We start from the raw sequence: 72,089 nt of genomic DNA on the forward strand, positions 1-72,089 counted from the left end.
CTGAAGGAAAGTAATACATGGTTATCACAGACTCTCTGTTGTAAACCTTGATTTCTGATGGAACAACCGGAGAGCTAACCATAATGATATAATTCACACATAACTTAGTAGATGGAGCCTGTTCAAAAAGCTACAAGCTAAAATAAATAGTAGCTAGCAAGCCCCTATTTAACATTACAGCTTTCCTTAGAATCACCTCTGAATTCAAAATGTCTGTCAGCAGGTTATTTAGGTTTAGTCTGAGCTGGGCTGTGTAATTTTGAAAGAAATGTTGTTGTTGGGGGCAGGTGATTTGCAAACCTAACTTGTGGGAAGCTACAGGAGAGGAACTTTTCAAAAGAGAATATCCCTTGAGCCAGGCCTCCAGTGGGCTGATTTTCTCATAAAGGAAGCTCATGCTCCTTTTGTTGCACTCTGTAAGGAGAGCCATCAGAGAGAGAGTAAATTGGAGCAGAGAGGAGGCATAGCAAGAACAGCCAGACCAGGCAATGTATTGTCCAGATCTTCTCTGTCTTCTGAACAAGTGGTGAAAGGACCAGATTGGAGACAGCTGGAGAATAGATGCTGAAGCCATACAAAGAGGAGCAAAGCCATCTATTATGACATAATGGGCTAGATCCATTGAAATCAATGGAGTTATGTCAATTTAAACCAGCTGAGGGCCTGGCTCCATATTAAAAGTGATGGCTGACTCACTTAGGGAAGGAGAATTCAAACCAGACAAGGGTGTCCTGGGTGGAGTCAGAGCAGGTTGGAGATCACCAAGGAAAAGCTTGACCAGACCAAGGCCAACTTGAGAGGACTCAGACTGAATCTTTGTACTTTAGAAAATAGAAACCAGACAAAGCAAGACCAAGTTCTGAGACAACAACTGTAAAGAGAACTACCATCTGGAAGAGTCTATCTATTCATGAAATACCTATATTTTTCTATCACACAAGAAGTTTCTGATCTTTATTAACGATGCAGAACATCTTAGCTGTGTGTGAGGAATAGACAGCACCACCTCTGATTGAAGCATTGCTCCTTAAATTGCAATTACTTAACATTACTCACACCCGTCACTCACATTTTTGCTGGAGTGCAAGAACCTTGATGCTTCAAACTCAAAAAAATTCCAGAATCAAGGTCTTGGTATGCATAATTCCAGCAACTCTTTTTGAAAATTTAGTCCCGCATGCAACATTTCTCTGTACCTAAGATCCAAATGTCTTGAGTCTTTTTCTCCTGTAAAAGCATCTTCCAGCTCTTAATCCTTCTACCTGGAGCTGACCTCTCATAGGTTCTTGAAGTCATCATAATAATGAAATAAAAACCCTTGTGTGGTGGAGCAGAGAAACCCCACATCAGCAGAGCAGAGATTAAAGAGATCCTATGGGCACAATTAGCCCTGCCCCTCTACCTGCAGCCCCCAAAGGCATGAAGGTTATAGCTCTGCCCAGGGAACACAAGGTATAGAGATTTCCTCCCTCCCACCAGAAAGATTTGCAGTCTCGGCAGGATGCCCGAGAGGTCCACAAGGGGTCACTACTACAGGCAAGCCATTACACCCTGATTAACAGCCCCAAGTCTTGTTTCATTCTCATCGTTAATCTTCCCTAATTCTTATCTTAAGCCACTGACTTTGCATTGACCATGACACATTAAGGAGCTATTAAATCCTATTGTTTTATATACCCAAGAGCTAATATAGCACTGGAGTATATGAAGCAATAAATACAGTTTGCAGGTGATTAAACGCTGAAGCAAAGCCTGCTTCAGTACCATGGATAGGAATTCTACTGCCGATAGAGATAAGACCAAACCAGAACCTTAAATTTCAACAGCCCTGAATATTGGAGAGAGATCAGATTTGAAACCCAGGCATGGATTTTTGGTTCCAGGAAAGATCCAAAATCTGAAGAGACCCTACTTTTCAGATCCTGTTCAGATGTGTTGGAAATGGTTGATCTTGCCCACTGTTTTGGGGCAACATTTCATGAGTACAGGCAACAGGATTTTGGCACAGTTGAAACAGAGCCTTACCCCTAGTCTGAAACTCATCCATAACCACATTTGCTTACCACTTTCTCCACCCATTGCATAATACAACAACAGACTCAACCATCCACAACATAAAGACGGAGAAACTGATGCTTTTTCTTTCCTCGTCGGTTTGAAAATTTGCTGCTGCTGCTTCCTTCCAGACTTTCCAATGATACAGGTTTTGTGGCATAGCTTAGTTCAATAACCACCCAAGGGTTAATTAGTTAAGAAGTTAAATGGTATGCAAAAGAAGAGACCAAAGCTGAAATGTCGTGATGCATTTACAGTCCTACAGGATATATTTTTGGAAAGTGGCCAGTCATTCTCCACCCTCAGAACAGTGGGCACAAGTGAATGTAATTGTGTCCACAAACTGGCTACTTATAAGGTGTCAGTCACATCAATTACGCCCAGAAATATTTGCAGTTGGAGAGGTTGGGTTGAGGCCACTTTCAAAATTATGTAGTTTACTAAAAGATAATAGCTGATTTTTCTAGTTTGTAATTGGCTGACATCTTTCACTTTATCTTGTAAAAAGAATAGGTAAGGCTTTTGTTTAGACCAGATGTTCTCAAACTGTGATCCGGGGATCACCTGTGGTCCACAAGCTCCATTCAGGTGGTCTGTGGATAGTTCCCTCTAAGGCGCATGCCTGGGCAGGCGCACACGAGAGAATGAAGGGCCACCCACCTAATTAGTGGAGCTGTTCAGGCGTGACTCCACTAATTAGGTGCCTGGGCCCTGGAGAAGATGCACATGTAAGATGAGGTGGTGGCCTTGGGGAGAATAGGGGGTAGCTGGGAGGGGGCAGTGGGGTGAGAAGAGGGGGGTGGGGAGAATTTGGGAAGTGCAGGGCTGCGGCGGCCAGAGAAAGAGGCGACTTTCCCCAGCTCTAGCGCTGCAGCTGCCAGGAAGAGACCCTCCCTCCTTCCCAGCCTCAGTGCTGTGGCGGGGGAGAGACCCCCCCTCCTCCCCAGCCCCAACTCGGGGGCTGCTGTGGCGGGGGAAAGAGGGCACATCCATCGCATTAGAAAGGTAAGACTACTGATATTAAAATATGAGTTGTGTGCTTTTATCTGTCGAACAAAAAACGTTTATTAAAGTTTTTTTTTTTTAAATACAGTGCTTTTATCCAAAGCATTACAATAGTTAGCTAACAGTACAAACAACATTTGGAAGATCACTGAGTGGTCTGCTGAGACCCTCAGCAATTTTTAAATGGTCCATTGAAAAAAAAAAGTTTGAGAACCACTAGTTTAGACCATTACTGGTGTCCAGTTGTGGTGTCAACATTTCCAAAAAGATGATATTGGAAAGGGGTCTGTAAAGAGGAATGATTTGAGGTCTGGAAAACATGCCTTAAACTAAACTCATGTCTTTCACTATATCCAAGAGGAAGTTAGGAGGTGACTTGATCATGGTCTGCAAGTACTGAAATGGGGAAGAGATTTCTGATAGTGGATGGCTCTTTAATCTAGTAGAAAAAGACACAACAAGATCCAATAGCTGGAAGCTGAAGCTAGACAAATTCATATAGAAATAACATGCACATTTTTAACAGCAAGAGTAATTAGCTATTGCAACTACTTATCTAAGGACATAATGAATTCTTTATTACTTGAAGGCTTTAAATCAAGACTGGATATCTTTCTAAAAGGTATGCTGTAGTTCAACCAAAGTTAAGGGCTGGATGCAGAAATTATTGGATGAACTCCTATGGCTTGTACTATGTAGGCAGTTGGACTAGATGATCACAATGGTCCCTTCTGACCTTAAAATCTATGACTCTATGACCAACTCTTCATTCAGAACTGCATTTCTGGGTTTTAAAAATCACTGGGATTTGTACCAATGAATCTCCACTCTCATTGTAGACTGGGTTACACCTAAAATCCATAGGTTCTGAAAGATTTTTCATTCACATGCTGCATGTAACACACCATCCTCTCTGTCAGCCACTCCAAGAACTGCACTTTGACTTTGAACTTAATAGGCTCCACTGCTGTATTTTCCCTGACAGTCTTTCTGCTTTGTTTCAGCAGTTTTTATTCCTTTTCCCTGCCTATGAGATTTGTGGTGCAAACAAATCCATTTTCTGGACTATTGCTTGCACTGAAAATCTCAGTCTTCAAGGAGGTGTCTGCAAATGTGGCTACTGTTCTCAGAGGAATTTGCTTGGGACATGAGGAGTGGCTACACCTCCATTTCTCCCATTTTAGGCTGAAAAACGACAGTGGATATTTTGTTTTTTCTTGGTCATTTTAGAATCTGAGCTTATGATGGCACTTGGCAATCAGTCATGTGTCCCTCAATAAATAAGCTCTCAGAAAATGAAAATAACAGGGCAGGAAAAGAACAAAAGAACTCTTAGAGTTAGTACAGGATGAATGAAACTTCAGTTCTATTCACAGCTCTGGCACAGGCTTTTTGAGTGACCTTGAGTAAGTCAAACGTATTCAGCTCTCAGATGGAAGGCGCTATATAAATGCCAAATATCAATCATTATTCTTCCTTGATTTATTTATTGTTAAGATGTTTTGCAGTATCTCATTGATCTTTCCACTGACTATGCCAGGAATTTAGGTTGACTTGTGTTGCTTAGCACTTGAGCTGCTTTGTCTTGTAGCAGATGGAATTCCTTCTAAGACTTAACATTTATTCCTAGGTACAGTGCTTTTCAGAACTTAAGTAGTCAAAAAGTCACAGTGCATGGACCTGGTCTCAGCAGTCTAAATCGGTCAAGATGCTGTGTGGCCTCCCAGCTAGCCAGAAATGGAAGAAGGGCAAGGTGAGTGAGGTAGACCAACTTCTGTGGGTGAGAGAGACAAGCTCACTCCATTTCTGGCAGCTTTTGTGTCTAGACGTCCAGTAGCACAGTGCATAGTCTAACTATACATTTCTTTCCTGGCTCTGTGTCATTGCAGAGTTGAGGGAATCATTTGAAGCAATTAATATATCTGTTTTCTGATCATGAACGATCTGAAGACAGCTTGCAACCTTTCCAAATGTATTAGTTAATTGAAATTACCTACAGAATAATTTTAGTGAATATTTTTTAGTATATAGAGTATTGCAAATTCAGTTTGAGTATTCATAAATCAAATGGTGATGTTTGGGTTTGATTAGATAACATTGCATGTTTCCATCTCTTGATTAGAGGAGTAGAAACTTGTATTTCTAGTTAACAAAATCAAAATTTTTAATCTTTTTTGCTTAGTTAGCTGTTTCTGCCAACATTTCTGTTACTAAATGAGTTTGCTAGAAAATTCATGATAGAGAATACAAAGAAACATTAACACTGCCAAAGGGACTTCAATATTTTTATTCCAGCAAGAATTCTTTGCTCAGCTCCAGTCATGGCATTCAGTTAACTGAGCAATATTACATTATTATAATTATATTATATTATTACTGTAGTGCACCTACGAGCCCCAGTCATGGTCCAGCCCTCCCCATTGCTAAGTGCTGTACAAACACAGAACAAAAGGACAGTCCCTCCCCAAAGGAGCTGACAATCTATAAAGCAAGAGACCACACACCAGGGAGTACAAGGAAACAATGAGATAATATGGAACAGCATGAATGGCAGTGATCACAGCACAACACCTGCCTAACTCTTGTGAAGTTGTTTGTAGGTATAATGGCATCATAATAAATAATCTTCATAGCAGAACAAATAATAGACAGATTAAAAAATCCACAGTAATGAAAGTCATGAATAAAAGTTCTTATTTTCCTTCCACACCAAATTTATACTGGTGTTATTCCATTGTCTTCAACTGAGCTGCTTCCAATTTGCACCAATGTAAATGACAGGAGAAGTAGGTTCTAACACTTCTTAAATAAAAGACTGATGTCTGACATCCTCTCCTTCTGTGGAGTTGCTTTGGCTTTCCACCCGTTTAACAGATCAGAATCTCACCATTGTTGTCCAGTTATAATTTAGATGTGGGAAAATTAGGGTCCTATCTAGCTGTTGGTTCTTACACAAAATGACTTTTGAGTTAATGGGAATTATTTGTGTGACATGATGACAAGATATGGCTCTAAGTTTTGTTGTGCTGTAATTAGTTGCTGGTTCACTGACAGCTTTTTGAAGACAATGGCATACCTCAACATTTCTAGTGGCTAAAGCAGGACTGATCCTGTCCTTGGGGTTGGGATGCCTGTAGGGGGAGAAGGACTGGAGCTGCCCTCAGGGGGATGGGAGGCCTTGGGTGGGGCAGGTCAGGTGTGGGACCTGAGGGGTGTGAAGTCTGGGGTTGGGGAGAGTTTCAGACCAAACTTGGCCCATACTCACACTGCAGCAACAGCTCATGCAGCTACTGTCCTGTGGGGCTGGCTGGGCTTGGCTTCCTACGCTCGGCATTGCAACCTGGTCTTTGGTGCATGGGGCTGCAGCGCTGCTCAGTATTGGCCTGGCCCACCTGATAGAGGGAGCGGTTGCTGGGTGGGCCAAATCTGAGTGAGTAGTGCTGTGACCCCATGTGCCAGATCACAATGCCACACTCTCAAACATGTCTTGGCATTCCACCCATTTCAGGAGGGCTGGGTAAAACATGAGTGGCACTGCGATCCTGTGTACCAGCAGCCATGTCACAATGCCTGGAATGGGGAGCTGAGCCCAGCCAGTCCCACAGGACAGTTGCAGCTTCAATCAGCAAAAAGAACAGGAGTACTTGTGGCACCTTAAAGACTAACAAATTTATTTTAGCATGAGCTTTCGTGAGCTACAGCTCACTTCTTCAGATACATAGAATGGAACACAGAGACAGGAGATATTTATACATACAGAGAACATGAAAAGGTGGAAGTATGCATAACAACAGGAAAAGTCTAATCAATTGAGATGAGCTATCATCAGCAGGAGGAAAAAAAACTTTTTGAAGTGATAATTAAGATGGCCAATAGAAGGTGTGAGGAGAACTTAACATAGGGAAATAGATTCAATCAGGACAGGGAGTTAGGGAGTCAAGTGGACAGTCCCACGAAACCTGGGATTGTTGGGAGATGTGCATTGGGATTGCATGGTGTAACTGAAGGAAGAATTTAGCCTTTTGACTGCTATATATGTATATTCTACATGGATTTACTATAATCACAAGGGTCTTCATTTTGCTGTTACACCTGCACAGCATACAGTTACAGGTAGCATTAGATAAAATAGGTCTGGTTCATCTCTCACTATCACTGGTTAGAAATCAGAAGTAACGCCATTGATTTCAATGGGAGATACACCAATGTAAAACTGATGCAGCTGAGATAAGAATCCAGCCCAAAGTGTGCAGTGCACACTAGACTGACTGGCCCTAGACTGACTGTTTTATAAAGATCAGAGTTAGACTTTACCCAAATCCTGTATCTTTTTTTGCAACAAGGGGTTGCCAGAATTTGAACCAGAATTCTGTACTTGGCCCACATGTCTATAATGAGCTGAACCATACAAACATAATTGATGTGGATTTCTAATCAAACTAATCTATCTAGGTCTATGTGTCATATCTATCACTGTAATAATTCAAGGGCTGGATCCATCCCAGAATTTTGCAATTATCTAATTAGGATCACTTCAACCAAAAATGAAATGCAGCCCACCAGTATGTGGAACACTGTAGAATACTTATGCTACAGCAACAATGCTTAGCACTAGTTTATATAAATGCCAGGATGCTTCCCCTTCCTTCCCCCCCCTCCCCCCGTGGTTTTTTTCAATGCAAATACAAGTTTTCCTGAGCCCAGCATAACTTGTATCATTTAGATTGTATTGCTGAGTGGTTGGCTTTGATAAGAGTTCATCTTGGAATGTGAAGTATGGGGGGCGGGGCAGGATATAGTAAAAAGTCTTTGTAACCTTGAGAAGCTGGAGGTTAATAATTCCAATTATTTTGAAGTGTCTTGGGAATCTGCTGAATTAAAAAATGAGATACAGTAAAAATAGCACAGACATTCAAGAGATCTTTGAAATGAAAGGCTTGAAAAATATATCATGTCAATTAGCAAATATTTCTCTCTTTAATTTTATGTCTTAAGATTTTTCAGTGGATTTAGTGTGCATGGCTTGTGCTGGATAGACCGCACTGGAGACAGCATAGAGATGGCATTGCAAACTTTTCCACCCTGTCCCACCTATATTTCTCAATGATAACCTGTTGGGAGAAGTTCTAGGATTGCCAGCCATGGACAACAGGATTTACCAAATGCCCCCATTGAAAGAGGGATCAAGATTATCACAGATGACCTCAGAGGCCTTTTTCCATCTCTAGTTTCTATATTTCAAATAAGGGAGGAAAGAAAATCCTTTAGGACATAATCCAGCAAAGTGATTAAAACTATGCACATGCCGAAGCTGGCAGGGGTTGGCAACGTGTCTGTACATGAACACAAGTGTCCACGGTAAAAATGTTGAGGTCTGGGGGGGGGGGGCGCTCACCACGGGCGGCTCCCTGTCCCTGCTGTTGCTGACGGAGGCGCGGCCAGGCAGCCCTGCACGCTGCCTCCATCCCCCCTCCCTGAGCACTGACTCAGTGGCTCCCAGCCCATTGGCCGGGAACTGCAGCCAATGAGAGCTGCAGGGGGTGGCACCTGCATTCAGAGGCAGTGTCTGGCTATGTCCCCACCGGCAACAGCAGGGATGGGGAGCTGCTTGAGGGGAGCCACCCAAGGTGCTAGAAGAAGGTGAAGAAAGAGGTTCTTTCTAGCTATTGGCAGGTCTTTGTAATGAAATGGGTCTCTACATAATTATCCACTTTTATCCACTGTTCCATGTTGGTAGGCTATGTGGAACAGGCCCATCTCAACAGGAGCACCAGGAGGCACTGAACCTGATGGGAGCATAATCCCAGACACATAGGGTTAGAACTCCCACTGCCATCCCTTCAGGGTAGTAGCTGTGCTCCTCACCTCCTGCATCTGACTACTGGGCAGGCCATGACCCTGCCTCCTCCTCAGTCCCTTTTGTGCCCAACGAGGCCCAGCAAGGCCCTGCTGTCAGCAGAGCATGGAGTGTGTAAAAGTGGAGCAGGGATGGTCTTGGTGAAGATGCTGATGGCCCCTGAGAGACCAGGTTTCTATTCTTGGCTCTGACACTGATTTCCTGTGTGACTTTGGGCAAGGCCTCAGTTCCCCAGCTGTCAAACGGGGATGATAACCCATTCTGCAGTAATAAGGGCCATAAAGAAATAGTTGGAAAGAGAATGAAACTCTCATGCTAAAAAGAGAGTCAAAGGGAGGGGAAGGAGAATTTCTGGTACCCTCCCACCCCACATACAGCTGATCATCCATGTAGGGTCCAGGTGCAATCTGGCCCATAGTTTTTATTAGTGAACTGCATTGGTGTACAGATCACATAACTTTGATTTTTTGTAGACCCTGTAAAAAGTAGTTATTTAAAAAAAGTATTCATAATTCAAAAGCATTTCCTCCATATTTAATAAGTGTATAAATAGTTTCTAATAATTGCAAGCCCAATAAAATGCAGCTGGGGTACCTTTTATTTCATATGATGATTTGATACCAACCAAACCCATGCACAGCTATAGCAGGCTTTAATCTATTGATCTACCTACCTATCCACACAACAATTTACTACACACGGGATACATTTCTGAGTGCCATCAACTTCAGTTGAAGTTATTTAGCCCAGTCCTGAAAGGTCCTGAGTATCATGAACTCACACTGCAGTCAGTGGCTGTTGAGGGCTCTCAGACGCTCAAAGTAGCTGCTCTGCACCTTGCACTATCAGGGCTTCATTCTCTTTCCAAACATTTCCCTTGGTACTTATATGGAACTTAATAACATAGTATTTGAGTGCATCATAAACAATGAATTTAGCCTCATGCAGCCTTTGTGAGGTCTCCCTATGTCTGTCTATACATATGCTATAACAAGGAGCAGACCTGGCAACCACTTACATGGCACTGTTTCTCATTTTCAATCTAAGTTTCTCTCATTGTCTCTGGAACCTTTGATTATCCCCACCCCTTTTTTGGGTTACTTATCCAGTAGTGCTATATTATAGAAGCAGGACAGAACTAAAGCTAAAGAAGTTCATTCATAATGAATTCCCAGCACTTGTAGTTTTCCACTTAACTTGTCTGGGTTATTTTCCCTACATTATGAAAGTAAGTATTCCACCGTAAGGGCCAAAATCTGTCCTTAGAGCTGTGTGTGTACGCAGCATTGTACTTCAGCAGCAGCTGTATGAAAAGGATGGCTGTAATAAAGAATAAATACAGAACACTGGGAAAGTCTGATTAACATAGTGCTAAACTGTTTCATATTGAGATGACTGAAGACATGGGAATAGGGCATCCATGTCTGATGCCTGTTTGCTGTAGGTATGTAGTATGTTAGGTCAATCAATCTCACTACAACAAGTTTTCCCATCTTAGGGCCTTTTACTAGTAATGGTACTTCCTGATCATAGTTTTTGAATATGGAATCTACATTACATGAAATTGGTTCTGCCTTTTCTTAGTGGAATCTAAATGTCCTCTTTTTTATTTAACTCCTCAATTTCTCTGCAGATGATCACAAAATTTAAAAAATACATTCTAACAGGGATGTCACAAAAAAGCCAGTTATATTGAAAACAGGTTGCCAAAGCCTAGGAAGATCTGTCAAAATAGTTCTCATTTCTTAAACTACTTGGAAAGAGTTCATGAAGTTTGGGCTTCTTGAGACGCCCCCACCCAAAAGAACTTGTTCTCAAGGGCCCAATCATGCAAAACTCCCCAAAAGGAATTTAAGAACAGGTCCTAATTATAATTAAATCCTCAGGAACATACAGTATGTAGCATTCTCTATATACATCTGAAAATATCCCATGAAAAACTGTTGAAATTTTCAAACCATATTTTCAGGATGCTGGTTTTCCTGTAGCTCCTACTATTTTTTCCACCATTGTTCAAATTTATGTTATTACAGTTTTCTAGTTAATTTAATATACTGATGCTACAGCCATTGAATTCAGTGAGTTTTTCCCTTAATGGCAATGGATGCAGGATCAGGCCTTTCACTGAATGTATCTGAACTGAGTTTCTGTGGTTTTTTTCTAAAGTATAACTTTAAAATAACACTTAATATGAACATGATAATTTATGTCCAAGAACGAAGAAAAAAAAAGTAGTGACAACAATGCACTGGATATATGGTTTTAATATAAATATTTATTTAAATTCCCCATCCCACAAAAATATTAACTTTCATTTTTTTAAGAAAAAACTCATACTGGCCTTCACAGAAAATAGAATGTGCACTGATAAAACAGAAAAAAAAGTTTAAAAATGTTTTTGCCTCACCATGTCAGACTGATATTTATCTTGAAAGTTACTTAATTACCATTCCCATACTACGTGTGTCAGTAGCAGCATGATAGTAGAGTTTTGCTTCACTGATTAGAATAAAATAAAATAGGTTACTGTAGAATCTTGATGATGTAACAAAAGAGGCTTTGTTATCCAATCAGACAAAGCATTAGCTATGTTCAATCAATGTTGTGTGCATTTTTCCCCCTCATTCCAGTAGGGAAAATAATCTGCACAACATGGCACTGAATTTGAGAAAAAGATCATTTAACCCAGCTGAGGAAAGAGAATATTTTATGTTCAAAAGACCCACAGATTGATTTGTGGAGTGCACAAGATGTGGTCAACTAATGATACAGCTCAAGTCAACTGTAGTTCACAACCATGCTGAGAAGTGGTGCAAAAATACCGTATGTCCAAGACTTCAAACATGTTGAGTATAAAGAAGGACAAATTCATTGAGGAGGCCAGATCAAAAAGAGGAAGAAGGTAAAATCAATGACTAACTTTCTTAACTGGGATGTCAAAGATGCACAGATTGATCTTTGCCTTGCCTACAGGTTAGCAAAAGCCAAATTGCCATTTACAGCAGGCATCATCTTCAAAGAAATCACTGAAAAAATTGACCCAAAATCTGCTCCTTTTCAAAGACCGCACTGCAGTGCCAGAACTATGGCAAGAAACACCGAGGATTTAGATGGCTACCTTTACAGTGAAACTGTTAAAGCAGCAGTGAATGCTCTTTGTTAACTTAATGTGTGACGAGAGCACTGAGCACAGTGACACGAGTCAGCTTAATATTTACCATTGCTTTGTGAATGTTGACACAAGTGAAATTCACTCCGAGTTTTTGAGCTTAATTGAAATATCTGAACACTGTAATGCTGAAAATATGCATGCAGCTATCATTGGTTGTTTGGAAAATGACCAAAACAAGTACTCTGTGGAGAAAATTGTGGGATTTATATTGGACAGGGCAATGCTAGCCCAACATGAAAGCATTTAGACGCGACTGAAAGATCGCTATGGTGATTTATTCATCCAGCATCATATCACCGATCACCAAACCTTAATGGCTAGAGACACTGAATCAGTCATACCTGACTTTGTGGAAGATATGATCAAAGTGACACTTAGACATTTCAGTGGGGCTATGAGAAAAAAAGAGTTTAGACAGATCTGTGACCTGAATGAAGAGGAATATTCAAGTCTGGTTAGCTACAAAAAAATTCGCTGGTTAATTTTGGCTGCCTGCGTTGAGAGGTTCGAGCTCCTGTGGGATGCTCTAGTGCAATACTTTGAGAGAGAGCCATTTGGGAATGGGTTGCCAAATTATAGAACAAGTTGCCACAATATCTACGACATGCTACAGTCTCCTAAATTCATTCTGTGTATCAGTTTCCTGAATTGGGTTTTGCCACTTCTCACAGCAATGAATTTGGCACTGCAGAAAGAGAACTCTGATCTGTACAACGCATACTGCTCTCTGCAGAAGTACTGCAACGTCATTTTGAAGCCGTTGAAACAGCCTTCAAATGAGGATTCTATGCTGGAATCTTTTGCATCTCCAAGCAACCTTTCTATCCCTAGTGCCAAGGCCACAAAGATGCTCAGGGAGTATGGGGAGCAGCACTACTTGCCAGAAACAGAGATTGCTTGCGTAAAAGCAACGTTAATTGAATATGGAAAGAAACTTGAGCAGGCATTCAAGGCCAGGTTTCCTGAAAAAGACTTGGTGAAATGCATGCTTTACTTGGACCCCTGCAAACAAAAGCCACCACTCAATAAAAAAACTTTCAGCAAAATGTACAAAGCACATTGACTCTAGCAAGGTTGAAATGCACTATACATTGTTCTGTGAGGATGACGCGGTCAAGATACTTTTCAACTCAGACCGCTGTGGCAGTAACTTTATAAAATTATGGTGTCTTTTGTTTAAGTCAAGTGAGAGTGACTACGGTGACCTGGCAAGGCTTTCACTTCTTTTATTGATGCTGAACCCTGACGCACGTTGCTGTGAACGAGGCTTCAGCCACATGAACTCAATCAAAACATCCACAAGGAATTGCCTTGAGAACTGTCAGGTTGATGCCTGTCTACATATTGCAACTTCAACAAGGAGCACAAAGGACTTTGATGTAGCTGCAGTGGTGAGGTACATTCAAAAACACTAAAGTGAGTTGTTGTTGTTTATTATTATTATTATTATTATTATTTTTAGCTAGGTTATTGGTTTTTTTTAGTTAGAAAATTGTGTGCGCTGTTTTACGGGTTGAATGACATAACCCCCCGCCAATATCCGTCACTAAGTCCGGTAATTTCGTCAAGTGTCTGTCGTGCAACATGATGGTGCTGACCTCTGGAAGCTGGTGACTAGTTATTAGGACTACTCACATACTTAAAGTTATACATGTGCTTAAGTGCTTTGCTGCATTGGAGCCGTAGTGTGCCAGAATAAAGATGTGGATAGGAAAGGAGAACACATGCTGTCTTATTACAGTGGAGATTTTAAGAGATGTAGGGCAAAGCTGCTCAGTTATACAAGCTGAAGGTCGTGAAAACCATCTACTCCCTTTGTTTTAAGAAGCTGCAGAATTTACACCATCAGGAGCCATTTCTTACTGAAAACAAAATGTTTTTTCCAAGCTCCCTTAACAGTCTTGATTTTAATGACACCTTTGAAGAAAACACAAGATACATGACAGAATTTACCCTTTTAAGGAAGTTGACTTTGCTGAGAAAGGGCAGCAGGGAGAGGTGTCCTCATAGACTTTAAGGTCAGAAGGGAACATTATGATCGTCTAGTCTGACCTCCTGCACAACGCAGGCCACAGAATCTCACCCACCCACATAGGAGTATGTACCACCTCATTAAATCAGGCATCTCACAGTGGCAACCATTCTCTGGATTGCTGATTTGGGCCTGTCATTGGGCTTCATTGTATGCAGCGTTGTGGTAGCTATGTTGGTCCCAGGATATTAGAGAGACAAGGTGGGTGAGGTATTGGACCTGCTTCTGTTGATGAGAGACAAGCCTTCAAGGTTTGAAGAGCTCTATATAAGATTGAAAGCTTGTGTCTCTCACCAACAGAAGCTGTTCTAATAAAAGATATTACCTCACACACGTTGTTTCCCTAACTGGGTTTCATTATAAGATTCCAGTGGAGACTGTGGGTCCTTCTCTAGCCCACTGTCACCTATAAAAAGAGGTTGGATGTTTTAAGTACAACATTTTAAACTTAATTTGGGGGAAATAAAAAAAAACCTCTAAAAAGCCATCATTACATGTTAGCCTTACAAAGTAATCCCCCTGCGTTCTGTATCCAGGATCTAGGAAGCTGGCTCAGTTCTGACAGATGAAACATGGAAGCAGCAGCGTCGGGTCCCAGTTGCTTTTCCACAGTATTAGAAAGAACACTGCTGGCAGCACAAGTGACCTGCAAATTCCTGCTATTGAGATGTTTCCTACTTTCACAGACGTATTCGTTCTTTTCTCAGTGCCAGGCTTAGCATCAGAGTGCAGTCAAACATGCCTAAAACATTCAAGCACCTTGTAATCTTCCCTGACTTTCTGGTAATGGCATGGTCTCTCAGGAAAACTCATTTCATACCTTAGCGGAGGGGTGGGCAAACTTTTTGGCCTGAGGGCCACATCGGGGTTGCACAACTGTATGGAGGGCCGGGTAGGGAAGGCTGTGCCTCCCCAAACAGTCTGGCCCCCGCCCCCTATCCACCTACTCCCACTTCCTGCCCCCTGACTGCCCCCCTCAGAACCCACAACCCATCCAACCCCCCTGCTCCTTGTCCCCTGATCTCCCCCTCCCGGGACCCCTGCCCCCTATGCAACCCCCTGCTCCCTGTCCCCTGACTTCCCCAACCGCTATCCATACCCCCGCACCCTGACAGCCCCCCTGGGACTCCCACCCTCTATCCAACCACTCTCTGCTCCTAGTCCCCTGACCAACTCCTCCCAGGACCCCCTGCCCCTAACCTGCCCCCCAGGATCCCAACCCCTTATCCAACCCCCCTTGCTCCCTGTCCCCTGACTGCCCTTCCGACCCCTATCCACATCCCCGCCCCGGATTCCCACTCCCAACCCTCCCTGTTCCCCATCCCCTGACTGCCCCTCCCCAGAACCACCACCCCATCCAACCACCCCCTCCTCCCTGGCTGCCCCCCAGGACCCTCTTCTCCCTTACCCAACCACCCCCGCTCTGCACCCCCTTACCAGCAGCAGGAGTTCGCAGCCGTGACACCCAGCCAGAGCCAGCTGTGCTCCCCACGCTGCCCAGTGGGAGCAGCGGGCCAGAGCGCGGCGTGGCTGCCGGGGAGAGGGGACATCGGGGGAGGGGCCGAGGACTATGCTTCCTGGCCCGGGAGCTCAGGGGCCAGGCCGTAGTTTTCCCACATCTGCCTTAGCATGTACGGATATGGTGCTGCAGCCACAAATGGTCTAAGGTGCTCTGTACAGTGAACATCTGAAGGTGCTTTTGCTGTATATTGTGTGAGCATCCTCCTAACGCATGATATAAGGAGGGCACTGTGTGCAGGTGTGAGAAATTCCTGGCATTTGCTGAGCATCCCATTGTCTTGGTGTGAGAGATGTGGCGCTGCTATGTAATGATATTATGAAGACTTTTATGTGATCTGGCCTGTGAGGGGAAGCTTTTGTATATTGGGGATAGCAGAATGTTTATTCGACACCTGTACTGCACTAATTCAGTGGGTTCTGGACAGGAAGGAGACACAATGGCTACCCACATAAGAACAGCAAAGCATACACTTGAAAGACAATGGCATCCTTCCAGGCCTTTGGCCGAAGTGACACAGCTATTTTGCTAGGCTGGGAGGCTGGAGATGAAAAGGGCTCAAAACAGTTTAAAAGAGTCTTGATCCCTGTGAATAACCGGGGGGTGGGGGCTGTACAGAGAGGATCAGTGAGCTTTGATAGGGAGACAACAAGCCTACACAGAAAGAGGCTGTTCAGAAAAGTGTATCAGGCGTTAGGCCCCCTGTGGATGATGATTAAACGTGCAGTAAACTAGACGTGTGCATTGTGGTTTATTGTTTTTTAAGACCTGTTTTGTCTTTAATACTTTACTTTGCTTTAAGGAAGCTGTTTGGTCACAGGTAACCACTGTCATTATCCTGGAGAGAGTAGAACTGAAGGGTATGGACATAAGTCACGCGTGCTAAGGTAGATCATGGTTGATACACAGGGGACTTCCGCCAAGGGCCTGGTCTGAGAGAAGGAGAATTACATCCAGTGCCGGGTGATGGCTGAGACCTGAGAGGGGGGTGCCCTCAAACAGGATCCTGAAGGGTCAGAGGCGCGATTTGCCCAGGGGTCTGAGCGTACATATTAGGTGGGTCTCAAGCTCTAGCAACCTGTTCCATATTGTCCCTCTGCCCAGTTATAATTTGTGGCTGTAGACCTCAAGCAGCCACTGAGACTGCTCACAAACTATAAGCTTCAAGTGTTGTGAAAGCATTTTGGTAGCTAATGCTATTAGGAGTAGACCATAACCCAAACATTCACATTCCTAGTAGGGAAGGTTCTAATGGCTATTTATGTGCTTTTGCTGAGCACATAATGGTTGCCACATTACCTATACTCACTGCAGGGCACTCCATTGCATTTCACAAAATGTCATTACTCTGTAAAGCTCTTTGGGATAAGATGAGTGTGACTGATGGTATGTGAAATAAAAGGCTCTTCTTCTGAGCTGTGTCTGATCTCCAGACACAGTTTCTTACCCTATTTGAATCACAGACTCTAGAGACAGAAAAGACTCTTTTGGGTCAAACCATTCACATGAAGCACATGGGACTTTGGATTTTAAGGTCGCATCCGGAAGTGTCCCACACAGTAAGCTATGTGGAACTTGATGTAGCTACCATGGAAATGTGAAGGGCTCCAACAAACCTATGAGGCCAATGAACCCAAATGGTTCAAATGTGATGCTTGGACCACTCAATAACCCTTTCCCACCTATCATTGCTGCAGGATCCTGGTTCCAATATGAATGGAAATCTTCCATTATCTGAACACTGGAACTTCCCAATTCTGGAAGCATGTAAGGGAGAAGAAGAAAGCCACAAGAAGGTCTTGAGGGAGTGGGATTTGGAATCCTTAGAGATTTGGATAATCTTTGGTTACCATCCCAGCCTTCCGATTTCAAACTCAGCTTCTAAACCATTTGATTCATTCATAGAATCATAGAAATGTAGAACTGAAAGGGACCTCAAGAGGTCATCTAATGCATCCTCCTGCACTGAGGCAGGATTTAATATACCTAGATCAGGCCTGGCAGGATTCTGACTAACTTGTTTTTAAAAATGTTCAATGACAGGGATTCCACAGCCTCCTTAGGGAGCCTCTTCCAGCTATCCCTGTAGTTATAAAGATTTTCCTAATATTCAACCTCAGTCTCCCTCGCTGAAGATTAAGCTGTTTACTTCTTTTCCTATCCTCAGTGAAGGCGGAGAACAATTGATCACTGTCCTCTTTCTAACAATTTCCTATATATTTGAAGACTTATCAGGTCCCCCCTCAGCCTTATCTTCTCCATACTGAACATCCTCAATTCTTTCGGCCTTTCCTCATAGGTCATATTTTCTAAACCTCATCATTTTTGTTGCTGTTCTCTGGACTCTCTCCAGTTTGTTCACATCTTTCTTAAAGCGTGGTACCCCAAACTGGACACAGTAGTCCAGGTGAGGCCTCACCACTGCTGAGTTTATAGCAACTACACTGAGCCAATAAACATCTCAAATGGAGCAACAGCTCACTTCCAAGAAATTACCGTATGAATTAAATGGCCAAATTCCAGTCTTAATTCTCAGCTGCAGCCAAGCTCATCTCTACTTAGCCTTTGTGGTGCTCTGACCCTGGGGGCAGCTGTGGGATGGCTGAGTTCCTCAATGACTGCTTTAAATTGAACTGATTTCAAGGTAGCACAATGGTCCATTATTCCAGTTGGGGCTCACCAGCGTGCAGTGGCACTCATGCCAACCATCCTTCCCCCAGCCGCACTCCCAACCCCTCCCTCTACACTGGTTTCTGGGAAGGGATAGTGCAACTGGCTTTGTATCACCAAGAGATTCCACAGCAGCAGAGAAATCTTTACCTGTCTGTTTAAGCATGATGGGGCCATAGCAGGGGCTAGGTGTGTGTATTCCTTTTCAACTTCTAGAATTATACCAGTACCAGGCAGACCATTTCCCAGGACTTTTCTGGTTGTATACTGTTCTTACGTTGTTGTGTTGTTGTTTGTTTTTGTTTACACAGAGACTGGGAAAATAAACATGACTCGGGGTACAGTTATCATTAATTACCTGTCAGATAGATCGTAGAAAACCACAGCATTTTACCATTTTCCCTCCTCCTTCAATCTCTGTTCAAATGTCCTTCTGAAATGGAGAGCAATGTTTATAATGCTTTAAACCTCAGATGGAGCAAACCTAAGATAGCAGCAGAGGTCATGCAGTGCTAGCAGGATGCTGCAAAATCAGACACTAATTTCCATGGGGTCATAACATTTTTTAAGTTATGGTGACTTTTTTGTCTTGCACCGCAATGTCTTTTTTTTAATTTTTAATCACAATTGTGTGGCAGAAAGAAAAATTCCTGCAGCTCCTCTGTTAGAACTGATCAGGAGGTCCTGCTATACATTGACCTTGTGAATACAGCATGAACAGGAATTGTGCAAAAACTTTCCTCACTTGTTTAAATCTGTAGTGTAGATAACAGGTCAAAATGGGTCATTCAGTAGGGCCTAATCTAAAATCCATTGAAGTCAATGGAAAGACTCCTATATAGGTTCTTATGCCATGCTCATCATCCTAGTAGCTGAGTACTTTCCAGTAGAGCGTGAAGTGACACACATCTGTCACATGTTAATTCTCTTCTCCTCTCCCCAAGTGGGGAAATGTGTGAAGGATAGTGTCTTGTTTGGTAGGGTGGTGGTGTTCAGTGGGCTCTATATCAGTGACTCTCAACTCACGCGTCATGAAAGTCACTCGGGGGGAAAGAAAATTGTATTACAATCTAAATCAAAGAAAATCTCACTCCTCACACATCCCTACTCTTCAAGGTCAAGGAGTCTCAGTCAAACTCCTCAAACACACACACAGATAAATTATATAAGCTTAGCACTGGCATCATTGGTACGGTTTTTACTCTTACTTTTATAGTAAATGTAAGGTGGGTGGGAAGGCAGTGAAAAAATTTGACTTTGCATAAGGAGTCACCAATCTGAAAATGTTGAGAGAAACAGTCTAGATGACCAAGTAAATAAATGTTTTAAAAACTACATCAAGAGCAGAGAAAGCACGTAAGCCTAACTATTGTTCATAAATTGGAATAACAAGCTTCCTTCCTTTCCCCTACCCTTCCTTTAGATATGTGCACTCTAATGCCTCTCCTCCCCTGAGTGTTTGGCTGTGTGGCTGGGAATTCAGGGCAGAATTCTTTTCTATGCAACTTGCAGAAAAATCATCTTCACTCATTTCAGAGGCCTTTTTAATATTATCCATTTGATTTTCAAAATCTAACGGAAGTTCATGAAAGATGGAGGCTTAAGTAAGTTCCAACAATGCTTTGTGATTCCTGGAAATGAGCCATCTTCTACAGTATCACTAGCCATAATTATATATAGATACATATTCCCCTCAAGCATGTATTCTGCAGCAGGAGCCAAATTCTTAGTGATGTGTAGGTGGTGTAAGTTAGACCCCATTATGCTCAGACTCCTGTAGACCTACTTACACCCACTTACTGAACTGTGTGTGGGTATAATGGATTCTAATATGCTATAACTCACATTCCCAAGAGTTTAAAGGATATTTAAAAAATGTATCTTACTCTAAGACTGATCAGCTCATGTTTTAACTTACCACCTTCCTGTTATTTGCTTGTCTTGCTATACAAATCCTTCTGACCATGCAGTGTATGAAGGGCCACCAGCTTACATTCCCTTAGGCCTGGTCTACACTAGGACTTTAAGTCGAATTTAGCAGCGTTAATTCGAACTAACCGCTCAACCGTCCACACCAGGAAGCCATTTAATTCGAACTAGAGGGCTCTTTAGTTCGAATTTGGTACTCCACCCCGACAGGTGGAGTAGCGCTAAATTCGACATGGCTAGCTCGAATTAGGCTAGGTGTGGATGCTAATCGAACTTAGTAGCTCCGGGAGCTATCCCACACTGCACCACTCTGTTGACGCTCTGGACAGCAGTCCGAGCTTGGATGCTCTGACCAGCCACACAGGAAACGACCCGGGAAAATTTGAATTCCGTTTCCTGTCTGGGCACTTTGAATCTGACGTCCTGGTTGGACATCGGGGCGAGCTCCGCAGCACCTGCAACGATGCAGAGCTCTCCAGCAGAGGAGTCCGGGCAATCCAAGAATAGAAAGAGGTCCCCAGCATGGACTGACCGGGAAGTCATGGATCTGATCGCTGTGTGGGGCGAGGAGTCTGTGCTCTCGGAGCTGCGCTCCAACAAGCGGAATGCAAAGACCTTCGAGAAGGTCTCCAAAGCCATGATAGACAAAGGATACAGCCGGGATGCGATGCAGTGCCGCGTGAAAGTCAAGGACCTGAGACAAGGTTACCAAAAAGTCAGAGCGGCAAACGGACGCTCCGGAGCACAGCCCCAGACATGCCGCTTCTACGAGGCACTGCATGCCATTCTCGGTGGGTCTGCCACCACTGCCCCACCAGTGACCGTGGACTCTGAGGATGGCATAGTGTACCTGGACAGTTCCTCGGCGATGTTCGCCGATGGGGAAGATGAGGAAGGGTTTGTGGAGGACGGCGCAGGCGACAGCGAACACAATACCGCTTGCCCTGACAGCCAGGATCTCTTCATCACCCTCACAGAGATCCCCTACCAACCGTCCCCGCCCGTTAACCCGGACTCAGAATCAGGGGAAGGATCAGGCGGTAAGTGCTATAAACATGGAAACATTTATTTTTTAAAAAACAGGTATAGAAAAAATAGAAATACTATATAAAAAATTTTAAATGTCAAACTATATAAATAGTAGGTCCACACATATAGGGATTGAACAATAATCCTCTTGGGACAGTTCAACAAAGCTCTGAGAGCTGCTCGAAAAGCCTCCGCAGGAGGTTCCTGGGGAGAGGTGCCTTATTGGGTGCTCCGTGGAAGCACACTCTTCCGCGCCAGGACATCCTAATGTAGAGAGGAACCATCGCCTCCACCAGCATTGCTGCATATGGTCCTGGTCTGTGCAGGGCTTCCCTTAGCATCCGCTCTCTCTGACTCCGAGTGACCCGCCTCAGGGTGATGTCGTTCTGGACAGGCTGCATCTAAGTAGGGCAATTAGTGTATTGTTACTATTGTTAATGGTTTAAAATTAGGTTGCATAACAACGACCCTCGCTTAACAGCCACGTGCTGGAGGCCACAGAGAACAAGCATACATTGATCTTTCCCGTGCACTGGCGGGAGGGGCTGGAAAAGGCTCAGCCTTTCTGCTTTCCAGATTGCCTTCAGTAGGAGAGCACAGCTATCCACTAACTGATAAGCATTATCTACTTTAAGGCTTACCAGGACTGTCTGCAAGACGGATTCAGCTGTCTCTCCCCGCTTGTCCGCTCTCCTGTGCAATGGCGCCGCCAATGAGAGCGTATTCCGAAATCTCGAACTTGTCCTGAGATCTCGTGGAACTTGGTGCCCTGTATGGTCTTGTTCAGAGAAACTGACTAGACTGTGTTCACTGTTCGCAAACACGTATCTGTTCAAGGAAATCACCTACTGTTTCCCATCACACAGCTTCTGCTCTTTCCCAGACTGCCCCGGCATCCCCCTCGCAGAGGCTGGCTCAGATTAGGCGGCGAAAGAAAAAGACTCGGGACGAGATGTTTGCGGAACTGATGGCCTGCTCCAGAGCCGAGGCGGCCCAGCAGAGCCAGTGGAGGGAGACCCTCTCTCAGCAGCAGCGCTCACACAGCGAACGGGAGGACAGGTGGCGGCAGGAAGACCAGCAGGCGACTCAAACGCTGCTTGGGCTAATGAGGGAGCAAACGGACACGCTCCGGCGCCTTGTTGATGTTCTGCAGGACCGCAGGCAGGAGGAGAGAGCCCCCCTGCACTGTATCTGCAACCACCCTCCAACGCCAAGAAGTCCTGTCCCCCCCTCACCGAAAATTACAAGACGGAGGGGCGGTAGGGGCCGTGAGAACTGTCACTGCACCACAGCTGAGCGCTAATGTACCACACACCTCTGACGCTATAACTGTGTAGAAGCGCTTCCCTTACAGGATCACCCAGTCCCAAATCCAAGTTTCATCACCCCACTATGTAGTAGATTAATAAAAGCTGTTTGCTGTTGTTCACTCTTTCCGTCACGTCTTTCGTGTCAGAAGACTGTGTATGTACGGGGGGGGCAGGGGATTTATAATTGCACGGGATAGCCTACATTAGCAGGGTACAGACTATCGGGGGCAGGATCAACTGCAGGGCACACACAGACTGCAGTCAGTAGTCACCAGGGTCACTCTGTGTGGTGTATGCTGCCCCGGGTCATTCTGTGATGTGTACGCTTGTCCACGGTCCTAGCGCCTGCCACCCCCTAATGTTAAGGCATGCTGCCCTTACCATGCACTTCCACCGTAGGCGCGATCCTCTCCGCTGCCCTGAGCCCCAACAAGAGCCCTCATCCACGGACAGATACTCACCCTTCCCCCACACCCCTCACCCCTTCCTACGCCCAAACCCACAGCCCAGAGCCTGCATCCAAATCCCTATCCAAAGACGGCACCACTCGCCCCTTCCTGCAAACCCACCCCTACATGCACAACCACTTGAAACTGTCCCCCACCCCAGAGACCTATGTAGGAGCAGGAGGCTGTCCGTCCTGTATTGTACAAGCGGTCTGTACATCAGTGCACACCGTACCCAGCACAGTATGCGTCCATGTTTCAAACCCTGAACAGAAATGCAAAGTAAAAGAAAGATTTATTAACAATAACTGTTCCGTTTAATTTGTTTTAAAACGTGTTTTGGAAGTGGGGGAAACTTGGAGAACGGGGTATGTAACCGCAGATCTCACTCAACACATAGAGACACAGGCCCAGGATCAGCTTCTCTTAAAATCAAGTGGAGAGTCATAGGTTACCCTGCTCTCCGAGGAAACTTGCTTTCAAAGCCTCCCGGATACACAGCGCTTCCCGCTGGGATATTCTTTCGGCACGGGTGTCTGGCTGAGCGTAAACAGCAGCCAGGCGATTTGCCTCAACCTCCCATCCAGCCAAAAAGGTCTCGCCCTTGCTCTCACAGACATTGTGGAGCACACAGCAAGCAGCAATAACTACGGGGATATTCTTTTCGCTGATGTCCGAGCGAGTCAGTAAGCTCCGCCACCTCCCCTTAAGACGTCCGAAAGCACACTCCACCACCATTCTGCACTTGCTCAGCCGGTAGTTGAAGAGTTCCTTCTCACTGTCCAAGGCGCCTGTATAGGGCTTCATGAGCCAGGGCATTAGCGGGTAGGCTGGGTCCCCGAGGATCACTGTAGGCATCTGCACATCCCCAACCGTTATTTTGTGGTCCGGGAAGAAAGTTCCTGCCTGGAGGCGTCTAAACAGACCAGAGTTCCTGAACACACGCGCGTCATGAACCTTGCCTGCCCACCCGACGAAGATGTTGGTAAAACATCCCCTATGGTCCACCAGTGCTTGCAGCACCATTGAAAAGTAGCCCTTTCGGTTAATATACTGGCTGGCCTGGTGGGCTGGTGCCAGGATAGGGATGTGAGTCCCATCTATAGCCCCACCGCAGTTTGGGAATCCCATCGCGGCGAAGCCATCTATGATGACCTGGACGTTTCCCAGAGTCACTACCTTTGAGAGCAGTTGCTCAACGATTGCGTGGGCTACTTGAATCACAGCAACCCCCACAGTAGATTTGCCCACGCCAAAGTGGTTCGCTACTGACCGGTAGCTGTCTGGCGTTGCAAGTTTCCAGAGGGCTATGGCCACTCGCTTCTGCACACTCAGGGCTGCTCGCATCCGTGTGTCCTGGCGCTTCAGGGCAGGGGCCAGCAAGTCACAGAGTTCAAGGAAAGTGCCCTTACGCATCCTGAAGTTTCGCAGCCACTGTGATTCATCCCAGACCTGCAGCACTATGCGGTCCCACCAGTCCGTGCTTGTTTCCCGGGCCCAGAATCGCCGTTCCACACCATGAACTTGACCCATTGCCACCATGATCTCCACTGCGCGGCGTACCCTGCTTTCTGAGAGGTCTGCGCCACTCTCCTCACCACGCTGCCGGAGCCTCCTCGCCCGATTTCTCAGCAGCTGACTGTGGAAGAGGTGGACGATAAGGTGCGAGGAGTTGACAACGGCCATAAGTGCAGCGATGATCGCAGCAGGCTCCATGCTCGCAGTGCTGTGGCGTCCGCGCTGTAACCGACCAGAAAAGTGCGCGAACAGATTTCCCGCCGGCGCTTTCATGGAGGGAGGGCGTGATTGACGGTTCGATGACGACAGTTACCCAAAACCACCCTCGACACATTTTTTCCCCCAGCAGGCATTGGGAGCTCTACCCAGCATTCCAATGGGCAGCGGGGACTGCGGGAACTGTGGGATAGCTTCCCACAGTGCACCACTTCGAAAGTCGATGCCGGCCCTGTTAATGTGGACTCAGAAATTCGAATTAGTGTATTTACTGTGGATACACAAATTCGACTTCATAAGGTCGAATCCACAAATTCGACTTAAGTAGATTCGAAATAGTCTTGTAGTGTAGACAAGGCCTTAGACTAATTTATACTTCCTTGCAGTAAGATCCATTAGATCAAAGGTTTGACTCAACTCCCCCTGAAGTCAATAGAAGTCTTTTCTGAAGAGATGTGTAAGGGTTGTGTGTGGGAGACAGTTTGAATTATATGTTGGTAGGTGAGTATATTTCTAAGGGTGAAATCTTGGCCCCATTAAAGTCAATGAGAGTCTTTCATTTGGCTTCAATGGGGCCAGGATTTCACACCAAGTGATTCGGAGTAAATTAATCTAAGTTACATACACACTGCAGGGCCCAGAAGACTGTGTAAATCACACCAATTTAGCCTACTTCCTACATCCCTTTACATTCTCCTTTGAATTTGGCATCAGTCTCCTATTAACTTTTTAATTTCACTGTCTACTTTCCTTCCTCATTTTAGAGACTATAAATAAAAACATTCTCTTCGAATTACTCCTTATGTGGAAAAAACCAACTGCCTTTTTCCAACTCAAAAATAATTTAAAACATACAAGATAAATATTGATTTGCCATTTGGAAATTTTATCTTTAGAGTTTCAGCATTAACAAGCTGTCATCTTTAAGCAGTTATGCATTTACATTCCCAAAGTAAGGTGTGCACATAGTGTACTTATAGGCTAAATCTGCTAGGTTTCAGAGGGTTTTTGAGTTGATAAATATCAAGCTTTTCTGTACAATGAAGTCTTCACTACCCTGGAGAGGTATAGCAAGGGCAGAAATAATACATCAGAGTTGTGAGATGGATAGCTCTGGGAATAGAAATGGACAATAGGGGTTTTCACCACTGATTACAGTTCAAAGCCTGTCCAAGTCATCATCGCCATCTGATGGAGGTATGGTGGCTAGTATGAAAGGAGGTGATTATTTCAGTCCCCTTCTCAGTAAGCAGCTGTACAGATTCCCCCCACCAGACATACACCAAAGTGGAAGTTCATTGGCAGTCTCAATAATGAATGGACATGGAGGATTTCTTCTGTAGAGGTGGCCCTTCCAGGTCAGGACTTGCACACATATTGAGTGGAGAGAAACGTGTAGTGCCATGTACTGTAGATAAATGGAGAACATCAGTTCCCAGCACTTTCCTTTAAAAATAGCATTTAAAATGAGCACCATATTCAAGCAAGCTCTATTAAATTGTCACTGTGTATCAGTCAGACTATTTTAGCTGTCCTGTTCCTACACACCCACCTCTTCCTCCTGCCCTTCTCTGCAATAAGTTAAACCAGACACAGGAGAAATGATAAACCACCAACAGACACAAACTTTACTGCAAATTACATAAAACAACCTTTCAAATCTCAACAGCAGGGAGAACTCAACTATGAATAGTATTCCTGATATCTAGGAGGTCCCCAAAATGTTCCTCCTTGTGTGTGACAGATTCACTAACCTCTTCTTTCATGAACAGTGTAAATTACATTTTGATAGACATGGTGTTGATCATAACACAGCTACATACTATATATATATATAATGTGTATGTAGTCTCTTAGACTAAAAGAGCCCTAGACTCTCCTAGAAGTGAGAATAGAAGAATGCAAACACGATTACTATTGCACATCATAAACAGAATCTTCATTAGCATTTGAATTAGTAAGAGGCAAGAGTTCATGAAAATACAGTTCAGTATTAACTAATAAATAAAACAGTGAGGTTTTAAAATCAACAAACAAGCAAACAAACAGGAGACATAATTATTTATGGTGGGGAAAACCATCTGGCTGGCAAAAACCATATAATAGTTTTATACACGTAACCTCCAGTAATGTTGAAGAGATTTCTTTTTTAATTATATAGGGCTCCATTGTGCTGTTCGTAGTGGTGCAGAGCCTCAGCCTACATAAATGGCAGCTTTTCCATGCCTGCTGGAAGTCTCCTCCCCAAAAGTGTGCAACTAAATTTGAGATACCGATGCACTCTAAGGACACAAGGAAATACTGCTAAACACTCACGGTGCACTAAAGGCCTTCCATACAGTTCCATTCCAAACGTCACAACAAGAGGTAGGGCAGTGTTTTTGTTACACTAACTTTGGAGAAATTCATAGGTCACTCAAGGCATTTGTTCATAAGGCCACAGGCTTTACCTTTTTATCCATAGTTTACATTCATCCTCATGGACTCACTTTCTTCTCCTCACTTCAGCACTCACTTTAGGGACTTCCTCATCGACTGACATATTTTCATTACACTGCATGGGGGTGATCCAAAGCCCACTGATGTGTAAAGCTCCAATTGGCTTCAACCGAGAAAGAATCAGACCCCATGAGTGCAAACTCAGAGTGCAGTTTTAGCAGCTGGCCAGATATTCAGAAAAGATGATGGCTAAACATTGAAGTGTGGACTTAAAACCCTACCATAAAGTGATAGTTTCATCAGAGAAATCATGTCTTGGACCATGTGATTCCACTACCAAAGACTTTTATCAGATTATGGATTTGGACACTGACGTCCTGATTTTCAATGTTGCATGCACACATGAAGATGGGCAGGCATATATGGGCCTAATTTGCAATGCAGCTACTAGAACTATGCAGGAAAATTGGGTATCTGAATATGCAAACAAGTATTTTGCTATCTATCTAGTAATTTGCACACACCGTTACATGGTTTGTGCACACAATCACACTTAAGTGCACAAGTATTTGCAAATATGGTGGTTAAGGCACTCATCTGGGATGGGCGAGACCCAGATTCAAGTCCCTGATCTGCCAAAGTCAGTGACCTAACTATCAGGCTATATAGTTGGTCTCTCTTTGGCCCAATGAATATTGACTTAGTTATACAAAGTAGAGAGACTGAGAGAACCCCAGCCCATAATACCCAATCGCATGGTGGTCAGGACGCTGATATGGGAGACTCAGATTCAAATACCTGATCCAGATCTGGCAGAGCAGAGGCTTGAGCTTATGTCTGCAACACCCAACGTGAGTGCTCTCACCATCTGGCCGTTCTGGACTGGGTCTGCTTCTGGTTTTGACCTGAGAAACCTTCTAGATAAAACTACATTTCCATAAAAATTTTCATTTTCAAAAAATTGGTGTTTTCTGATGAAAAACATTTAATGAAAAAATATCCAACCAGCTCTACTAGGAATGCATTTGTATGTATCCAACTGAGGAATATCGATATAGACATTGGTTATTGATTGTTCAAAGCCATGTTCTGATGGGGGAACTTTTGATTTTGTCACTATAACACATCAGCTACGGTAGGTTTTTTCCAACAAAGCAGTCCCTCTATCCCTTACTGCATTTCAAGGCCACCCTTCAGTATGGTCCTTTTCCACTCCAGGAAGCTAAGACCCGACTTGTTAACTACTCAGCACTTCCCTTAATGGTTTGTTATCATTGGCTGCATTGCAAATCATCCTTTATTTTAAAACTTCCTAAGTCCCCTATTAAAATATTATGCCACTCTTCAGTAATGATGCAAACAGACTTTAAAAACCCACCACTCTGCTTGTGTTCTTTTTTACAAACTCTTCTGATAAGATCAGAATAGTCCTTAACAGTGGAAAGCAGGGATCACATGATGACATGTCCTGCCATTTTCATGCTCATAAGGAAACCTTATGGGGCCTGATACTCTGCAACTGTTCTTGAAGTCAATGGCGCTAACTCAGTTTACACCAGCTGAGGATCTGGCCCTAGAACTTTTCAGTCAAGGGTAACAAAACCACTATCTTCCAACCACACTTCTCAAGTCAGAAGCTCTAGTAATATTCCATGAGTTTTATTGCCATTTTGGCCCATTCCTACAAAATACTATAGTAAATGCATAAAGCTTTCTTTTTTTTTTTTTTAATTCTCTGGGAAGTAATTTTTTCCTGGCATGGTGACACCAATTTTTGTTTTCTAAATAAATTATTCTACTTCATCATGCAGCCAGGGCATTCACTAATCGTTTGATTTGTGTCTTATTATTTAAATCAAAGCTGCTTATAATATGTTGGTCTGGAGAGAGTTGGTACCTTTGGAAATTTGTTTGCTAGTAATTCTGGGTCTGAGACCCATTTGTTAAAATCAGAGCTCCTTGCAGAGTAAAGCTCCAGTTTGACTGGTTGAGCCTGTCTGAGTGAGCTGTAAAATACAATATGAGATAATTCCTTTTTCCGAACATCTGTTTCTTCCCAAACCCTTCTCCCAGCTGCATCCTATATCTGCTGTAACTGATACTTTCTCACCTGTATGTAATCCCCTGGTATAGGTCATTTGATTTAAACATTTACCATTGCTGCTAGATTCTTAGACTTTTATAAATCTTAAATTGAGAAATAAAAGTGAGGTAAAAATAAAACAGGTGGATTTAATAAAGTACATACTGGAAAAATTACTCCGGGTGGGAGTAAGGTTATGTTGCTAAATCACGATCCATTGCACTTCGACACAGCCTTCCACCTGAGCATCTCCAAATGCTTAACATATATGAATGCATTTGGCTACCCGGTTTGAGGAAACCCCATTATACAGTCACAGTAAGAGGAAGAGGGAGTGTTAGCAATTTGCATAAGAATTTTTTACATTTAGATTGAAAGGTCTGCGGAACAGGGATCTTGTATGTAAATCAATCATTAGCATATTTCTAGCACTATTTAAATAATAAACACCTACAAGAATAATTATAGAAATCCATGAACACCTTGGTCACTACAGTCATCACTGTGTTGAACAGCCTAACCAGTTAGAATCTCCTGGTGATAACAGGTAATAGCACTCAGAGCCTCATGCTCCAAACACACATGGGGACAGAGCCTCAGCTAGTGGAAATCAGCATAGCCATTGAAGTCAGTGGGCCAGATCCGAAGCCAATATGGCTCCCTTGACTTCAGTGGAGGTATGTTAATTTGTGTGAGTTGAGGAATATCCCCATGCAGCTACACCCATCTGCACTGGCTGGGGATCTGCTGTACATTGGCATAGTGCAGGGCAAGAAGCTGTACTGGCTTGTTAAGCCTAAAGGTGCAGAAGACCCCATTTCAGGGATGTTGGTGTGAGCACAGGCTCAGAAACCAGCTGAAACTGGAAGAGAAGAAGTGGCCCAGGGAGGTAGCAGTGGGATGGGAAGAACCCAAGACACATAGACATGGGCGTAGGACCCCGAGACCTGTAGAGTAGGGTGGTGCAGGGCTCTCCTCTCTCCCAACCAATCAGGAGAAGCTTTCAGAAGGAGGATAGTATATATGCCACCTTCCCTCTCAGAACAGGACAGCCACAGACAGAGGAAAGAAGCCTGAGCTAGGATTCTGCATTGCAGAATAAGGTCTCCAGGGATGACAGGAGCCCTGGAGATGGGTATGAACTTTGGGGTTACTGTGATGGACCTTGTGTTTGGGACACCGAGGACTCTTTTGAATTACTTTGGCCTATTGACTCAGTTTGAGGAGAAGGCTGGTGACAGTCCTGTGAAAGCACATATGGTGCTCCCAGGGTCTCCAAAGAGAGGGAGCTGAGGGAAGGCCTTGCAGAAATATCTCTGGCCACAGTGGGGCTCCAGCAAATGGGACTCTGCTACACTCAGTCACATAGTTTACATAATCTGAAGATTTGGCCCCTGGCCTTATCACTTGAGCTAAAGGAGATTCTCCTTTAGCTGTTAGCAGTATAGAGTCCGCAGCACACACTATTGATAGACTCGGAAGGATTAGATTTTTATTGGTAAATGTTGGTAAACATTGATTTCACAGTACACACACAACCTGACGAAAATATATTTCCATCAATAGTAATCAAAATTTGCAGAGAGGCAAAGTAGGAAAAATGCTGCTTGAGAACTTTAGAGTTTGATTTAAGGATATGTACTCTGCATATTTCGATGTGTGATCTTGACAATCTGTGTTTTAATGGTTACAAAGCTTTAACATTTTGAATCTCAATGTCTAATGTCATTAAATAAATATTGTCTGAGCCCCCTATTGTCTGAGCCCTCCATAATTGCCGCAACCATGAAAATGTTGATCAATAAAAATTACAGAATGCTTAAAAATAAACATTGATATCTGCTGAAAATATAAAAAAAATAAAATTGAATTCTGCTAAGCCTAATTGTTGAGCAGTTCTGAATCCATCCAGTGGAGGAACACACTTGCCAATTCATTACAACAATAGTGTTCTTTCCTTAGATCTTTAGACACTCATGCCCACTGTTGTTTTAGAAAGAGGAACTCCTGCTTGGCCTCATTTTTCTTTGCTGGTTCAACTGCAAGACATTATCTGGCAACAGTGATGATACCAAACTACTCCTTATTCGTGGTTCCAGCCTGGGTACAGGGCAGGAATGCTCACAATTGAGGTTCCTGGCAGCCATTAACAGGGCCACCAATAGATGGTCCAACATGCTCACATGCATAGTCCAGCTTGGAGACTCTTCCTTCTGCTCTGTTAGTATTTGAGTTAACAGACATACCAGTCAGGAGGCCTGGCTGAGGGTGACTGTCACTGTAATGAATGCATGTGTTGCGCTCTCCGAGGGTATCCGTTTACACACAGCTGTGCCATCAGCTTCCAATATTCTCCTTTCCCAGTCTGACTGTGGGCTATGTAGTTCACTGTGGCTTTCCACTCATCAAGGATCCTCCCCAGCAGCACGAAATAAAAGAACAAAAAGATCAAAGCATGGCAGAAGAGCACCTTGAGGCTTATGAAGAAGTTATGGCAGAAGTGGAAACAGACTGGCCATGTTGTGTGAAATTGAGACTCATGACAGAATGCAGAGGCCAAAACCTGTCCACAGCACTGCCAGACTTCTGTGATTGTGTAAGTTGCTGGCCAATGCATCTTACTGCTCCCTCTCTGTGCCTGATCCACAGAGGCAATGAGTCTGCTACAGCAGCAGCTAAGGAATGTTAGCTCTTTAGCTTAAGCTGTAGCAGACCATAATTTTAGCTCTGGAGGTTCCCAGTTCACTCCACGGTACATTATCCAAGATGACGGCCATTGCAACTGCATTTTCCCAGTGACTATTATGTTTTAGCAGAGCTGTGGTACGGTCTCTTTCTTGAGTGACCAGAAAAAGGCTGTGATGAATACAAATATATTAACTATACAAGGGACTTGCACTTGTGAATATGCATTATGGAGTTAAAGCTGCACTGTCTTACCTCCTGAATTCATGAGGGTGTATGAATTTGCTAGGAGACGGCATAATGTGTCAGCTTTACATATTTTATTTAGATGTTCAATGAAAGGAAAGCCTTGAAGAAGCAGATAATGCTCAGAAGCATGGATATTATACTGCTCCTGGTTAGTATTATCCTTTTACAGAAATGTCAAATATTTATCCAGAAACATACAAGTATGCCATCTTTAAAAAATGGTGTTATTTCCCACAATGAGGCCTTTTGATTCTTGACTGAGGCATCAAAGCATTGCCTCGATACTAACGTTGAGTAATAATAAGCCAAACATGTCCTCTTTAAAGTGCAGCTCTGCTTTGAAAAATGACACTGTTCTACTGAATAGATATGATCCTGAATATACAAGAGGATCAAAACTGCTGAGGTTGGTGGCAAAATAAGTTTTTTCTTTTCTCTATTCTTGATAACCTTACCACACCAGCACAGCTAAGAGGGGCACTCAGATAAGTGGTATAAGACCCCATATAGAACACAATGTTGGATTTTATTCCTTCTTATGTGTCATCAGAAATGTTTGCAAAAATGACCAATACAGGTTTAATCAGTAACACTTGTGCAAAGCTATTGAAAGCAGTGGAGTGCCTCCGCTGTTAGCGATGGCATAATTTGGTCTGCAGAATCTTTGATACTGGTGACAATGCTTGCGAAGGAAATAACCCAGCTTGACTCTTGGAGCTCAGGTTGAATTTGCTGAGCTGATAGTTAGGGGAAAACATCTTTTTTCACATCTCTTGAGTTTCACTTTGAACATACTCATAGCAAGAGTCAGTTGAAATGTAAGAGGTTTGCCATCACAAACAGCCAAGTTTGGGCTGTTCCAAATTTGTAATGAACCTGGATTAGTTTTGCATGATTTGTCAAGAAGATTCCTGGCAACATTTCACTTATCTCTAAAAATAGCACTATGTTATCCATGACCATGGAGGACTTCCTGGTTGCTATTTGGCTGCACACTGTGACCACATGAAACTTTGTGGTGAGGCTAAGGACAGCACTCAGATTATTCCTCTCTAAAAGCACAGTCCCCTGCTACTTGAACTTAAAGAGGATCTCCTTTAGTTATTAACATTATAGTGTCTAGGGTAACTAGTTGAACAGTTCTGATTCCACCCTCTAGAAGACAGTGGTACGAATCCACATTAGCCAATTTGTTATCAAGTTGACCTTGCATATTGTGACTAATTGTTGACATAAGGAGAAACTGAACTTGCATAGGCATAGCTTTTAATGGTGACATATAATTTCAGAAGTAATGGGGAAGGTGGAATTGAAATTTTACCTCCTCTTAAAATTGCATACAAAATCTCTAAATGTAGTTTGCATGGGAAGCATCTTAAAAAAGAATACCCAAGGGGATCCTCTTACTTTTCTGGCTTGTAAAACTAACTGTAGAAAATAGCTCAGAATATATACAAATACTCCCGAATCTTTATTCTTCGTACCCCTGACCAGAGCTCACTTCACTGCCTGCTACAAAGTAGCTGTAAGCTAGAAAATCATTCTGGATAAAAGCATGAAAATGGTTATAGTTGAATCCAGATCTTCCCCCTGTGTAAGAAGATATTAGTGAGTTATGGAGCCAGTCAAGAAAGACAACTTTTTTGGAAAATATATCTTTATTAACAATGGGTTCCCATGATGTTTCTTTTGTCTTTCAAACATTGTTGAAGTTGTGAATAGAGATAAGGGGAGAGAGGTAATTTGTGTTGTGTGTGTCCTCCATTCTTACACCATTCTCCCCTCTTTGATGATTATCTCCAGCTGGGGTACAGGTGACAGGCAGTCAGTTTACAGGGAAGCTCCCAGCCGTTCCATTGTCAATAAGTAAAGTTCTCGTTCACACCCTTCTTTCTGCCACAAATTGGCTTCTTAACTAGGTGATAGTCTATAGTAGTTCATCTGATTATGCTGGTACCTGGCTGGGCCACCAGTGTGTCCTTGTCTCTGAAAAACAGGTTTGGGACTGCTTTTCTTAAATGTGGAGCATGGTATAGCAATGTTATAAAGTAGAATCTTATAACTTTATATACAATGTTGCCACACATACTTCACCAGGAGAATAATATTCAGCAGATTATGAGTTTTAAATGATACTTCACGAGGCATGCCTTGTACCAGATTTATCATAGTCTTGTAAAAATTTCACATGCTACAATTCACCATGTGACAGAAGCACTGGGAATGGTGGTATAGAACCAGATATATAAGCTTCTTACCACCCAGGGATTCCCTTATATAAAGGGAATCCCCAACATCTTCCTCAGAGAAGTTTTCCATGTGCTTCATGTGGCCTGAAAAGTGCAAAGCAACTGAAAAAAGCAGACAGGTATCTAGCCCACTGTGCTAAAAATATCTGTTTGAAGAATGACTGATCTATCAAGATGAAAACCCACTGGCTGTCTAATCTCAATCTGAACCCAAGTTGAGAATGTGATTCTGAGTGAGTCACAAAGTGTGTTTTAATGATGGTTATATTCATTTGTCCCTAAGCAAGGGGATATGAAACAGTTTCATATGCATATATAACAAGTAAACACATCCAGGAGCTTTGGAAAATAATATCCTGAGTTGCCTGATGCAGATCTGTGAATTTATTGCATCGAATGAGTCCTGTTATTTTAAACCACTGCTACTCCTGGAATTTCAAATGAGGGTTGCTGTGGTCTGGCAAGTTCCTCCCAAATTTCAGTAGAGATTTTCCTTCAGCATTGTTTACAATGATGCAAGGTCAATGCTCGGATAAAAGACAATTGAAAACTTTTAGGCAGAAAAGGGATTTAATTACAGTGTAAATTTTATCAGAGATGTGCCACAGATGTTCATCTAAAAATGCATAACTTTAAATTAGCATTTTCTGCACATAAAAGTGATTCATCTTCAACTCCAGGTCTTCGACAAATTGTGTCACTTCATACATGATAATCAGTCACAATTTTAATTAGAAGTTGTCATTCACCCCTATATGCAACATCTCTGGCAGAGATCAAATAAGATTTTGTATAGCTGCTACCCTGATTCTCCTGTCATCTTTGGCCTGACTTTGAATTTCTTCCCCTTATTTCTCTCTCTTTTAGATAATCCCCCTTCTTCTTCTCCTCACCCCCACTGAGCTGTCAAGAGTTTCAATAATGCTGTGATATGAAATCACTGCCTCCATAAGTCTAAAAAAGAAGAACTTGCACTGGATTCTGGAATCTGATCAAAGAGAATCATTTATAAGATATATGCAGCAGGAACCTCAGGGAGATATTTTTGCAGCAGGACCATGTGAAATGGGAAAGACAAAGCACCAGACTTTCAAACCCTTTTTTACTTATAATTACATGGCTAGGGTTTATACTGTATAATGTTTGTCTTTTTTTTTCTTTTTGGTACCTTACTATTCAATGCCACATCAAAACGGGGTCAGGTGCGTTGACGTAACTCCAGTGAGCACGGGAAGGCTCAGAAATACAGGTATTACAGCACTGCCTTTTGTGAGGTACAATAGCAAAAGCAGAATGAAAATGGATCTGTGGATATTACACAGAGCCAGGAAGGCACCTAAGGAGGGGACAGAGGTTACCATCGTGAGGCTGTAATGAGAATGAGTGAGGCGTTTGTGTACCACTTCCCATTCTCATTTCTGTCACTCTTACAAGAACATATTTATGTTGTGCCACTTCTCGTTACCATTCTTGTCACAGCAGTGAAACATGAGAATGTTAATGCTGACTTGGTGAAAGACACAAGCAAGCTCTCCCACCCGGACCTTTTCAGTATGCTGTTTGGTTATTGGTTATCTTCCTCACAGTTTGGTGAGGCCAGGTTGTCGTCCATGGGACTGGCTGCCCATTAAAATTGGAGGATACTGAAAAAGGGAAGAACAATGTAGTTTGCTGTAATTTTTCCCACATTTGATGAAGAACTTTGCATTCCAATGGAGCTGTCTGTCATCAAAGATTGTAACGAGGACTGAAGCAGTGTGCTGTGAGTCTGTTCTTCAGGCAGAGATCAGTAATGAGGGTGGCAAACAGAAAAATTCTAGCCAGTTTCATTCCAGTCCCTACCCTGTAATCCTTATGTCTCCCTCAGATGCTGCAATTCAGAGCTACATGATGGAAAGCTCTTTTAAAAAAAGAACAGGGGGTGGGGGAGAGACAAACATTCCTCCCAGGTACACCCATGCAATTTATCTGGGGCAATACACTGTGGCAATTTTTATTGACCTCAAACTAGGCTACTTTAGGGGAAGGTGCTAATTAGCCTTAATGGTCATTCCTTTAAATGAGTCAGAGAATATCCGAGTGGAGTGGATGAACTCAGAAACATTTTTGACAATACATGCAGTTCATCCCTCAAAGCAGAGGTGAAAGTAAGCTGGTATGGGCCAGTACGGAGGACTGGTAAGAAAAGGAGACTGACTGAGGAAGGGAGAGAGAAGCCTGCTCCCTGCATAAGAATAGTTTAAACTCAGCTGTTCCCTGATGGTTCAGCCCCCAGGGCTAGGTTTCTGGCATCCTTGTTAATTTCACTCACAGTAGCTGGGGGGAGGGGGTCGAGGGGAGGGTGTGTTTGACCATGGCAGGGGCAGTCCTTTTCTGCCCCTGGGATGAGGGGATCTCTCCACAGCTTAAATCTAGAGCTAATAAAAGCAGGTGAAAGGGGAAAACTCACTGTCACATTGGTTTCTCGGCTCCTCCCTCCCCCTCCTCCAGCCAGGCTGCAGACAAGGCTCTGCATTCCTCCCCCCACACCCTCAGCAGGGGTTCTCCTCTAGGCTCTAGCTTGCAGTAGGGACACTGGCTGAGATGCCTGCTGCTGCTGCCTGCAAAAGAACAGTTTAAACTCAGCTGTTCCCTGTGCATTTCAGTGCCCAGAGTTAGGAGCCGTTTCTGGCATCCTTGTTAATTTCACTTCCAGTTGTTGTTGGGTGTGTGTGACCATGGCAGGGGCAGTTCTTTTCTGCCCCTGGGATGAGGGGAATCTCCTAAACACAATCAAAATCAGGAACCATTTCCAAGTTCAAATCTATCCCATTCCCTCCCCAGCAGAGGATCATGGTTGTAATGTCCAAACTGCTTGCAGACCCTCTTTGAAATATTGTTACTGTTTAAAAAAAACAACACAAAAAACATGGAGAACATGGTGGAAAGATGTGTCATGATGATTAGGGTTTATTTTGAGCAAAGCAATTTTGCTAAAGCAACTAAAGATTCACAGGGAAAGCAAATAGCCCCCACAGACAAAACCACAAAGGGATTGGAGGGGAAAACTGAATATTCAGGGAAATTATTGTGCCTCCTTTGAAAGAAATAGTAGTTTTCATTCCAATCCACCCTCTTTATATATTGATTTAAACACCTGAAATGTCCGTAGGACATCTGGTGCAATCTCAGATCTCTTTTTGTTTTGTCCTGCCTGCAGAGTGCAGAGGCTGAAATTGACAAAACTTTCTCTAAATAGCTTGGCTATTCCAGTTGTCTTTCATTCACCCCTGACTTCCCCTCGCCCCCACCCCCTGGCTCCCTCCCTGGCTGGCTGGCTGGCTGTGGTTTTTGCCTTGGTTACTTACTCCTTGGCAGACCCAGCCCAGTGGCACCTGCTGGCTCTCTGCAGGCAGCAGCCCACGGGGGCCGGTTGCTGGGGTCGCTGCTGGTCGGTGGCAGGCTGCAGCTGCATTGTTTGTGACACATTCATACACATACACATACATACAGTCAGAGGTGAAAGTGAGTCGGTACGGTATGGTACGGTGTACCGGCAAGAGCCAGTATGCCGTGCTGGACCGCAACGACTTCCACGGCAGGGATTGAAAGGGCTCTGGGCTGTCCGCGGCTGCGGGCAGCCCATAGCCCTTTATATCCTGGCCGCGGCTGAGATTTAAAGGGCTCAGAGCTCCCCACCGCTGCGGGCAGCCCAAAGCCCTTTAAATCCTGGCCGCGGCTCCGGCGGCTGGGTTGGGGCGGGGATTTAAAGGGCTCAAAGCTCCTCATGGCTGCGGGCAGCCCAGAGCCCTTTGAATCCCGGCCACGGCTCTGGTGGTCGGTCTGGGGCCAAGATTTAAAGGGCTCTGGGCTTCCCTCAGCGGCAGGAGCTCTGGGCCCTTTAAATCCCTGCCCCAGCCCCACAAAGCTTGGGGTTCCCCCTGGCGGCCAGAGCCCCGGGCTCTTTAATTTGCCCCTGAGCCCCGGGGTGCTCCCAGCCACCTCTTCAGCTGGGAGCCCTGGTTGATTTAAAGGCTCTGGGTCTCCCAGCCACAGCTGGTTCCCCAGGGCCTTTCAATCTTGAGAGGCCACGCCTCTTCCGGATGAGGCCATGCCCCCTCAGGACTCCGGCAGTGCCGGTAAATCCTGTAAATTACTTTCACCCCTGCCTCAAAGGGACCAGCCCTCAGAGAGAATGTATCATTCAGGGTGCTGACACAGAAGCAGGGAGCCGTATCTGCCTTCCAGATTGCCCACTCCCTCTCCTGTGTGGAGATCTTGGGCACAGGAGAGATTCCTATTGGAAGGGATTTGAATGTTGACCTGCACCAGAAAAGATTATGGCTTGCTTCCTTCTCACAGAATAAGCTCCAGCTAAAAGGAAATGGAGATCTGCAGATCCTGTAATTCCTGTTGAGCTTAGTTAGGGTAAAATGCCCCGAGAGTTAGCTCTCTTCAGATTCCCTGAACAGGGAATGGGATTTGAGGGTCTGGAGGTGAGGTCACTCATTCTTGGAGCTCTGTGAATAAGGGACCTCTCAGAAGTGTGGCAGCAGGAGCTATTCTATATGGCTGCGCCTCTGCATGACTATAGTTTCCCCCAATTACCTCCTGGAGGCATGACCTTTCGCTGAGTCCCCTTGCAGCTGCTCCATAGAAGCTAAGAAGAGAACACTGCAGGAATAAAGGTAGCAATAGCAAATACCTTCAGTGGGTTTGGAGGGGAGGTGTGAAAGAAGATAGGGCACGAACTGAAGAGACAAGTGGGGTCAAGGGGTTTTTTTTTTAAATATATATATAATATATAATAATAGGGGACACCAACATATATTCTCATAGTAAAGGGAAGGCAGTGTACTCAGGCAATTACTAGACTGGGTCCTAAATCTGGTTTGCATTCTATTGCTAAAAGTATACATTTGAGTTTTTCTCCCACACTGAAAAGTATTGTAACAGATTATACTTGAATTGTTAATACTTGTATAAATAATGTAGTTCTATAGTGTGCTAACAGATGTAAGGACCTGGGAACATACCTGGATGCCTCCCTAACACATGAGAAGCCAGCTTAGCATATATTGGCTACATTTGGAATGACATTCAATGCTTCTCAGTGTTACAAACCCTGCTTAAGTGCATATAATAGAAAACAGGTTGCCTAGACGTTGCTTCTTTTCAGTATTGATTACAGAGAAATATTAGCTTTCCACAGCAACAATTGCCCTCTATCTGTTATTTGCAGTGTTGTTGTAGCTGTATTGGTCCCAGGATATGAGAGAAACAAGGTGGGTGAGGTAATATCTTGTATTGGCCCAACTGCTCTTGGTGAGAGAAATAGGCTACACAGAATTGTTCTGAAGACCTGAGTAAGAGCTCTGTGTAGCTTGAAACTTGTATCTTTCACCCACAGAAGTTGGTCCAACAAAATATTACCTCACCCATCTTGTATCTTTATCTGTGAGATAGTTTAATAACTAGGCCTGGGCTTGAACTAAAATTCCAAATTCAAACACCAACAAACTGTGAAAGAAGTTTGGATCCAGATTTGTATTGTGTAATGGGCTCCCTGGGCTGGATCCTCAGTTAATGTAAACTGACATAGTTCTACTGAAGTCAATGGAGCTACGCTAATTTACATCAGCTAAGGATCTTGCCCCCTGTCTTTCTAGCCAGCCAAATATAATCCGTGGATCTTAATACCCGCAAACTTTGGATCTGGAACTGAACTTTATGGGTGCATCTTCACTAGGATAAAAAGTTCTCAACCTGTTCTCAACCTGAGTTAGCCAACATGAGGTTGACAGATACTGGGCTAGATGGACCTTTGGTCTGACCCGGTACGGCCTTTCTTATGTTCTTATGTTCTTATGAGGTAAATTCCTAGTGAAGACAAGCCAGTTTGCTGTTTTAACATTTGTAAACAGATTGAAGGAAAGCCTATGGGGGAGTGGAGGAAAGAAGAATGGGGAAGGATGGTCCAGGGGTTAGGGCACTAGCCTTGGGAAACCTGGCTTCGCTTCCCTGTTCTGTCACATACTTTCTTTGTGACCCTGAACAAATCACTTAGGTCTGGTCTGCACCGGGGGCGGGGGCGGGAATCGATCTAAGTTATGCAACTTCAGCTACGTGAATAATGTAGCTGAAGTCGACATACTTAGACCTACTCACCACGGTGTCTTCACTGCGGTGAGTCGACTTCTGCCGTTCCCCCATCAACTCCGCCTGCGCCTCTCGCGGCAGTGGAGTACAGGAGTCAATGGGAGAGCACTCGGGGATCGATTTATCGCGTCTAGATTAGACGCGATAAATCGACCCCCGCTGGATCGGTCGCTGCCCACCCATCCGGTGGGTAGTGTAGACACACCCTTAGTCTCTGTGTTTGCATTCACCATCAATTACATGGGGATAAGAGCACTTTCATTCCTAATAGGGGTGTTGTCAAGATAGATACATTAAAGATTGTAAGGTGCTCAGATACTTTGGTGGTAAGGGCCATATAAGATAGATGTTAAGACTACAAATAGCTTTATCTTCCCTAGGGTTTTGCCACTTGTTAGCTACCACAAGTAAGAACATACCTTGTTTTCCTAGTGAATACAAGGCCCCTGGTTCAGGCCCATGCCTGGTAATAAGCTAAGAACACACACCTATGACTTAGCTCAATTAGTTACACTCTTCCATACCAAAGGCCCACTTTATATAGTTACATTCCACATACACAGTGTGATAAGCTAGTTCATTTTCTTTCTTCTTTTTGTCGATTTGACCAGTTCTCAACTCCTAGCTCTTCTGACTCTTTGCATTATAGAACAGTAAGTTTATTAAAGTCAGGTGAGTGAACAATTTTCTTGTCAGCATGTGATGGCTGCAGCAAATTACCAAGTACGCTTAGGGCAGGGGTGGGCAAACTACGGCCCCCAAGCTGCACCATGCACTCAGCCCCACTCCAGCTGGAAGCCACAGCATGGCCCCGCTCCGGCTCCTATATGCTCCAATCGGAGTGGCAGGGGCAGTGCCTGTTTTTTCCATCCACAGTTAATATCCTTTAGGCTTTTTTATGGCACACTTTTATAAAAGAAAAGTCTCTAAAATAAGTGATTATAAAATTCACTATATATCCCTCATCATCATCATCACTCCCATAACCGCATTGGTCATTGGGGCACCATCACTGATGAGCAATCAACCAATTGTCTCCACCCCTGACGATTATGCGTCAGTGTTTGAGTCTCCGCGAAGTCCTTTCCTGTCCACTCTTTTATGTTATCAATCCATCTCTTCTTCTGTCTACCTCTTCTTCTCCTCCCCTGTACTGTCCCTTGGAGGATGATCTTGGTTAGGCCAGATGATCTTCTTACATGGCCGTACCACTTCAGCTTGCACTTCTTCGCGTTTGTCCGGAGGTCTTCATATGACCCAGCACATTGGGTGATGATGTTGCGGACCTCTTCATTAGTGACGTGGTCGAAGTAGGAGATGCCCAGGATTTTACGGAAGCTTCTTATCTCCACTACCTGTATTTTCCATTCAAGTTCTGCCGTAAGGGTCCATGTCTCGCACACATACAGAAAAATGGAGATGACCAATGCAGGCAGCAGTTTCAGTTTGGATTCCAGGGAGATGTTCTTATTCCTCCAAATTGGCTTTAGAGGAATAAGAACATCTCCCTGGAATCCAAATTGAAACTGTATATCTCTATTTATTAAAAAAACTGGTAAAGATTGTTCTTGTTTTTTTTCAAATAGTTCAATAATTGTTGATAGAGAATACAGAAAGAACAAAGAAACAATAACAGCATCTCCATGCTGTATCCATTAAACTAAAGAGGTTATTTGAAATGTATGTAGAATAAAAGAAGTGTATATGATCATGTCAACCAACATAAAATCAAAACCAATCTTTAATTATAACTTTCCCTATGATATTGTGAATAACAGGACCATGAATTCAAGAGGATACTTAAGCATGTGTTCAAATCCATCGCTTTTCAGTACATCACTTAAGTATGTGCTTAACTTTAGGCATATGTTTACATCCCATTGACTTAGCTAGATTTATGCATGTAAGTGCCACCCTGAATCAAGGATTGGTTTCCTGAATCAAGACTCAGAACTTTAAATAAATATGATGAGAATTATTACCCCCCAAACAGCAGTTAAATTATTATTTCAATCTTAATGGAAAGTGTTGTCAGGTTTCCAAATGGTTTGCTCTTTGACTATCTGTCACTGCGCCTAATCTATCTACAGTTGTGTCTAGGTTCTTGTACTCTGGTATGGTGTGTATTTTGCCAATTTCTTTCCATGACAGCCTTTTCATATTTAACACACCAGATTGAGCCAAGCTGTTACAGACTTAGGAAAATATTTATCTAGTGAGTTTTTAACTCATGGATCATCAACATGATCATGTGAATAGATATTTAGAGCCTTTTAAATGGCATCTGATAGGTTGTTGACTTGCATATGTATTTAGGGTCTTCTATCAAAATTTGACAAGTTCTTTGCAGGGTCTTTATGTTTTTAAAAAAGAAGTATTTTGTATACATACTGGAAATGCTAAAACCCCCTCCCTGCTGTGGTATCAGCATGAACTGGACCGCTATAATAAAATTTCCTCCGACTCAATTGCAATCTTTCTGCCTGGCTGTGCCTTGGCTTGCATACCAATTTTCAAGTGAAGAAACAGATGCATAATTTCACAAAATGTCTCGCACTTAAAGCTACTTCTCATTTCTAACTACTTTCATCCTTTTATAATGTCATAAACAACCTGAATGCTAATGACTTGGGTTTCAGGCTTCCCAATCCTTTCAGAAATAAGGGAAAACAGTACTTCAGGTCTCCATTGTAGAGATGGAAATTATGACACAATCATTGTGCTTTATTTGAGATATTGCCTTATTTTTACAAATTCCTTAACAACAAGATTTCAGCATTAATGAAAATGTGGAGCTGAGAGCACCAGGCATATTGCAAGCATCCCGGTGCAGTTATGTAAGCCCTTTGATCTTGACCTGCAATATCCCTGTTTTCTAATATTGTGCCTCTTTTAAGCAAAACCAACCCCCCGCTAGGGTCTCAACCTTGGTCTCCAGAGAGGAAAAGCTAATGCATAAATTATTCTAGTCAGATTCTTCTGTATTGAGTGCCTTTCAAAAGCTCATTAAGGAACATGGGCTGGTTGAAAAACTTCTATCAAAAAGTATTTTTATTTTTTTAAGTAAAATGGCTATTTCCTCAAAATGGAGATTTCCAATAGATATGTCTATTTCTGACAAAAGGAAAAGAAGTGTAGAAAAATTTCAGTAAAAACAAAATAATAATTTCTGGGATGGGAGAAACATTTTCCGATCAGCTCTAGATGTGACTGACATGTGTCACATGTCGGGCTTTCTTTCTACCTTCCTTGCCCCAGAGGGAAATTGTATTAGCTCTGTTTGAAATGAATGGTGGTGAGGATAGATCCCAGATCCTTCAGGAATTCATTGGACAGTCTAGGACTAGCCTCCAAGAAATCGCTGTCTCCTGCACAGTCTAGCTTTATGCTAGTGGTTAACAATTGCATTTTGCATGAAGTGAAGTCATCAGCCACGGTCCTTGTTCTGGAGTTTTAGGTGTCTGCTGCTTCAGTCTAACAGAGCTTACTATTAAAAATATATATTCCTTTGATCCTCTTATCCCCACGTCAGTTTAAGGACAATTAGACTATGTCTGCACCTGAAGCTGGAGGGTACATACTCGGCCTGGCTCAGCCATGCCTCCGCTGACACTACCCATGCTGCACCAGCTACATTGTTATTTATATTCATGCTGGTTCAATGAGAGCTATCGCAAGTATGTGTACACAAGTAGTGTCAATGTAGCCTTAGATACTTTACTAATAATCATTCCTTTCTTTTGTATTTTTGCATTTGCCACTGTCGGCAGACAGGATACTAGGCTGGATGGACCTTTGGTCTGACCTAGTATGGCCGTTCTTATGTTCTCTCAGCCTGAGGGGGCGGGGCCAGACCACGCTTACTCCACCCCCAGGAAGGGGAGGGGTGGAAAAGGAAGTACAAATGGCGGGACACTTAGCCCAGTCAGGGCAGCACCAGGGAGGGAGACAGACACAGACTCCTGGCTGTTCCCAGTAGACCCTGCTGCTGAGCCAGGGGGTGCCCTGGACTCGGGGAAGCCTGACCCAGAGGAAGGACTCAGGCAACCAGGACTGCCGGCCGCAGAGTACCCTGAGGAACTGGAGGAGCCGGGCTGCAACCTGAGCCTGAGTGAGTCTGATGCTGAGGGTGAGCTGGAGCTACCAGGGCTACTGGTGGCTGAATACCCTGACGAGTTGGAGGAACCCAGATGGACCCACTCGAGAGACCGGGTAGGAAGTAGCTCAGGGCAGAACTGGACAGTGCGGTGAGTTAGTGTTTGATCAGCGTGTGTCGGACGGATCCCCACTGACCCATGGTGGGACCTTCTCCTCCTGCCACTGTCAGGGCCCTGGGCTGGAACGCAGTGGACAGGGCCAGCTCCAGGCACGAGCGCAGGAAGCAGGTGCTTGAGGCTTCCAATGGAAAGGGGGGGCACGTCCGGGTCTTTGGTGGCAACTCAGCTGGGGGTCCCTCAGTCCGTCTCGGAGGGAAGGTCTGGCCGCTGAATTTCCACTGAATTTCCGCTGAAGAATGAAGTGGTGCAGTAGAGCTGCCACCGAAGTGCCGCCGATTGCAGCTTTATCTTTTTTTTTTCTTTTGCTGCTTGGGGCGGCAAAAAAAGCTGGAGCTGGCCCTAGCTGTGGAGTCGGGTGGGCCTGCATTTCCCTATATCTGCCACCCTGCTTCAGGGTGACAGAATCCCAATAAAGAGCTAAGGACTCTTGCCAGCACCCCCCTGCCTGAGGGGCGCGTCATGGACTCTTGCCTGCGCTCCCCGGCCTGAGGGGTGTGCCACGAACTCTGTCCAGTACTCCTGTGTTGTGCCAACTGCGATGGCACAGCTCCATCTGGTAATTCCCCATAGACGGAGAGGTGTGACCAAGGCCTTTCGGTGAGGCAGCAGCTTCCCACCGCCCCCCAGTAGCTTGGCGGACCAACTGAGAGCTTGCTACAGGCCCTTTGCCTAGGGCAGGAGTGGCCAAACTGCAGGCTGGATCAAGCCTGCCAGCCATTTTAATCTGGCCCTCAAGCTCCCACTGGAGAGCAGGCTCTGGGGATTGCCCCACTCCATCCAGGGAGCAGGGTTGGGGCCTGCTCCATGTGCTCCCAGAAGCAGCGGCATGGCCCCACTCCAGCCAGGGCCGGCTCCAGGCACCAGCATTCCAAGCTGGTGCTTGGGGCAGCAATCTTCAAGGGGCGGCAGTCCCTGTTGTTTTGCCCCCAGCAGTGTGCCGAATTGCCGCCGCGGACGGCGGGAGCAGTCCATGTGCCCTTAGGGCGGCACGTGCGTTTCCGCAGTGGCGGCAATTCGGCAGCAGCTTCTATATTTAGCTGTCCGTGGCGGCTTCAGCTAAACATAGAAGCTGCCACCGAATTGCCGCCACCGCGGAAATGCACCTACCGCCCTAAGGGCACATGGACTGCCCCCGCTGCCCACGGCGGCAATTTGGTGCGCTGCTTGGGGAGGCGAAAACTGTAGAGCCGGTCCTGGCTCCAGCTCCTATGCGTAAGGGCAGCCAGGGGGCTCCGCTCTGCATGCTGCCCCTGTGGCTTCCATTGGCCAGGAACTGTGGCAAGTGGGAGCTGCAGCGGCGGCGCCTGCGGACGGGGCAGTGCTCAGAGCCGCTCGGCCACAGCTCTATGTAGGAGCTGGAGGGGGGACATGGCCATTGCTTCCTGGAGCTGCTTGAGGTAAGTGCCACCCGGATCCTGCACCCCTGAGCCATCCGCCCCCACATCCCAACCATCTGCCCCAGCCCTGAACCCCCTCCTGCCCTCTGAACCCCTTGATCCCAGCCCAGAGCACCCTCCTGCACCCCAAGCCCCTCATCCCCAACCCCACCCCAGAGCCCACATCCTCAGCTGGAGCCCTCACCCCCCCACACACACCCCACTCCACAGCCCCAGCCCAGAGCCCCCTCCTGTACCATGAACTCTTCATTTCTGGCCCCACCCCAGAGCCCACACCCCCAACCAGAGCCCTCACTCCCTCCCACACTCCAACCCCAATTTTGTGAGCATTCATGGTCCACCAAACAATTTCTATTCCCTGATGTGGCCCTCGGGTCAAAAAGTTTGCCCACCCCTGGCCTAAGGTGAACGTACTCCCAAAAATCATGCAAGAACAGTCACATTTAGTCATTGGTTCTCTTTTAGCACAGCACATTCAATTTCTTTGCAGAGTGGAAACAAAAGGTCAACACCTTGGCCTTTTGTGATTCCCCAAAGTACATTTTATGGTGCTGGGCAGACTGCAAACATTCTTTACCAAAAGTAATGGAAGGAAATTCACCCAGCAAAAATTCCATTCCATTTTTATTAAGCATGGAATTTTCAGAACAGAAGTAAGGAGTATTTAACTGTATGACCACCTCAGAAGTGAATGGGAGTCATACTAATAAGTCACCCTGTGTGGGGGGGTACCAACCCCACACTGGGCCAGAAGGGATTAATGTGAGTATGTGGGCTCAATCAGCCTTGCCCTGCTACAGCTGCAGTAGTTGTGAAGTCTGGAGGGAGAAGTTAAAAGGGTCTAATCCATTCAGACAGGGGCTGACTAGGAGGGAAAGATGCCTAGCTGGAGTCAGAAAGCTGAGTTGGCCTGCTGGTGGACAGGGTGTCCCTAAAGAAAGTTAGACTTGCAATAGGGAGCTCAAGGTAGTTTAGAAGGAAAACTGGAGGAGGTGAGTTGGCCCAGGGTTTTCTGTGCTGGTGGAGAGGCCTGCAGTGCAAGCATTATCCATAAAGCTCATAGTAGGTGCTTCAGTCTTGTTCCTCATTGCTTTGATTTAAGGAGCTTCCAAGAACTTGGGACACAGTGAGATGCAAGTGTTTGTTTTTTTATTTATTTAGTTAGTTATGTTGAAAGGCTAGAACAGCCTACCAAAACATCCCTTAGTTTGTGTCCATTTCCATAAGCTCTTTAATTTAGACGTTTAAATGTTTTGAATGCAAATTCCACGTGAAGATTGAAAGCCCTGCTCTGAATTTGTGCTGAAATTCTAATTTGCTCTTTGCAAATAATACTCCTCTAGGCAATCATTCCTGGTTTAGGCATTTAGGCAGCTGCAAAATTGTGTCAGCAGAGACATTGCCATAAATTATGGAACTGCAAAATATGACTTTTTGTTTATAAATGATAACGGGGATGACTTCTGCACCTTGCAATATTTATTTATTTATTTATTTCTGGTTTCTGCTAAATTGGTAAGCCCCTACCTCCCTTCCCCAGATGCTGAGTAAGCAGAAAAATCACTTCAGGGATGCCCATTAATTTTCAATAAGTCCTTTGAATTAAATTTACTACATTGATATTAATAACAGTTTATTACAGAGTGTCATAAACATTCCATAAAGGTATTTATCACTTATCCTGAGATTCAGAATAGAAGTTGATGGCTTATCTCTTTATCAGACTCAATGTGAAATATGCCATTGTCATCAGCTGTAGGAGTCTTACAATTGCAAAATTCATTATTCTCTTCCTCAAATCATATGAAACGTAAACATTCACAAGCTCGTGTGGTCTTATGATTATCAATTCATTCCCAAATCTCAGACATCATCACTGCTAAGGAAGAGTTGAGCTACATAGGTATTCCATCTAGTCTATCTACCACCTATATTGTCCACATCACTGTGACATTTAGGCCTAGTTATCAGGGTAGCTAGATGCATAGAAACACAACAAGCATCTTACTTTGTTTCCTAATTCCTGCACCCAGAACACTGGAGTCAAACCTAAAATCGCAAAGTGAAATTTCATTGGAAACCAGTGAGATCAGCCTAGTTTTGCTTTAAATCTATATGAAACCACTGGCTTTTTTATGTACCTGAGACTTAAAACCTCTCTGTCACCAGAAACTTGGTCCATATATACTTGAAAGGTTAGCTATCCTGCCCCAAATCTGGGGTTTGCAACCTAACCTCAAATCTCATTTTGTTATTAAACATTTATAGATCCTTACAAAGATATTATATAATCATATCTCCATAAAAACTCTTTGGGGCAGGAACTATCTTTTTGTCCTATGTTTGTACAATGCCTAGCTCAGCAGGGTCCTAATCTCTGGTTTGGTCTTCCAAGCACTGCTTCAACACAAATAATGTTATTGATAACTATAATCCTATCTATATATCCTGATTTTCAGGGCATTAATACACCACAATTATCAGCTGATTGTGTAGAGTGCAGAATCCCTCCTGGTGAGGAGCTGACCAACTTCAACACCCACGGAAGCTAAACAGACTTGAGGGTGACTCAGCATATTGTCAGAGGTGCACACGCTACCTTGCAGGATTAGGTCCTACCTGTGGATTGAGGTTTGACACCCAGAGGTGTTTCTTTTAGCCCTTATTTTGCTTGGGCTATAACTATACTCAAGACATAGAAACAGTGTCGAGATTTCTTTCTAGCGGCCTAGGCCCCAGTTCAGCAAAACATTTAAGCATGTGTTTAACATTAAGCATCTGTTTAAAGTCCCACTGCACTAAAGTCCCATAGTTAAATATTTTCCTGAATTGGGGCCCTAATCATGATAAAATCATATACATGTTAATACAAATGACAATGACAATTCCTTTTCCAGACCTGAAGAAGAGCTCTGTGGAGCTCAAAAACTTTATCTTTTTTGGTCCAGTAAAAGATATTACCTCACCCACCTTGTCTCTCTCAATGAAAACAACAACGCAAATGGCAATACAGCAAATATACAGATAGTTGCTCTCCAAACTAGACGTGTCCCAGCTGAGCTGACACTCAGATACTACAGGGAGAGATGCCTTAGAAGGGACTAGGATAGCTAGTAACTGCCAGCCATTTTCTGATTTGTAGCATTGGTCCTGCCCAAAGCATCACCTGGAACCATTAACTCTGTCCTCTCCCCAGGGAAGTTGAGTAACTTAGTCCTACTGTAGCATCAGTCTCATGCTTTTGCATTCAGATGGCCTTCTTCATTACTGATTAAAGCTTTCAACCCAGATCCTTAAAGGTGCCTATGGGCATTAGGTGCCTAAACACTTTTAAGGATCTGGGCCTCTTGTGCCTGTGTTACTGGGATCTTTGCCTCTCTTTAGTCCCGGTGTAGCTCTTTTTCCTTGTTTCAGTAGTGGAGAGTGTTAACATGGTTCAGAGATCAGCATTTGATCCATAGCTAGCTGTGAATAGGCTACCAGCCATGACACCTCAGGCTTCCTTGCCAGCCTTTTACTTCAGACAGCTGGAGATGCATTGTCCAATTTCCTGTCCTTCTTTTAATGTATTTTTCTTGGACAAGGTTAAATAAATATAGTCTCACATCAGGGTACTTTTTTCAACACTTCGGTGGAAATTATCACTTTGGAAAAATTTGTCTACTCTGTACTGGGGGTCAAAATGTAGAAGCTACACTTTATGCATCTGGCTAAATTTAGATCAAGGAATCTTTCAAAACTTACTCTCAAACTTCTTGCAAGGTGATAACATTTGCTTGATTTTATTGAGCTAGATATCGTATTTAGATGTAGGGAAAAAATGTTCATGTTGATTCTCTTAGCTTTGTGATTTTATATAGCCAAAAGAATTTTCAAGGAGCATAAAACATCTTAGATCCTTTCTGTACCCATAGGACACTTTTGAAAGGCTCTGTGTTAAATTTTCTCAGCTCTAGACATTTGATTAGTTATGTCAACTTTAATTCTTAATAAAGTGTAGGTGAGAGCTGCCAGATTGATAGTCTTGGAGCACAGAGACCTCTTCTCAGCCTTTATCAACACCAGGAATGTCTTGCCAGCATAGTTATACCAGAATAACTATACTGGAAAAACTCTCTCAAGTGTAGATGCAGTTACATTAGTAGAAAAGTGCTTATATCCATTTAGCATATACTGGTTCCCCCAATAGGCATAAGCTATGTTGTTATAATTACAGTTAAGATGCTCTGAGTGCATCTACATGAGGGTTTTACCAAGATAGTTATGTTGGTAAAAAATCAGAACCCTAACTGACCTAGCTATAGTAATACAACTTTTGATTCTAGACCAAGCCTAGGCCACAGGCTGGGTAAATATTGGAAGTAGGAGCATGGTTTTTACCACACTGTCCCAAAACCTAACTTTAATATGGAAAGTTCAGCTCTAGTATATGGGAACACTATTCAGGCCTTGATTCAGTGCTTAATGTGCTTAATGTGCTTAACCATGTGCTTAATGTTAAGCATCTGTCTATGTCCCATTCAGATCAATAGCATTTAAGCACATGCTTAAAGTTAAATCTATGTGTCAGTACTTTGCTAACTCAAGGAATTGGTGTCTAGGCCACTCATACTTTAGTTGCTGTTGGTGACTTCTAACATTGGTGCCACCATGTGGCAATTTCGTTTCTGGTTCAGATACTTGTCCATCAGATTGCCTTTCCTTTCGGGAATGACCAACCAAGGCTGGGTTGAAACTGAAGATCTTGAAAAGAAATGCTCTACAGAATGCTGCCAATCCCCTGAGCCATCCAGCTCTTGCAACATTAATTCTTAGAGTCACAGTTTTTAAGGCCAGAAGGGACCATCATGATAATCTAGTCTGACCTCCTTCACATCGCAGGCCACAGAACCTCACCCTCCCAGTCCTGTCATAGGCCCGTAATCTCTGGCTATGTTACTGAAGTCCTCAAATCTTGATTTAAAGACTTCAAGTTACAGAAGATCCACCATTTACTCAGACCAGCAATTGACCTAGGCTCCCTTCTGTAGAGGGAGACAGAACACCTCAAGGCCTCTGCTGATCTGACCTGGGGGAAAATTCCTTCCCAATACCAAATATGGTGATCATCTAGATCCTGAACATGTGGGCAAGACCTACCAGCCAGACACCTGGGAAAGAATTGTCTGTAGTAACTCAGAGCCCTCCCCATCTAGTGTCCAGTCTTTGGCAGTTGGAGATATTAGCTAATGGCAGTCGCAGATGGGCCATATGTCATTGTAAGCAATCTCATCATACCATCCTCACCATAAATCTATCAAGCCCAGTCTTAAAACAAGTTAGGTTTTTTACCCCCACTGCTCCCCTTCGAAGGCTGTTCCAGAACATCACTCCTCTGCAGGGCTGGTGCAAGGATGTTTCGCGCCCTAGGCGAAACTTCCACCTTGCGCCCTCCCCCGTCCCCGAGCCCCCGCCCTGAGGCGCCCCCCCGTGGCAGCTCCCACCCTCCGCCCTGACGTGCCCTCCCCCCCCGCAGCAGCTCCCCCCCTCCGCCCTGAGGTGCCCCCCTCTGCGGCAGCTCACCCCTGCTCCGCCTCCACCCCGAGCACGCCGTCGCTGCTTCACTTCTCCCGCCTCCCAGGCTTGCGGCGCCAATCTGCTTAGGCACCACAAGCCTGGGTCGCTTAAATGGTTGCACCGGCCCTGCTCCTCTGATGGTTAGAAATCTTCACCTAATTTCAAGCCTAAATTTATTGGTGACCAGTTTATATCTATTTGTTCTTGTGCCACCATTGCCCCTTCACTGAAATAACTCCTCTCCCTACTGGTGTTTGTCCCTCTGATGTATTTATAGAGAGCAGTCATATTTCCCCTTATCCTTCGTTTGGTTAGGCTAAACAAGCCAAACTCCTTAAGTCTCCTCTCATAAGGTAGGTTCTCTTTTATAACTGCTCACTTGCTCTCACGGTCTGTTTAGCCTATCAGTTCCATGTAAAGTCCGATGGTTAAATCCAAGGGCAATAAACATCTATTATCTTTGAAATTTTTGGCACAATGTATGAAGAACTGGGTACAGATTGTTCTGCTTAATGGGAGTTAAAGACCTAACTTCCCAGAGCTTGGCAACAGTAAAACCGAGCCATTGTTTTGCAAAGCTTTGTTATAAGTATAAATACAGACATCTATTTAAACATTAATTAGTGTTAGATGCATGCTGGACTAGATTAAATAAATGCACAAATATACATGCCTAAAAAATGTTGAGGGGCGATACTGATAATACTGTTACTGAAGATACTTCTGAGATCTTGTAGTTCATTGTTTTTTGAATATTTGAATACTTTCCTCTGTCTCTAAAGCTTTCTGGGTCTCTTCTGTTTCTCGTCTCGCTGATTTGAAGACCCTTGCCAGATTTCCCTCATTTAAGGCCTTTCACAAACATTATCATGTTGTTAAAAACCTGCATTGTGTAACTTTGAGGTGCAACATTGTGTTGAGTGTTCTGTTTATTAGACAGTCTTGTAGCACTTTGAGTCTAATCATCTTGATGATTTGCCAACACTATAAATGTGTAGTTTGCTGTGGCCAAGTACCTTGCCAGGCCAATAGTATAGGACAACTTTCTTTAACTTTTGCTCTCTAGTTTGTTCATTGATCCTAGGAGAGCTGAGCTATTTACATTATTTTATATAGAAAATAAGGCTATTTCTGCTTTCATTGCGTGACTGAGACATAGTACAACCATATTGGCTTCTTTGATATTGTCTAGTGTGCTGTACTCTTACTTTATACATTGTGTGCAGCAAAGCATGGCTAGCATTCTTAAGGAATATTGTATAGTGGTTAAAACAGAGGACAGGGGTTTGGAACTTCTAGGTTCTATTCCCATCTTTGCCACTAAATTGCTGCTTTGATTTTGAGCAAATCATTTAGACTTAAATCTAAACTGTCCAGCCATGTTGGGTGCCCACCAGGAAACATCTACAGCTTGATTTTCAGAGGTGCTGACCACCCACAACTCCATGGGGAGTCGTTTTTTGCATTTCTTTGTGTATTTTTCCCAACTCTAGCTCTGATATTCAGGAAAACCCATTATGTTTTTAGTGTCTATATCTGTTGCTTTGGTAAGTTGCAAAGAATATTGTATATGAATGCAATTATTAATTGAATATATACATTTGGAAAGTTTCTAGTTTGAACTATTAGACATTTTTAGCCTTATACATAAGCAAACAAAGCATGGGTCAAAATATTTCACTTTTGGCCACCCTTGATGTTACAAGCAATCACAACACACACATTCAGGAAAATGAAGCAGACCCCACTCCTTTCTGAAAGGTAAATTCTTCCTTCTACACTTTTTACTGAAGAGCCAATAAATATGGATAATGACCTTAGATTTACTGTACAGACTAGAGCAGAACCATCACACAACCCTTCAGGTTGTCCCCTTGTTCCTGTATTAGAGGGACACTCAAAACTTAAGGGTAATACATTTAGAACACATAAAGGGCAGTACTCTGTGGAGCCTGATTCTTCAAGGTGCAAAATGCAGTTATGATGAGGACTTTCAGTTCCACTGGTTCCAATGAGAGATGAGGGCAGTCAGCACCCCACAAGACATGCTCATCAATTCACTTTGGTAGCATTGTTAACTCATGGGATTTGCATTTGCTCTAGAAGTCATTTAGACAGAGTGTGGCTTGGGGCTGGTTGAAAAATTTGAGTTGAGTCTGTTTTGTGACTAAACAAAATTTTTGCTGCAAAGAGTCTGCTTTCCACAGAGAAATGTATTTGTTCACTGAAAAACTGAACAGTTGAAACCTGAATTTTTTTGATGGTGAAATGCTGCTGTGGTGCCTCATGGGAGCTGTAGTTTGGATGCCTCATGCTCCCATTCTCCTTTATGGCATTGGCTTCCTAGCAAGGCTACATTTCTTGTGGGACTACCATAATTCCCCACCTACCCTCACCAAGAGGGCAGACTGTGATGCATCATGGGACATGCATTCTGACCAGAGAGCCCTGCCTGTAGAAGAGAATGTGAGCATGAGGCACCCAAATTATAACTCCCATGAGGTGCCATGGAGGCATTTCAGATTCACAGTAGTTTGGTTTTTAGCCAAAGTATTTCAGCTTCCCGATTTTCATCTCAACTTGATTTTTTTTCACAGAAAAAGACCAACTTTTTCCTGACAGTCTCGATTTTCAGAAAGGACCGTGTAATCACATGACCCTTGATCATATTTGCTACTAAGTGAACTAAGAAAAATATAAATGTGATGTAATCACATACGTAAGGAATGAATTGATGTCCTGGCATAGTCCCCTCTCCCTCTATACCAGGTATTGGCAACGTCTGGCATTCGGTTCTCCAGGGTAAGCACCATGGTGGCCACGTCCTCAGATTAGGCTGATCGTGGCTCCTACTGGCCACTCCAGGCCAATGGGGGCTGCGGGAAGTGGCACGGGCCGAGGGATGTTCTGGCTGCTGCTTCCCGCTGCCCCCGTTGGCCTGGAGCAGCAAACCGTGGCCAGTGGGAGCTGCAATCAGCTGAACCTGTGGACGCGGCAGGTAAACAAACCGCCCCAGCCTGCCAGGTGCTTACCCTGGCGAGCCACGTGCCAGAGGTTGCCAATCCCAGCTCTATAGTATTGACTGAACATATTATAAGTATAGCTTCTTTTGAACCATCTATTGCCTACGTCAGAAGCAAGATACCACATCAACAGTCTGATCAGTTATAGCAATTTGTTTCTATTGGAAGAAAAGCGTTCTAAAATGTTATATTGGTTTGGAAGTATGCATGAGTTTTGCCGTGTAACTGAGCAATAACTATGTTTCTATGGCAAACATTGTGTAAACAATGCAAAACAGTCCTATTATCCTGTATCACAAATCTTCTGTAAGGATTAGGCAGAAGAATAAAGTGATTTCCTAAGGTCTTCTTTTGTGACATATTGTTCTGAAGCAACTGTTTGTTTTCCAGCACATCAGATATGAAGCTATCTTGTTTTATTTCCATATGGATGAGTTTCACAGCAGTGTGCTGGAGAGGGTTCTCTTTACCATGCGTCTTAATTTTATTATTTCATTGGACCCCTCTCACTGATGTCATACAAGCTGCTAAAAGGCTCTGATATAACACAACTGTACATTTCCAACAACTTGGTCCATAATTTGTTTGTGTTTTGTTTTTTTTATGGATGGGATTTTACTGAAGCAAGACATTTGAGATGGTTTAACATGCATATTTAGTTATAAATTCAATTCCATGTGTTGCATTATTATCTGTCCCCTCTTATCCTGTTGAGACTGTTTAGCTGGGTTCCCTTTCATCCTTTATGCTGACATTAATAACATGGAGGCCCCGATTCAGCAAAGCATTCTGTCACATGCTTAAAGTGAAGCATGTCTTTAAGTGCCTTTCACTTCAAGAAGACTTAAACATGTGCTTAAGTTTTTACCTGAATAACAATGCTTTCCTGAATTGGGGCCCTGAATAACAGTGGATTCGAGCATATATTTAAAGTTAAGTATATGATTAAGTTCTTTGCTAGATTGAGGCCTGAGTTCTCGATTTTCATGCCATGATGAGAGCTGGCTTGTGTTTGCATTACATGAAATGTAGGCACTACTGGCCAGATCTTCAGTGGTTATAAATCAGCATAGCCTCACTTATTTTAATGGAGTAGAGCTGATTTATACCTGCTGAGGCTCTGCCCATGTATGATTCTAGGGTGGAACTCACCAGGAATCAGTCGTCTTTAACTCTGGGTTCTTGAGCTCACAAGGAAACGCTTGATTGTTATGTTCTGGAGAGAGCTGAAAATCCAAAAGATGAATTATTCAGCACAAATCAAACAAAACACTTCAGTTCATGAGTGCAGTGCCTGGAGTTTGTTTTTCGTCAAGTGCACAGGTTAAAGTTGCTTATAGGCAGTTTTAGTTTGTGTGGTTGACATTTATGAAGCAGATAAGCCAGACAAACCCTGACCTTGCCATCATCAAAGAGGACAATATTAATGTTAGGACCAGCTGTCCATCTATTTTCTCTAGTCTTTTAGACAGAAAAGGTTATAAGTAAACATATCATATGCCTGTACTTTTAAAACATCCTGAATGCATTTTATTGGAAGAAAAGATATATTTATTACAGCCACTGCAAGGGGGGACGGTTCTTATTATAGGACTGTAAGAGTATTAAGGGAGTACAGGACTGTGTTGCAAATAGCGTATGTCTTTCAGTAGGATTTTTACCTAATGCCAAAAACCAAAATGGGTATTGACCTACATCTCTGGTTTCAGCTCTTAGAGCTTGAAATGAATTTCCTTCATCTTGTCATGAATTCCAGTGTGTGTCCCTTCTCCCCAAAGGGTCACCAGCAGCACATGATGCCGAAGCAGCTGCAAATATGACACTTAAGACAATCTGAAATGGCAATATTAGAACAATCAGCATGGGCCATTATCCCCTCTATGCTGCAGAATTGGGTAGTGGTGGTGGGAGTGGATGGGTCACTACAAAAACTAATTTCCCCCTGCTGATACTCACAACTTCTTGTCAACTGTTTGAAATGGGCCACTTTTCCATTGGCTTCTTTAGCACTACACAAGTGATTTCCACCCCTTCTTGTCTACTGTTGAGCATAGCCCACTTCCACCTTAATAGGACTGGCTCGTTAGCACTTACTCCCAACTTGGTAAGGCAACTCCCATCTTTTCATATGCTGTGTATTTATACCTCCCTACTGTATGTTCCACTCCATGCATCTGATGAAGTGGGTTTTAGCCCACAAAAGCTTATGCCCAAATAAATTTGTTAGTCTTTAAGGTGCCACAAGGACTCCTTGTTGTTTTTGTATATTGACTGTTCATGGAGGCTGTCTCTTTTCTTGCCAGATACAAGGAATAATTCCCTGTCATATCTGAATACAAATTTTGGACATAATCCTGTAAGCCCTCCGCACCAAACATACTCAGGTTTTCTAAAATCTGGTCTCAGCTCTGGTTGTCAACATCTCTTGAAAATCAGGCCCATAAAGTTAGAATGAGGTCTTGTCATTAGCATGACCTACACGTTGGATATAATCGTTGTTGAAGTCATATCTGATGCATTGTTTTGCAATGATCCTGATGGTTGCTGTGATCCTCTTATAGTAAAAACAAAATAATAGAGTCATCATTCATATTTCAGTTTTGGGTGCAGTCTGTCATATGACCCATCCCTTTGAGACAGCAATGATTCAGGTGGCCCTGCACCCCACTAAGAAGGCAAGCTCTACAGCTTAGTTCTTCGATAAAAGAAACCTAAAGTGGAAGATTTTCAGGGTGACTGATTAGGTGAATGGTGGTTCATTGCCATATAGCCTTGAGTGATGCCAGGAAGAAACTGTGCACATTTTAAGAATAAGCTAATAGCTTTGAATAGAGATGACTTACTAAAGAGGGCAGACAGCCATTGCTGTCATTATTCTTCAGGAAATCCATAAGGAAAAAAATTAAACTAGGGGAGCGTGACTACATCACATGCACCGAGACGCAACTTCACCTTCAAACTGCCATATCTGCAGGTACAGTGGAGACACAAATTATCTTTCCAGGCTGCCATGATGTGGTCATCAGTATTTGCATGCTGTGTAGAAATGTCCTGTCCTAGCTAGAAAACAATGAAGGAAGATGTCAACTTATGATCGTTAAATGGAACCGAGAAGTGCTGTTTCCTGATAACCCAGGAGACAGTGTATGTCATTTCCTGCAAGATTCAGGTATAACAAAAGTCCAGGTTAAGAAAAGACAAATGAAACCTTGGAGAAAGGAGAATAATCTAAATTTCGTCATCTTCATGATAAGACTAAGAGAAACTCTGATAGGAAAGAACAGAATAGGACCCTCGGCAAATTTACTCTTTCCAGATAATTTTATATAACTCATTCTCTCCAGTGAAGTTTTTCCTTCAGATTCATTGAAGTCCTTCTGATAATTAAGCAGTATGTAAACATGTCCAATTCAATTTCCCATCACATCCCACAACACTTCCTATCTCATCCATTCCCACGGACAACTCTGCTATCCTGACTGTCTCCCAGGCTCTAAACTGTGAGTCAGCTTCAAATCAGTCTGTCATGAAGTCTCATAATTTCTTCCCTGTTTAATCCATCTTGTGCCTACTGCTAAAAATCTTATTATACCTTGGTTATCTCTTGCTTTTATTACTGGATACTTCTACCTTCAGTCTGTCTGGAACACCCCTGCTAAAATAAGCTTCCCAACCTGGAGCTCCAACTGTTGCCCACTTCTTGAGTCATTTTCTCTGGCTTCATCTCTCCTGCTGCACCAAATGTGAGTTTCTCATGCTCTCTTTCAGTGTCCTCCATAATCTTTTCCTCATGTTTGGGGATCGATATATCGCGTCTAGATGAGATGCGATATATCGATCCCCAAGAAATCGATTGCTACCCGCCGATACGGCCAGTAGTGAAGACGTACCCCTAGTCTCTGCTCCATTGACTCCTAATCTCTGAGTTTCTAATTCTCTTCCCCTAACATTCTCTTTATTTCCTCAAATCCCTGTCTTTGCACCTACTTTCATGCTGTTCAATACACTTGGAATAGTCATCCACTTTTCTTACAAGATTATCACTGGCCTCCTTCACATTCCTCCTTTAAAAAAAAACCACCCTTGGTTCCTATAGATTCTTCTTGTTTCTTCACCAGTGTTCAATTCACGGTATAAAAGTAATGAACTTTAATCAACAATGATAAAGATACCCAGAAATGTTATTTTCAAATAACTCTTATGAAATGATAACTACACATTGTGGATTTATCATGTTCCCTCACCTTCGTTGATAAAACCATTATAACATATTACTCTTCTTTATAAAATCCACAAAATTGACACCCCTACTAGCTGAAAAACCCCATCCAACCTCCCTCCCCCAACCTCCAAACAAACACTATCCTAAGGAGAGTTTTATCTAAGAAGAAATGTTGCAGAGACTTCATGAAGTCTGCAAGGGTCTTTGCTATTGCTGTTGATTACTCAGATACTACAGTGATGGTGGCAGTGTAAACCCATAGATAGATAACATCAGTGCTGGACAGACCTCAGTAGGCTTGGAGGTGACTCTCAGATAACAATCTACAAGTTTGGATGCTCCTCTGAGTGTTCTGTCAGTGAAGACAAAGCCTCAGGGTATGTCTGCACTTCGAGCTGGGTGTGGAATTCCCACCTCAAGGAGACATACCCTCGCTAGCTCTGATGGAGCTAGCATGCTAAAAATAGAGTGTAGCCGTGGCAGCAAGAAATCTCACAAGAATAAACGTTTCCATGAGATTTAAATTAATTCCTGATTACAACCATCAGAAGTCTCACAAAAATAGTCCTTGTTGGACCAGGAGGTAACAAAGTTAAATTAACTTATTCAAGCCTTCACAAAGATGTGGTTTGAGTAAGAGCTGTGGAAGAAGATTAAGGGTCTATCTTTCTGAATTAGTTTGTCCATCCCTAGCAAATATATAACTAAATGAAAACTTTCAGAACTCACAGACCCACAGCCTTTTACTACTAAACATATCATCTGGATCATGTTGCATTGGTCTAGGTCAGGGGTGGGCAAACTCTTTGGCCCAAGGGCCACATTGGGGTTGCGAAACTGTATGGAGGGCCGGGTAGGGAAGGCTGTGCCTCCCCAAACAGCCTGGTCCCTGTCCCCTATCTGCCCCCTCTGACTTCCCGCCCCCTGATTGCCCCCCTCAGAACACCCGACCCATCCAAGCTCCCCTGCCCCACCCCCTCTCGGGACCCCTGCCCCTAACCACTCCCCAGGACCCCATCCCCTATCCAACCCCCCTCCACTCCCTGTCCCCTGACTGCCCCTCGGGACTTCCTGCCCCTTATCTAACCCCCCTGCTCCCCACCCCCTTACCACACTGCTCTGAGCAACAGGAGCTCACAGCCCGGCCGGAGCCAGCCATGCTGCCGCGCTGCCCGGCAGGAGCGGAGGGCCAGAGCGCTGGCAGTACGGTGAGCTGAGGCTGCGGGGTGGGGCTGGGGGCTAGCCTCCCTGGCCGGGAACTCGGGGGCTGTGCAGGACAGTCCTGCGGCCTGGTTGTGGCCTGCGGGCTGTAATTTGCCCACCTCTGGTCTAGGCAAATAAGCATAGTATGTGATATACTGATGACTGATACACCCCACTAAACATTATTTTCCTAGAAGCTTTTTGGTTCTTACTAATTCTCTCTACTGCAGGGATAACCCTTTATTGGAATTTTCCCCACAATATATTTCTGGGGCTGGCCCCTTAAATTTGGCTGAGCCAAGCAGCTGCCACCCTGAAGTAGTTATTTTGCAATCTCTCTTTTCCAGCCTGTAAGTACCTACTATGTTTTCTCTTTCTTACTGCTGAGGAGATAACACACTCTCACCTACTGATATAAATGACATAGTTTAAATTTTTTTAAGGTAGAAAACTTACTGCAATCAAAGAAGACAGGTAAAATCTTTTCCCAGCTAACCATAACTTAGATAGCTCTGCTAAAGAATAAAAATCCAGTTTATGAAGTTCTGTGAAGATCATGTCCTTGTATTTCTACAATTGAGGGGAAAAAATCAATTTCCTTTACAATATTTATTCCTAAAAGTAACAATTCTAAAGCAAACTGGTAGTTTATGTGCCGCGCCAAATGGTTCTTTCCATGTCAAGTACAGCAATTTTGTCAAACTCACTTTGCTACTAACAGTAATTTCATACTGTTAAATATAAGCTGATGCAATGTACGACATAACTAGATAAAGTCTTATTCACAGGGATCAATTTGTCTTTTGGAAAAATAAAAATTCTGCCTTTGAAAGGATTTTGGACTGTCAAAAGGAGACAGTGTTCTGGCCGGAAGAGATCTCCCTGAGGCAATTCATGGTTGTCAGTGGAGGCAGGAATCACTACCTCCAGCTTGGTTTAGAGTCCTAATTTGTCCAGTTGGGCTTGGGATATGGCTATGTATGTTAAGTGCTGCTGAAGGACGCCATGCCAGGATAGAAGGAGAGACTATTATTTGCTGCCCAGACATAAACCTTTTTCATTTAGAATGATTCATTTTTAAATGATTTCCTTGTGTGTTATACAACCGACTTCAGTTTGTGCTGTAGAAGAGCCTTATCATGCCAAGACCACTTGAGATACTTCACACACAAAAAGACGCATGGTTTAATAATACAGTCTGCAACGCCAAGATAACCGAATGCAAATGAAAACAAGCAAGTCCTGAGTTTTGATTTTTAAGTGACCGCCTCCTTGAGCATGGAATTACACAGAGCAAGGTGCCAAGTGGCAGAAACAATAGCCACCCAATGTGACAAGTCTCAGGGACAAATAGGCCAGTAGAGAACACTCTCAGCTCAGAGCCTGCAACAAGTGTAGTGATTCATCAATGTAAAATGAAATGTGAGCCACGTGCACTAGCATTTTTGAAGCGTGCAACCTGTTCTTGTGTCCTCCCGGAGAGTGTAACAATCCTGGTGATCCACCAGCAGCCCCAGGTGCTTGCCAGCTCTGCTCTCTTTGTCTGGCAGCATAACCCCCAGGTTCCAGGGGAGAACCCCGATGAGTGTGATATCATCAGTATAGTGCATGCCAGCTGCCTTGTTGAAAGTGCTCGGGGGAACCTCCCAAAAGAGGGCTTTGGGGAGCCATCCCTGCATTGATGCAGGAGGTGGTTTGTGCCTCCTCAATTCCAGGTGGCTGGGGGCTGATTTGTGCAGTTCTAAGGCAGCCCTAAGTTGAGAACTGGCTACTAGGGCTATGGTCACACACTAGGCTGACCCTTTAATGGAGCTGTGGTACTTTATCTGCCTCCCAGGTTGATGGGTTTGAGACCAAGGGTCAGGTGATAGCCCTACAGGCACCTGATCTTTAGGAAAGAGGCAGGCAAGCAGCTCCATCCCCACAGAGACCTGCAGGAACTAGGAAGGCTCCTGTAGGAGATCCAGGGTCAGAAAGGACCTGGGAAAGCCTTGGATGAGGGGCCTCTACACCAGTCAGATGAGAAGGTTTGGGTCGAGCTACCTGCAATAAGAGACAGGAATCTTAAAAGGAAAAGGCTAAATGAACACCAGATAGTAGGAGCAGGGTTTTCGGGAGACTATTGAGCCCAGCAAGGGGACTGAAGAAGCTGTAGAGGTGGGGGAAAGGTTGATGTTGATGTTGAACTGTGATGCTTATTTTACCCCCCAGCCCTCGCGGCGGGGCGTTTTGTGCACGGGAGCCTATATGTGACTGTTGGGGAACCCACAATGGGAAAACGGAGGCAGCAGACCGGTTGAGGTCAAACTGGATAAGCTAACCCTCTCCAATTCCTAGGGATGTTCTGGCTGCTGGGAAATAACTGGGATGCTGCTTGCAGCTCTGGCCTTGCCCTTCCCTCCCCATCCTGCCCAGAAGTGACCCTGTACTAGCTGCTGCTGGGCAGGAGCACAGAGTTGGTTCTGTGCATGGCCCAGGAGAACTCCTTTGCTGGTGGAATTCAGGGGGCTCTTTATACCCCTGGCTCTGGCATAGCTGGCACAAAAGTGCTATGATGAATCTGGACTCTACTCGATTTGCGGGGAGGGGGGGAGCAGGTTGCAAGCCTCTGTTCAAGTGACTTTAAGACAAGGAGGAATAGTTTGCAGGTAGACTTGATAGCAGCCTTTGTCTTGAGCCTATACAAAGCACTGTTGAATATACTGTAGGGGACAATGCTGTCCTGGCAGGAGGATTTCCTATTAGACCTAATAGTTCTTTGCACATATGAAATGTCTGTGGGTTTGTCACCAAAGCCCAATCCTCCTTTCTACTGAGTCCTTCTCCAACCACATCCTCTTTCCTCTAGCTTGTTTCTTTTTATGGATCAGATTGTTTCAGTAAAGCAATGTAAAAACACAGTGAGTGCTATGCTTAAGTTGATTTTATTTGGTGCTGCCTCCAGAGTGAATAAAATGTGACTCTTTATGTGGGAAGTTGCAGTAGCTTTTCTCCCTGGACAAAATCTGGCTGTTTTGTCTCATTTGCTGCAACCTGCAGCAGCAGATGTTTGATAGCAAATGTACTTTGGAGACAAAGTCCAATTGCGGCCGGGGGATTATAGCAGACAAATCAGGGGCACAAGTGTAGATTTGGGAGGAACTGGTCCCACTATGGACCTCTAGGACTTAACACGGTCTATAGAAACAATTATGTAAACACCTAGTTCAATCACACATTTAAGTAGATACTTGTTTATAAACTGGACACCAATCTAATTCTACAAGAAGATCATAGTAATGTAGATTCTCTTTCAGGGGATTTAAATAAGCAAGTCTTCCATTTCAGAAGTGCACATGACTGAACTGCCAAATGTTTCTTAATAAGAGGATTATACTGGATTTGATTTTACTTAAGGATCTCTTTTATAGAAAGCAATTTTTAGCAAGCTCTTTGCTTTTGGGATACCAGTGTGAATTCAGCATGTAGTCCTAATTGACATGAGTTAATTTATCTCTTTTTAGTCCCTTATCGCGAAACCTCCATATACTGTATAATTTGATACTAATAGGAGACTCATAGAATCATAGAAGATTAGGGTTGGAAGGGACCTCAGGAGGTCATCTAGTCCAATCCCCTGCTGAAAGCAGGACCAACATCGACTAAATAATCCCAGCCAGGGCTTTGTCAAACCGGGCCTTAAAAACCTCTACGTATGGAGATTCCACTGCCTCCCTAGGTAACCTATTCCAGTGCTTCACCATCCTCCTAGTGAAATACTGTTTCCTAATATCCAACCTAGATCTCCCCCACTGCTACTTGAGACCATTGCTTCTTGTTCTGTCATCTGCTACCACTGAGAACAGCCGAGCTCCATCCTCTTTGGAAACCCCCTTCAGGAAGTTGAAAGCAGCTATCAAATCCCCCCTCACTCTTCTCTTCTGTAGACTAAATAACCCCAGTTCCCTCAGCCTCCATGCAGATTACAGACCTACTGCTTAGTAGGCATGTAGGCAGAGATTCACTTCTTGTCCACAAGTAGGTTGAGAGCAACCTCTGCAACAATAGGCTTAGTGGACTGAGGTGTGTATTTTGTGGTATGTGTTTGGACAGGCAGGGGTGGTGTTTGTTTCAATGTTTGGCAAGCACAAAAAAACAGCATCAGGGGAATCAATGAGTGGCAAGAAGTTGGGTCTCTTTTAAAGAAGGTCATCCGCTGTATGAAGCAATGTAATGACGAACATCAACCAAAATGAAAACTAATGATTGCCCATGCAATTGATGTGGGTGGACTGCAGTGCCTATACAGCCCTCCCTCCCCAGCTTCAGTGGGGCTGCCCCTGGGGCAGCATTTAACACATGCATTGTCAGTTGGAGGATCTGACCTAAAAGAGGACAAGCACCCTTGAGCTCTTCAAAGTGTTCCATGTCAAGATTGTAACTTTGCCCTATGTGGGCGCACAGAGGCGTACTACCCAGTTTGCTTGTCTCTGCACATGGGTAGAGCAAACTCTACCAGGCTCTACTGCCTCCACTCCAGGAAGATGAGTGGCAATACCTTGGCCCCACAACACAATAAAAATGTGGGGGAAGAACTGACTTTTTCCCCTGGAGCAGATTGTCTCCTTGCTCTGGTCGGGAAGTGACAAGGAAAGGAATTGACTCAGTCATGATTCTTTCTTTTGGCTCCTCCGGTGACGGTACAGCTATTCGCTGCCCTTTACACGGGGCTTAGATGGAAAGGTACAACTGAGCCCTTAAACCCGTCTTAAATGAAAAAAACTAGTGCCTAGATTCAAGCACCAGCAGCTCTGTAATATGCATTGACAGCTCTCCTTAGCTAGACAGAGCTAATCCTTGACCTGTTAGGGCTTCCTGTGCCACTGGTAACATCAGTTAAAAACAGCCACAGCCACCTCTGAATTTAAAAGTAGTTGCAAGACTAATGATGAGGAAGAATTAAAACTCAAATTAACTTGAGTTGAGTTTTAAATTCTACATTTTTTTTTACTTGGTCTGTCTGAATTTGGTATATTAGGACACACATGTTATGCAGCTAAATGAGCAATCCCCCCCCCCCCCCGCACACCCTTTATAAGACCATATCTGAATCCAAACTTGATAGATTTTTATCCAAATGCAAAATCCAGTTCATCCACAGTTGTGGCCACTTGGAACTACGGAGACATCAGGGATAAAAAGTCTGACCTTGCTCCAAGAGCTCCTTCCCATTTTGTTAGAGTTTGTTAGCTGCCTAGGGCCTGTGGCAGAGTTGACTGGCTTGGCTGCCGTTCAGTAGAGAGCAGTGATGCACACGCATGCTAATCAGTTTGTTGCCACACCTTACAAGAAGTTTCATGCAGGAGCCCTGACAGGAGATAGGAATCCTCCACTCTTCACAGAGCTCTCCTGTGCATGCAGCAGCTTTCTGAGAACAGGATAAGCAGGGACTAAGGTGAGGCAGGCAAGAGGGTATATCACTATATCCTTCGCCTTGCAGAGGGGTTGTACATGCAGCGGAGACTACTACAGTCATGCAGTTGTGGCATGTGAATAATTCTAACTAGGTACAGTTGGCGTAGCCCATGCTAAGATAGTGGGTCTTTGGCCCCACTATCGTGGTTGGTCTGCACGACTCCTGCTTCTAGTGAAGAAGATGAATGTTCAAGCCCTGCTGATACCCCAGTGAGGTCAATTGAGTTAGAGTCCAAGAGCAAGACCCACATTGCTGACAGGCAGCTCCATGTCACTAGGTTTGAAGAGGCACTTAGAAGGCATTTAGACCTTGCCCATGCCATTCGAGGCCCTATCTCATCTGCTATAACAAGAGTACTCTATAAAAGAGAGACTTACAGCAAATATCTAGAAAAACCAGAGCCCAGTAGGAATCCTGCCTTGGTTCAGTTTTCTAGTTTTGTTTTTTAAACATCGCATGAATACAGTTTTTTATTCAGCCAAGCTGTTCTCTGGACACTACCTCTAACCCTTATTTTCCAGGCTGTCTCTAAGTAAATAGCTAGCTAATAGGTAAAGTGCCAGTAGGTGGCACTCAAGGATATACGTCATTGTTCCTGGGTGTTGTAGGACCAATGAAATTTCTTGTTGTAGTGCACTGCAAATGGCTTGGTTGGCGCAGCTCTTAATGCTGGCAAGAGAGCACACAGACCCTAGGCTAGCAACCCACACCCTTCCTGGGGATTGGCCCTTTTGGTGCACAAAATGTCCTCCCTGAGCTTGACTGCCCCCAGGATTGCCCTCTAGAACCACCACCAGGGTCTCTTTCTAGAGAGCCACTCCCACCTCACCAGTAGCCTGGGTTTATGTAATGAGCTGCACGAGGCATTGTGAGGCAGTAGAACCACAGCAGCTTTGTGCAGGGTTCTGATGCATGCTCCCAAACTCAGCTGAGCAGAAGAGCTGTGCCACCTTCTGAATTCCGTACAACTAATAGCTACCATGCGGCTTAGCTTTCAGTCGGGGCAACACTGTAAGACAGTAATTTTTTTAATGCATCTCCACTCAAGATGACATGGTGTAGGTAGATAATGGCCCCTGACTTTAAGTTAAAGTACCCTTTAGTGGCTGACAGTGTGTGTTAGTGATTTAATGGTATATTTATCGCTAGCAGCATTGTCTAATGAATGAATACTTAATATGTCTCCACTAAGCTTGGAAGTGCCTCGTTTTAAAACCATTAGAGCATTATTTTAATAAGGTGTTTTCTACTGCAGAGAAATTAAAGCAAACACAGTGGCCCTCTGAAGCTGGATGACTGCTTTAGGCACAACAAAAAAGCAGAATTATTAAATCAGAGAAATAGAAAGCTCAGTCTAGGTCAGAAACCATGCAGAGAAATGGAAGCTTTGATTTCTTCACCGTGCTTCTTGGTTTAGAAACATGCAGTTTATATTGCCAAGATAAGAGCTCTGACTTTTAGCACTGAAGGTGAAGATCATTAATCATGCTGCCAGGCCTATCTTTTTGCTCTTGCTTTCCCCAGGAGGGGCTACTGTTCATGGAGGATGAGTGTTCTGGTGGGGGAAGTCCCATCACAACCAAATCAAGGGGTTTTTTTCCTGGAGATTTCTTAACTGTAGAGAGGATGTTCCAATGGTTATGGCACTAGGCTGGGCCTTGAGAGATGAGGTTCAGCTCCCTGTTCCTGCACCATCTTCTGTATTACCTGAGTCACCTAAATACCTTTCAAAATCTGCCCTTTAGATGCACATAGGCACTTTTGAAAATCCCACTAAGTGCCTCTCTCTATCTGTAGGTGCCTAAATATCATTCAAAATGTTTATCTGGGCCTCCATTCCCCACCTGTAAAATGGGGATACTAGCACTGGCCTATCTTCCAGGGATATTGTGATGAAACATTTACAGATTGTGAGGTTCTCAGATACTACAGTAGTGGGAATTGGGAAGGGGTGGTCATGAAAGTGCCATAGATGTTTCTTCAAGTAATACCAAAGACACCTAGATGGATAAAGCAAAGACTGGAAGGGGAGGAGAGGGAGAATCAGGGAAAATTTAAATATAAATGCATGTCTAGTCTGTCTGAGTCTAAGAATTATGCTTATCCATTCAGGGGAAAGAAACATACCATGTGATCTATGTGTCCAATAAAAACTAACCAACACAGCTTGACCTAAAATTTTGATCACTGAATACTTGCATTGAACACTTTGTGAATTACCTACAGACCAAGCATTATGGGCCTAATGCAAAGTCCATTGAAGTCAATGAAACACTTTTCTATTAAAAATTAACAACGATGAGTCTTTGTGGCACCTTAGAGACTAATACATTTATTTGGGGATAAGCTTTTGTGGGCTAAAACCCACTTCGTCAGATGCACGGAGTGAAAAATACAGTAAGCAGTGTATATAGTACAGCACATGAAAAGATGAGAGTTCCCTTACCAAGTGGGGAGTCAGTGCTAACGAGGCCAATTCAATTAAGGTAGACGTGGCCTATTCTCAACAGTTGACAAGAAGGGGTAAATATCAAGAGAGGGAAAATTACTTGTGTAGTGCTAACGAGGCCAATGCAATCAAGGTGGATGTCGGCCATTTCCAACAGTTGATAAGAAGGTGTAAGTATCAGCAGAGGGAAAATTACTTTTTGCAATGACCCATCCACTGCCAGTTTTTATTCAGGTCTAATTTGATGGTGTCTAGTTGGAAATGGCCGACGTCCACCTTGATTGCATTGGCCTTGTTAGCACTACAAAAGTAATTTTCCCTCTCTTGATATTCACCCCTTCTTGTCAACTGTTGAGAACAGGCCACTTCCACATTAATTGAATTGGCCTTGTTAGCACTGACCCCTCACTTGGTAAGGCAACTCTCATATTTTCATGTGTTGTATATGTATATACTGCTATATATACTGAAAATCATGTGACCACATCCTGGAATGCATTGAGAAAAAAATAAATGTCCAGCTTAGAGAGGAACAAGCATATTTTAGACCATTAAGATCATGTGTAGACCATATTGTTGATCTCAGACATATTATAGAACCAAGTGTGGAGTGTCAAGCACCTCTTGTGATGAACTTTATAGATTTCCAGAAAGCTTTTGACAGTGAACCTCAAGACAGTCTTTGGAAAATTATGGCATACTATGGGACACAAGCAAAAATAATTAAAATAATCAAGTAGCTAAATGATAATGCTGAATATGCAGTCGCAGATGATGACAGCATCAGTCAATAGTGTGCAGTGACAAACAGTGGAGTAAGGGAATTGTGTATTATGTCCTCACTATTATTTGCACTACTCATTGACTGCCATGAGGAAAATAAGCACAGAAGGCAACCAAAGCATTTTATGGACAAATGACAAAGCACAATTGAATTATCACGTTTTTGCTGATGGTATTATCGTCCTCAGTTTAACACACTGCTTAATGGAAGAAAAGACCCAGCTTTTGGCAGACACCGCAAAGCAAGCTGGATTGTTTTTCAGCAGGGAGATGACAAAGGACCATAGCTATCAATGTCCCAAAAGCAACCATCAGATGGAAAAACACTAGAAGAAGTAAGTCATTCTTACCTACCTAGGGACTGGAATATGCAATTATGGTGACACCATGCTAGAAGTGAAGCAACAAATATAAAAAGCAGCAAACAACTTTCACAAATTTGAACAGTGTTGGAAAAGTAGCATAATTGACACATACAAAAACTCAAATTTCTAATACTGACATCATGTCTCTCCTTCTTTATGGAGCAGAGTCCTGGAAGACTACAACAAAAATTGATAAGATCAGTTCATTCCAAAGTAAATGCCTGCAGAATATCTTCAGTGTCCATTGGACAGAGTTTCTCGCAACACCAGAAATTCTCAGTAGAGCAAACCAACCTAAAGCATCAAACATGGTAAGATGGACATATTTAGGACATACTTTAAGGATGCCACCAACATGACTTCCATGTCAAATGATAAAATATGGACACACCTGGGAAGAGAAAAAGCGGGCATCCTATAGAAACATTGCACAGAATGGAGAAAGAAGCCAAATCCATCAACGTGAGACTCAAAAGCCAGAGCAGACCAGCACAAGACCAAAATAAATGGAGGAAACTGTTGGACACCTTATGCACATGAGGATGCAGAAGGATAAAAATAAAGAGGGAGAATCTTCAGCATGAGTCTCAGCTCAGCTGAGCACTCAGCACCTCACAGGATCAGGCCCTTTGTGAAGTTGTTATGGAAGCAACCTATGTAGGATCAATTAAGCCCAAAATAAAACATTTTCTAATTTGAAAGAGTACTAAACTTTTAAAAATCTAAGCTTGATTGACACCAATTCTTTTATTTCATAATGAATCAGTGTTTTGAGGACTAAACTCATGTCCTTTATTCATATCCAGACTAAGAAAAGCAAGACAGCTACAGTGCAGCTTTTCCTCTCATTAGTGGCAGAAAGACTTATCTGTAAATGAATATGAGCTAATTCAATCTTCATGCTGCATTAGTCCTGAGCAGATACTATCAAGCAAGGACGTTTATGTTATAGAATCTAATAGCATAGCAAGAAGGCTATTACTGCACCTTCCATGGACTATTTTACTGCAGTTATTTCACATGCAACCAAGAATACTTAAAGCCACCATTCCTAGGGGGTCAGCATCACATGACTTATTTTCATTACTGAACAGTATGGCGCTACATGGCTTATACATACACAATTGCCTTTAATTTTTGATAGTGGTTCCCCACAGCTATAACTTATTACAGAGTTGTCACTCACTAGAGGCAGGGATGCAACTCTCTCCAGTTAGTAAAAGATGGCAACTGAAACTGACAAGATTGCTATTCCTTACTCATGCCTCTAGGCCATTGAGCAGTGGTAGTGAAAGTGAGCAGGCACATGTAAGTTTCACTCTGCTGGAGCAACTCCAGAAGCATGTGCTGTGATGGTTCACTCCATTAATGGAATCCAAAAGATTGTACTAGTCTGTAACTATAGCCACTGAAGTCAGTAGACATTGACTGACTTCCTGTCTTGTAACAGGGATATTTTGCCGTTGGAGCCAGGCTTGTGTCAGACCCTTTCTCGTGTCCCTTATTAGGCTGACGGGGTTTCACTTGAGACAGACATTTCAGATATGAGGATTGTGAAACTAAAAGTCATAATCCTCATGATACATGTGTAAAGTTTTGGGGTCCACCCAGAGCAGTAAGAGGCCCCATCACTCCCTGGCCTGTAATTTCGGGGGCCTTTGTGATATGCAGCTATGTTCAATTCCTTGACACCAGTAACCAGCCCACAAGCATAAAGTTTCACCCTGGCTCTCACCAGCCTGGTTGCACTCTTCAGGATGACACCAACTGCCTTTTCAGTCCCAGGTATCCCCAAATATCTCCTTCACGAGTTCTTAAGTACCAGTTACTTGGACTGCCCCTCTGGTTTGTCACCTCCCACTAGATCACTTTGGCACATACACTCCACACCGTTTGCACACCAGGGACCAGCCTGGGGTAAAAATAAACAAAGTGTATTTAAAAGAAAAACCACCAACTCAAAGATGCCACAATAACAGAAAGCAACTGTACAAAAGTTACCCAGAAAATAAACATAAAGTCACAACCTTTACACGTCCATATCTGATAAAATCCCCTGTCATGTAAGTTACCTATTGACTTAAAACAGTTTCCCAGCATACCCCTCTAGTTATAGAAGGGATCAAGCATTCACAGACAGTCTCCTGCCTTGAGACCCTCCCCCAAGTTCTGGATGTTCTTCAGTTCAGTTCATTTTAAAGAGATTTGCTGTTTTTTCCTTCAGTCACTATAGATATTCGAAGTGGGGAAAACACCCTTCTTTCTTAGTTTTCGAAGTGAGGTTTTCTTTTCAGTTTCAACCTTGCTTTGATGATTCCTCAGTGTTCTTCCTGGGCTGGACAATGGCTAGGTCCTTGAAGCCGGGCTTTAGTGTTTGGGGTGGTAGCCCTTCTTTGCCAGATTACTTCACCACCCTGTTGTGAGGTGATGCTGAAGTCGCACCACAGTTACACTTACAATTTTCTATATTATACACCTACATACATTCATAACCATAACCTGGATGTGTGTCTCATAATGACTATTAACATCAGTGCATTACAAACTTCTATAAAAAATTTTACTCAATAGACTTACAGTAAAAGGATATAGTATGCAAACTGTTAGTTTACGTGCTTATTTTGGAGCATTTAAACCTTCTGTTCTTTACTTGTAGTGTCTGGACCCTGATTGTCACACCATGCAAAACAGACCTAAGCAATCATGTAGCCTTATCACGATCATCCTTGTTTCCCACTCCCCAGTCCATCTTGTATGT

General features: G+C 43.7%; 1 protein-coding gene across 2 annotated transcripts; it reads left to right on the forward strand.

The window, feature by feature from the left end:
* Window positions 1-12,156: 12,156 nt before the first annotated feature.
* On the forward strand, window positions 12,157-35,376 carry LOC123353563. 2 transcript variants are annotated; one of them, XM_044994766.1, is made up of 2 exons: window positions 12,157-13,505; window positions 35,331-35,376. In XM_044994766.1, exon 1 carries the CDS (start codon window positions 12,403-12,405, stop codon window positions 13,150-13,152), a length of 750 nt encoding a protein of 249 aa, XP_044850701.1. In that variant the 5' UTR covers window positions 12,157-12,402; the 3' UTR covers window positions 13,153-13,505; window positions 35,331-35,376. The 2 variants fall into 2 exon arrangements, with proteins under 2 accessions (XP_044850701.1, XP_044850693.1); XM_044994758.1 differs by lacking the exon at window positions 35,331-35,376 and adding an exon at window positions 14,658-15,007.
* The last annotated feature ends 36,713 nt before the right edge of the window (window positions 35,377-72,089 follow it).

This window comes from Mauremys mutica, chromosome 1 (assembly GCF_020497125.1).
Source record: "Mauremys mutica isolate MM-2020 ecotype Southern chromosome 1, ASM2049712v1, whole genome shotgun sequence".
Taxonomy (NCBI): Eukaryota; Metazoa; Chordata; order Testudines; family Geoemydidae; genus Mauremys; species Mauremys mutica.

Bases quoted from the DNA above. Each gene is read 5' to 3' on its own strand.
- LOC123353563 (XM_044994766.1), top strand. From the start codon at position 12,403: ATGGCTAGAGACACTGAATCAGTCATACCTGACTTTGTGGAAGATATG.